This window comes from Pinus tabuliformis, chromosome 1_2 (assembly GCF_031772625.1).
Source record: "Pinus tabuliformis cultivar Carrire ecotype Pingquan chromosome 1_2, CPIR1, whole genome shotgun sequence".
Lineage (NCBI taxonomy): Eukaryota > Viridiplantae > Streptophyta > Pinopsida > Pinales > Pinaceae > Pinus > Pinus tabuliformis.
Window position 1 is genome coordinate 539,788,172 of NC_142298.1, and position 72,089 is coordinate 539,860,260.

The 72,089-nt window shown below is 39.4% G+C and overlaps 1 protein-coding gene across 2 annotated transcripts; it reads right to left on the reverse strand.

The window, feature by feature from the left end:
* Positions 1-39,665: 39,665 nt before the first annotated feature.
* Positions 39,666-42,021, reverse strand: LOC149206724 (TLC domain-containing protein At5g14285-like). 2 transcript variants are annotated; one of them, XM_089395539.1, is made up of 2 exons: positions 41,457-42,021; positions 39,666-41,351 (listed from the first exon to the last, which is right to left on the reverse strand). In XM_089395539.1, exon 2 carries the CDS (start codon positions 40,753-40,755, stop codon positions 39,997-39,999), a length of 759 nt encoding a protein of 252 aa, XP_089251665.1. In that variant the 5' UTR covers positions 40,756-41,351; positions 41,457-42,021; the 3' UTR covers positions 39,666-39,996. The 2 variants fall into 2 exon arrangements, with proteins under 2 accessions (XP_089251665.1, XP_089251664.1); XM_089395538.1 differs by having other exon boundaries at positions 39,666-41,372.
* Between the last annotated feature and the right edge of the window lie 30,068 nt (positions 42,022-72,089).

Consider the following 72,089-nt stretch of genomic DNA (forward strand, 5'->3'; position numbering starts at 1 on the left):
ATGACAAGTTGTACCTAAAGAATAGAGGTGAGTTACGGGCTTGTAATGTAAGACGGAAGTTGTTAATTATGACATATGGGAAGATGAACCTATGTTATCTCAATCAGGGCTTCCCAAGTAGTGCCTCTCCTATACCCCAAAGGACCTTAAGGGAGGTCCCATTGGACTAGGAACAAAGATTAACCCCGAAATAAGGTGAGAGAACAAGATCATGGTCAAAGTATGTCAATCTTCCAGGTCATCCTAAAATCCATATTAAATTCCCAAAAACAAACACGTATAAACACCCAATTGCAAAATTATCAAAGTACCTTTTGAGTAGCAACCCACCTTAATCCAAGTGCTAATGTTGGATGGTGAGAAGCAAGTGGTTGATACAAGTGGTAGAGATATACAACATATCATCAACTAATGGTGGTTGTCAGGGGTTGTTGGCTATCTAGTTATCAATGTAGCTGTCAAATGTAAGAGAAAAAAAAATAAAATCCTATGGGGTTACCCATTCTGGTGGGTAATGAGTTCCTTGGTGAAATCTCTTAACTAGGGGTTAATTAAGCTAATCCTAAAGAATGTGGCAATATATTCAATCTAGTTGGAGATCGATCACTTTTGTTGATCTTTCTTATAATAAAGGGAGTTACTCTACATATTTGCATAGTAGTTGTGAAATTGTCATATGGAAACATACAAAGTAGGTTTATCTTGGATACAATGTTTATGCACAAAAACCTATGGAACGGTCCAAGGAGATGAATTAATACTCCTCATTTTTCCAAAATTAACCTTGACAAAGCATATGACATAGTCAATTGGTCTTCTATCACACAGATGTGTCTCGACTTTGGGTCTAGATGTGTTACAATGGTGAACAATCTTTTCTGCAATCCCTTGTCTTTTGTTTTGATGAATAGTTCACTCACAACCTAAATCACTTCACCATTTGATTGATTAGAGTTTTCCCTTTGCTCCCTATCTTTATGTCTTAGTTGTTAATGATTTAAGCAACAATTTGTTAGATGCTACCAAGGTGCAAGGATGAATGGCATTTCTCTCCCCTAGAGACTAAGAGATGGTAAATGATCACTTTGTGTGTGACCCTCGTGTTAATACAAGTTGATCAAGAGTGGATAGAGTTCAAGGGATTGCCTTGAACTCTTTTATGCCACTTTAAGAACAATTTTCAATGAAAACTCACTAAATTTTGGCCAGTTGGCCTTGATAACCCTCCAAATTGGATTCCACGTATTTGTAACTACACCCACCGAGGTGTGATTGTGCACTAATTTGAGATCTCATATGAACAAGTCTCTCTCCCATTGATATGTGGGATGGGCAGCTCCAGAAGCTTAAAAAAAAGCTTCAGTTCTAACAATTCAAGGACTTCATCTTTGCAAGGAAGTTGATTCTTGTTTCAGAAATATACAGGTCTTGCACATAAATTACAAATCTTCTTGGCTCTACGACAAGAATCAATGCAGAAGGTTGGCACAAATTCTTAGGGAATTTTTGTGCTCCTAGTATGGTGAAGAGAGAGAAGTTACAATGGTTCTCTAGGAATGTTTGTATTATGCCAAAGGAGGATCACGGTTTGAACCTTATTGATGTTGCCTCACAAGGATACATTCCTGCGGCCAAGTTGGTGATGAAGTGTCTTGAGGGTTCATCTCTGCAGAAAATTCTATTACACCACAAGTTTAGTCCACTTGGCATATGCTTAAAGTGAAAGGTTCAGGTTAAGGTTCAAGCATGGGTCAATGTGCTTCAGTTTTCTTTTGCTTGTATCTCACAGGAAGAGGTATGTGTGACATGGGCTAACAGTTTTCTTCTGGTTAAAAATCCCAAAGATTGGATGCATCAACATAGTCTGAGTTTATTTCTGCTCCGGTAACGTTGACAAAGAGAATATGACTTGTCATTGTATATAGAATTTCACTCTTGTTTGCTCTTCTATAAATATATCTATGTTACTTTTAAGACTAAGGAAACAAGAAAAAGATGCTCAAAGGCTATTAAGCCAAGTCTGTAAAACCTCTCAAGTCAGACTTCAATCTCAAACAACGATAGATTTGCCAGGTTATGGCATAGATGTAGATTTTTCATATTTTAATACAGAAAAATTGATTCTTAATATCCACAAATTGTTGCAAAACTTACATGCTTAACTATCTTCACAATCAGAGCATGTAGATTTTCACAGTTAGTCATATTGCGATCAGAGATTTTTGGAAGTAAACTGTATTCTGGTTTTAAAACTATCTCTACAATCAGAGTAAGTAGATTTTCACAGTTAGTCATATTCCCATCAGAGATTTTTGGAAGTATCCTGTGTTTTGCTTTTGAAATGTTTCGAAACCAGAACACAGTTTACTTCCAAGAATCTCTGATGGGAATGCTCCACGATTCCAAACAAACTCAATTATAATTTGCCTTGTTGAGTAGGCTGCTCTTACCAATTTTATTCGACCCAATTGTTGTCCAACAGGACATCCACACTTGAGCCTCCATCCCTTAAATCTAGCAAGTGGAATGACCAAAAATTTTCACTGCCCCCTCTAGATTCACATCTCTCAATACCTGCAATTTTTTTTCTGTCATGACACAATTATTTGGGAAGCAACATCCCTTTGTGAGAGGATTGGGACTTCATAAGGGTGTTGGAAGCAACTTCCTCACACCACTGTAATATGGTACAGTCTCATTTATTCAACTCAAACTTTGCAGCAATGATGAATGGTAAATAACTCACCTTCTCTTGTTATCCTTTGATGTGCTTTAGTGGAAGCCAAGATAAAATTTCTTTTGTTTCAATCTATGCATCGGTTTAGGTTCAACATATAATTATGGGTATCATGGATATTGTCTTCACATATTCCACATTTGAGTTGCTGCAGCTACAAGACATTTGCATGCTTATTGCCAAGAACCTTGGCGGTCGTTAGCTTATTGCTTACAATTGCTCACTTATTTTCTAACCTAGTTTCATTGAGAAACTAAACTGATGTTTACTATATTGGTTTCATCATGACTTGTGAGTACAGGAATGAACAGTAAAGCAAGAAGCACAAACAGCAACATGGACTAAAACAATTTTGGATCAATTATCTTCTTTCATTACGTTTGAAGCTTACTTACCTTACATGATACTAAGCAATCACTTCATAATACTTGGCTCTCACACTTTTTCTACCACAGTTCCTATTTTGACACATCCATCATTCTACCATGTCATTTAACAACCAGTCCTAGCAATTAGCAGTTTGATTCTTCTTTACATAAAAGTACAACATTCTATTATAACTTCCATCAATAGTTACCACTGGTGAGAATTGCAACTTATGGAATAGCAGCTTCATTGTAGCCATTCTAGTAGTGTCACACTTAGTAGGCTCATCTCGGTGAAGTCACAATCTGTGGGCCCATCTGAACTCAATGGGCTTACTCCAGTGGAATCCCAACATGGGGGTGCTCATTCAAACTTACTGACATAAAAGGATTTAAAGACTTGTACATTTCCCATTCCAACAATATTTGTTCCATGTGCAGACACAGACGGCTGTATGCAGAGTCCAGACCACCTCAGCATCCCCTAGATGAGTGAACCAACTGTTGCAACCCAAGACTGAAGCATGCAGTGCCCATCACAGGGCCCAAAGGGCAGTGCCCCTGGTGGCCTCCCAAAACCTCTACAGAAGTTGGTGCCAACAACACATGCATGGATAGTTTACATTGCCTAGGCAGCAAGTTCCAGTCCAGCATGTGCATTCTTTGGCATTCTGTGCATACTCTACAACCAGGAATTAGCAAGGAATGTTGCTCAAATATGTATATCGATAAATATTCAGGGTGTACAACAGATAAACCACTAAAGATGTTAACTATGACAATAAATGCCGCAAAAATACAGAAATTTGCATTGCATGGCATGTTGCAAGAGGCACCTAAACTGCCTTGGGAACAGCCTGGTCCTTTATCTAGAAACCCTGTTTTAGATATGTAGACGATGCAAAGATGTCCCTGAGCAATGCAATATGTTCCAAGCTCCACTGAAGAAAACAAAAATCACCTTATCTAACATAATAGAGCACTTCCGATCAACCTAAAACACTGAAAACTTCCAAAATCACACATTAGATAACTTGCTTAGGAACACAAATATTATGGAAACCATGGAAGCTCTAAGGCGGCCCCCTTTTTAGTTACAAGTCTGTTTTCTTGTCAAGATGTCTAAATGTTGCAACCTGATTTGGCTACGAAATACTTGGATATAATCCCCATTTAGATACCGTATAGGTTTTTGAATAACATCTATTTTTAACAAGTTTAATGTAAACAAGGCTGATTAATATAGAGAAAAGTCCGTGATAAAGAAAAGGATGAAGCTAACTTTATCGCTAAAAGGATGAAGTTAACTATAATGCTTGTGCAAATGTCTCAGTGTGACGTTGAAAACTTACATTTCAACAAAAGAAGAAAGCACCTACTATCTACCTTTAAGTTCCTGAATAAAATTAGTTGTTCAGAAGCCTAATGAAAGCAGAGAAAGCAACAGACAAGAAGCCTAATGAAAGTAGAGGGAGCATCTCTCTCTCAAAATAAAACCAAGAATAGAGGAAAGAGAATTCCACATTCCATGCAGAAGAATCACACAACTTTAAGGTTTCACAAAAATTTCTTCATGCTTAAGATATGACAATATACAAAAGTATAACACCCCCTCCACAGCTTGGAAAATGAACAAGAATATGTTCCACCTTGTCTACAGAGTCCAAGATAGTAAATTAAATTGCTTTCTAACCAATGTTGCAAATATAGTTTTGAGAAATATAGCACCAAGTGTCTAGAAAGAGACTTATCGGAAATATTCAGGAAAATTGTTAAATTTCCATGAAACACTGCAAACACTTAGATGAATCAATGTGGAAAAAATCGAAGTCGGGATTAATTCGGCAAGGGTCCAAAAGTTGAAAAACTCGGCAAAGTCGGGAGTTTTTTGAAAGAGTCGGCAAAATTTAAAAGAAAAAAAAACACAAAATTATTCATTTTTTTAATTTTTTTTAACATCTAGAGTATCCACAACATCAAATAAATGCATTTCCACATAAACATGTAAAGAAAGCTAATATATAATATGTATATGAAGTCTAGTGCTACATCACATATCAAAATAGTGAATCAACTCCTGAATTTTGAGTCCTGTCTGAGTCTCAACTCTCAAGAGTCAAAATATCAACAAAAAATATAATAAATGTACATCATGAGTCATCTAAAAGTCATCAAGTAATCACTAATCAGTCACTGAGATCCTCTTCCCCTTTTACAGGAATAGGGAATGGCTTTGCCTTTTCCTCTAGAGGAAGAAGACCCTGCCCCTGGGGATACAAAATCAAATGGACTCAATCGTCCTCTAGAAGCCGATGGAAGAGGTGGCCTCTGTGCTATGCTGCTGCTGCTGCCCATCCTAGATGGTGTCACCTCCTCCTCAGCATCCTCATCCAGCTCTGCTACTGCCTCCTGACCCTGCTAATTGGTAGAGGTACGTTTACTGGCATGGGATGCAGATTGCTGTGGATAAGTTTGTGCAGAGTTGGATGCTGTAGCACTTTTAAAAGTGCAAATCAATAGTTGGGTTTCTAACTTTCTATACCTCTCTCTTGGTATCATCTAGGGCATGGGCATGTATTGTAATGGACTTGGTAATTTGGGAGTGTTTTAAGTTATTACTTTGCTCCTCCTTTGTTCTTTATGCTTAATATGTTGCCTCTTGTTACAGCTAAAATGTTTTTAACTGGCTTCTTTTTAAAACAGTATGGCAGGTGTTACTACCGGCAATGTTGAATACTTGGCAAATGCTATCAACGAGGTCACAAAGTCATCAGAAAAAGAGATGAAAGTTGGTGCAATTTAAATCTAATTTTTGGCAAACATCACAATTTTATTATTGCATCATCATATGAGAATTTTAGATCTTAGTTTGATTTTTGTGCTAGTGCACTACCATTGGAGACACCTTTGAATAAGTAGCCTATTGGTTAGGCATAGTCATTAGCAAACTTAGTTTTTGTACTCCGTTTTAGGGGTACAGTAGGTTTCTCATGATAGTGTAGGATAAACGTTTGCTAGTGCACTGCTATTGGAGATACCTTTGAATAAGTGGCCTATTGTTTAGGCATAGTCATTAACAAAAATAGTTTTGTACTCCATTTAAGGGGTGCAGTCGGTTTCTCATGAAAGTGTAGAATACAGATTTGAGGTTTTTTTATGGACGTTTCCTTTTATGGTTGTATTCTGTCAAGAGGACAATTCACATACCTGTGTACTTTCCTTTCTCAAAAAGTGGGATGTTATTAAAATTAAATATCTCAGGAAAACTACAGGAATATATGGTTACCTTCAGCAATAACAGATGCACTTAATCAGCTCCCAAATCTGACTTATATGGTTTGGAAATTTGTCTCTGTGCACAACCGTCCAACTCAGCCACAAGAAAGGGTTTAAAGTTTTGCTACACGGGTTTTTCTGTCAGCGAGTTAAGGGTTTGGTGTTAAGTTATAAACTCAGAACTGTTTAACTGTGACTGTTGAGTGTTGACAATGGACTGTGGACATACCTTGCCGGCTCCTCTCCACGCAATGGCAGTTGCAAACGGAAGTTGGATTTGCCAATTTGGAATGTAACCCTCGTTCTCTCGATTCTCCACAGCAGCCAAAACAGCGAACAATGAAAACGCACAGCAAAAACTAAACTGAAATCACCCTTTGCAGCTCTTTATCCACGAAAAAAAATTCATGCCGATTTTTTCCATCGACTCGCGATTAAATCGGGATTATTTCAATAAAATCGCGATTTTTTCATTTATGAAAAAATCGCCAAAAAGTCGCCCGATTTAATCCTTTTGCCCAAAAAATCGTAATTTTAGGAATAAATCCCGATTTTTTCGGGACTTTTTCCATAATTGAACTGAAACTTGTTAACTTTCACCAAGATACAAAGTTTCTTAACAATTCATATGCAACAGAATTAAAACACAGAGATAAAAACACATCACATAAATTGACACACTTTTCTCAGGAAACCTAACAGAGAAAACTTGCTTGCTTGATGTGGCTATTTTATTGATTGTATTGGAGAAACTGAATCTATTACAAAGCAATATGTCTCTCTTGAGAAAGCGTTCTGCTTCTCACACAAATCTCAGCAAATACAATTGATATTGGCCTGCCTTGATCACTACTTGATCTCGGTTCCTGCACACAATTGATCCTCCGCTGCCTCCTTGACTTGCTCTACAAACCCTGTTGTTGTGCTTCAATTTTGCTCCTCCTTCCTTGCGCACTTGGCCTCCTTATTCCGTGCATTAGTCTCCTATTTCCTAGCACACTTCAGGCCCTATTTCTTAGCGCACTTGAGCTCCTATTTTTTAAGACCCCAGCTCCACACAACCTGCGCACAACCAATTCTCCTAAATTCTAGCGCACTTGTGTCTCCTATTCCTTAGGATACAATTCCTACACTCCACAATCAAGACTCTTCTCACAAACTCGTGAGTTTGCTTTGTCTCACAACCTCGTGCACATAACAATAACAATTTACTTGTGTCTTCGTCCTTCTTTTATAGATTCGATCCATGCTAAATTGGGCCAATTCAAATTTAGAACTCAAGCTCTGATAACGAGCTAACTGAGAGTGCTACTCGCTCTCCTTCCAATCATCATTAGAGTTGTTAACTTGTGCTTTCTCCAATCAACATTGGAGATCTAACTTGCTCTTCCTCCAATCAAGACTAAAGACTAACTCGCTCTAACTGAACTGCTAACTGCCGCATCATTCTATAGTCAAACTGATGAAGACTTCTACTTAACTGAAGCTCCAACTCTACGCATGTTGACTTGATGATTATTCCAGTAAAGTAGAAATAACTCATTCTAACTTAAGTCTAACTCATCAACTTGCACTCATACTGGAAGAAGGACAATTCCAGGTCTTCACTGACTAAAGCATAAGCTAGAAGACTGTTACCCACCATATTGTGGGTGATATCCATAGGAGAAATTTTTTCTCCAAGATGGTCCTCAGCCGACAGCTAGCAACCCCTTGCAGCCACCAAATAGCTCGTCATGCCATTTCTCCGCCACCTGAGCCAGCCATGTGGTCCCTCAGCCATCTGCCATGATCGTATGTTTGAAGGTGGGCCTCCCGAACCTAAAGGTATGCCTTGTCATTTGGTAATTGAGGATTGTTGTTTGCTTAACATGGACACTTTTGAGCATGGATTAATGGGGGGATTTGGCAAAAAGAGTTGGCTAGATCTGTGCTCTTGTCCCCTAGGCCTCTTTCAAATGTTAGCCTTGGACCCTAACCACATGGGATATCCTTTACTGACTTTTGGGCTTTAGAAATGGTACTACCTGGGAAACCCCGATTTTGGTTGTGTGGTCCCGCTCCCTCATCCATATATATTACTCCCCTTCCACTCATTATAACCCCATTCATAATTTCTCCCCCTGGGTCCACATCTTTCCACTAAGTCCAGATAGGGTTAGCTTTCCCGTTCCCCTTGCCCACACCTTGGGTCGAGCATGGAATGATGTCCCAGAGGTTGATGCAGCTAAAAAGAAAATTAAAAGCATAATTGGCCACATTCAACAGGAAAATGTACCACAAAATGCAAAAGATGGTCGGGACAAGCACATTTAACACATGGGCAAAAGCCAATACATGAGCTCTACCCCATCATCATGGCCATCACCCTAGTTCCTACAGGCCCTAGATGAGCCTCCTTTACCATTTAGGAACCCATGATTGTCCCAACCCCTAGTGGGCAGTGAACCACCCTACCTTAAAGGAGGTATCCACTGCTATATCTCACATATCATGCTCTTACCCCTTGAGCCCTGAGCAATCAATTAAAGAAAAATCATAAAAGGCAAAAGGCATATAAAGAAGAGTGGAAAAATCAAGGTCGGGGCACCTCATTGATCCGAATTGGATCCATAGAAGACTGTCAAAGAACCATGACTGTATCAAGTTGGAACAAATCTCTAAAGAATCCAAAACAGCAATCAAAAACACCCTGAACCAGTGGCAATGGCAGCCAGCGTGGAACGACGAGGACCTCGGTCAAAGCGCGCTGACCGAGGCCCATGGAGACTGCACGGGAGGTCAAAGTAGCCCCTGGGAGCCTCGGATCGGGAAATGGAGGTGATTTTTGATGCGCGATTAGCGCCTAGCGCTAATCATCGCGCATCGCTAGGTGAACAGGGCCAAAATGGAGGAAGCCCGAGCACTCGGTCGCGTTGGGAGTCGGAGAACCACGGGCGGAAAAGGCAAAAGCGCTAAATGCACAACAGCGGGACCCGCACTCTAGAAACCGGCAGTTTTGATTGGGGTGCCCTTAAACGGTAAGAGGTTTTGGACGAGAGCGGAGCGATTCCATTCATCGATCAACACGTGGCAAGCAGAGGTGAGAGAAAACCGTCGTTGATCGCGCGCTATCGGTCGAGCAAGTCAACCGCGCAAAACGTGTGTATGGTGTCGGATCTGGAGGACCCAGATCGGACGGCTGAGATCGCGCCCGATGGAGGAAGCAGAACCGACGAAGGAATGAGCCGTGATTTGTAAGGATTTGGAATCCGTTTTGACCGCCACGGTGGAGGAAAGATTCATCCACGACGTAACTGAAGAAACAAACCGACGAAGCAGGCTGGCGCCGTTTAGAGGAGGACACATGGCCACCTCCCTGAGCGCTGATGATGACGCCGAACAGGGAACTCCAAGCACAGTTGCAGAAGGTGAATCGACAAAGGCGGAAGAGGAATCGAACAGGCATTGGAACGAATGGCTAAAAGCCATGAACAGAGACAGGATACACAGTTAATCAGTCATCAAGAGGGACAGAGAACCCCAGAGAGACAGAGAAAGAGACCAGAATCCCAAGAGGAGGACAGAACACAGAGAAAGAAGGCAGTAAAGCAAAGCAGAAGAGGACAGAGGGCTGAGCTGACCAAAGGCAGCATCGAGCACCAGAGGCTTGAGAGATCTGAGCCATCCCAGAGAGGATCTGTCCGGGCTGAGCACCACATTGGGCTCTCCCCTGTAGACCAGAAGGTCACAGAGCTGGTAGGAAGAAGAAGTCTGTGTACTCAAGTGGCTTGGGGAATCCAAGGACCACCCTGCCAAGCAAAACCTGCTTCAGGAGAACTCACATTGAGTCCCTGCATTGTAATTCTCTGCTTAAAGACACAATAAAACAAGGCCACCACTGAAAGCTGGACCAGAGATGTAGCCCTAGAGAATAAGGTGAACTCCTTATTAAATTTCTTGTGTCTTTGTGTTTTCTCACTGTATTTCTCTACTGTCTTTCCATTTAAATGTCTGTGTATTGGCAATCTGATCAATTCATTGCTTAAATAACACAGAACACACACCAGCACATGAATCTGTAATACCTTTGTTTAATAAATCTTAAACTGATGTCACTGATAGGGTGAATATCAGATCACTCATGTACAACGGTTGCTCCCTCCTATACATTATATACCCAAGTGTGGGCTTCCCTTTTATTAGCTACCCTTGTACCCTATTGAAAAGTGTAACTAACGTTCGGTCTTCATAATGACATGTAATTGTGATTTTTATGTAAATGATGTAAAGAAGAAAAATAAAATTATTATTGTAATGCTTGCCTCATGGGTTTCATGAGCAAGGAATTTTATTTTTAGATGGCTCCCATTGTGAGCCTTTAGGATTTATCATCTAATCATAAAATTCAAAGAGTCAATGTCATGTATGAAGAACCCTTCTTGGGCATGTTACAAATGTATATCAGTCAATAGGATTGTCAAGTAGCCCTCCAAGACAAGCACAAGTTATCCTTCTTCAAGTCGACTTCAAGATGAAATGTAGAACTCATGTTGGCTCACCTAAATTGGAGACACAACTCTTCATATGGTCATGTCAGCTAATATACATGGACAGACTACTATAAATAGGCAACTCGGCCTATTCCACAATCAAGCAGTTCAATCACCTCTGAAATTCAGATGACAATTGCAGAGACAAAATTCAGTGAAAGAGCTCGGATAAGGGTACAAAAACTCGGCCTTATTGCAAAAAGAATTTCACATAATTTTAGAGTGAAGTTCGATTAGATCACGAGGATATTCTCTGCATAATTTTCAGAGATAGAAAGCAGATTACAGTGCAGATCAAGAAGGCAAAACTTTGGTAATATATCACAATAAATGCTTCGATGCTATATCTCGATGCCTCCACAGCAAATAAGTTTGGCGCTATCACAGTGATAAGGGTTTAGAGCTACCACAGCAAGAGGATTTCGGTGCTACCACAGCAAGAGGATTTTGGTGCTACCACAGCGAAAGGATCTTTGTGCTACCACAGTGAATAAGATCTAAGCACTACCACAGTAAGAAAATCTTGGTGATGATAGTGTCTCAATGCTAAGAAGGTCGAAGTGGAAGAGGAATCGAGAAGAGGAAAGGGGAAAAAGGTTGATTGTTAAGAGAACTTGTGTCTTGGTCTTGGAGTGGCAAATAGGTCAAAGGTCGTGGTCTTGGTATTCGTCAATTGGAATCTCTATAAGAAGAATTTGTGTGGGTTTTCCTCTCAAAGAGTGAGAGGTTTTGGCCCTGGCTGATAGCCTACATTCCATGTCTCTTGTCTATTTATGTTCATGCATTGGTAGTTGTTTGATGAAGAAGAACACTAATAACTTAAGTAAAGGAAGATCTCAATCTAAAGAAGTAAAAAGCTCTCACAAGCAGTTACTAATTAAAGAGAAATCACTTAATATCTTTGCCCTAGATTTCTCAACATGGTATCAGAGCTAAGGTGACTAAGACAAGGAAGGGCATCTAATCAAGGGAGACTCAAGGATCAAATCTCAAGGAAGGCATCAAAGCAAAGATCATCTTGAAGTAAAAGGAAGCATCATAACCCTAGATCAAAGAAGTATTGGGACCATCATCAAGACAAAAAGAGTTCAAGAGATCTACGAATCAAGTTAAAAGACTATTCATCCAAAGGAAGCTAGATCAAAAGGCGGTGTCATCAAGACTCTCTCTCTCGTTAAAACAAGAAATCACCATTGATCTTCATCAACAAGACTTCACCATCAAAAAGGATCTCCCTCTTTGTGAGATTAAGGATCATTACTGAAGAAAACTATCTTCAACAAAGAGAAGTTTTCTATTCTCTATATCATCAACAACATCAAGGAGGAAGCAAGGAGAAAGGAGCATCCTATCAAGTATATGAGCTTATTTGAATCTGTCAAAAATGACTTTTTGCAAGGAGAGCAACAAATTGGTTGCGGCTTCAAACTATCTTGCATGGAAGAAAAGGACAGTTCTAAATCTCATTGAAAATGAGGTCATAGGTCATGTCAAATGATCTATCACCAAACCAAATGAAGAAGATGCTCAAGAACTTGCAAAGTATATGAAAGGGGAAGTTAGGGCTCAAAGGATTCTCATAGAATCTATCAAGGATCCCCTCATCCCATATGTATCTAAACTCAAAACTTCAAAAGAAATCTATGACAAACTGGTAGAGTTGTATTCCGTAAGCACTGTTGGAGAAGTCATCTCATTAAGACAAGAACTCTACAAGTTGAAGATGTCTAAGGAAGATAGAATAGCCTCATACTTTATGAGGATATCTTAGATCCTAGATCAACTACAAGAATTGGGAGAAGTCATGTTTGATAGTGAAATGACTATAGTGGTATTAAATGCATTGCCGGAGGAGTGGGGTAACTTTACTTCAAGCATTTATGGGAAGAAAGGAGTTACTCCATTCCAAGATCTATGGTCACTATGCAAGATTGAAGAATCTAGACTAAAGGCCAAATCTGATGTGGGAGCAGGGGAGCAAAATCAAGTTTATGCTGCAATGACAAGAAGAAAGGGACAATTTGGAAAGTTTGGTCCTCAAAAAAAAGAAAAAGAACATGGCTAAAATCCAAAGCTATGGGTGTTAAGAATATGGACACTACAAAAGAGGTTGTCCTAATATCAAGAAAGACAATAACAAAAGAAGAAGAGAAGAAGCTAATATCACCGAAGAAGTGGTGGAAGCTGAAAAGAAGAAGTCCAAGATAGAGGAAGTAAGAGATCTTTGCTATGACTGAGATATGGCTATCATGATTCACTAAATGGGATGCATTAAGGCATCATAGAAGCATTGGAAACAAGAGCTTGGAACATCATCATAGAAAAGCATGAAAGATGGTAAGAATCTATGGAAGTCAAGGATATAGCTCGTAGGAATCTCATTGGAAACATAAGTGGCAAGGTCATCTAATACAGGGTTCATCATACATCTGTCAAAGGAAACATTTGCTGATGGGGATACTTTAGATCCTCAAGATTCTCTAATGGAAAGCAAGTGTTTTCATGGGATGGTGGTGGGATGACATAAACGTGAAGAAGATCAAGGGATTGAAGCTCTTTCAGTCAAGGAAACTGTTGCAGGAAGCTTGGTTGACCCAAAGGAAAAATGAGGTATGTATGATGGAAGTCACATCATATGGTTACAAATATCATGAACCAATGCTCTATCTTAAGAACACGATCAAAAACGAAGGATCTCCTCCCTCGAAGGAATGGAGGAATGCATGGGTCACACATTCACTAGATGAACTCAACATAATATGTCTTCATATGAAGTATGAGGTGGTTGACTAAAATTGAGGAACTCTTAATGGAAGCTCTTGGGAATGAAATGTGTGACGAAAGGAAGGAAGAGATCGTGAAATATGCAACCATGGAAAAGGCAATCAACATCCGAAAGACCAAGAAAGATTTGACTAGATATCTCCATGAAAGATATAAAGACTCTGATGGAGTCTGAAAAAGAAAGAGACCCTTGACAATATATATCTTTGGGAGATATGTCGATATGTATGCAGGATGTTGATACAAACTAGAAGATGTCATGATGAAAGACCATCACAAAGGTAATTTTAATTTAAGTGTTCATTTCTTAATTTTGAACAAATATATGGATGGGTTTATGTAGGGCTACCAAGGGAAGAACTGTGGATGTCTTCCAAGGGGACCATGTAGCAGGATGAAAGATCCTTCCAGAAACATGGCATGAAAGAAGGCCAAATATGGACTGTTGGATCACTTTCTGATAAAAAGAATGATGGCATAACTGACTCATCGATGAAAGTGATGGATGGTCTGTGCCCTATGAAGAAAAAGATGAAGACTCCATGACGAAGAAGAAATTCATGACATCGAAGGAAGGAGTTCTTCAAGCAGTTGGTTGTCCCATCATCTCCACCTAAGGAGCTGCTGAAGGTCCCTAATTAAGAGGGAGCCTAGAAACAAGTTTCTTACTTTGTAGACACTTGGAAGCAAAATTCCTAAGCCAAGACGGAGCTTAGGTACATTCGTTTCGTAGGAATGAATACATTCCTTTAGTGGAATAGATATGTCCTCCCTATTTAAGAGGGAGAGATAGACACATCATTCTTGTCTTCACTTGGGAAGACAAAATGGAGGATTGGATAAACATCTGGCATCCGATGCTCATTGAGGATGAGTTAGGGCATCCAAGATAAGAGTAGTCGTAGAGGACCAATATTCTTTGAGGACTGAGAATCCAAGATAAGAACAGTCCTGGTGGAACACACGTTGAGAAACCGGGCGGCGTATGTTCCAGGAGATAAAATGATGAGGGTGTCCATAAATCATTGGTCTCGCCAACATTGTGCTCGGATCTCGTGGAGAGATAGAGTTGTTAGACAAGGCCTTGCTATGTGACAATGTTGGTTGATATGATGCTATACAGATGGGTTACCAATCCGATTCTTCTTATGAGACATTCTTCAGATTGAGAATGGCCAAGTACCATTATGAATACCTCTCTAGTTAAGAGGGAGTGTTGAAAAGTGTAACTAAGGTTCGGTCTTCATAATGACATGTAATTTTGATTTTAATGTAAATGATGTAAAGAAGAAAAACAAAATTATTATTGCAATGTTTGCCTCATGGGTTTCATGAGCAAGGAATTTTATTTTTAGATTGCTCCCATTGTGAACCTTTAGGATTTGTCACTAGTCATAAAATTAAAAGAGAGCCAACGTCATGTATGAAGAACCCTTCTTGAGCATGTTACAAATGTATATCAGCCAATAGGATTGTCAAGTATCCCTCCAAAAAAAGCACAAGTTATCCTTCTTCAAGTGGACTTCAAGATAATATGTAGAACTCATGTCGGCTCACCTAAATTGGAGACACAACTCTTCATATGGTCATGTTGGCTAATATACATGGACAAACTACTATAAATAGGCAGCTCAGCCTATTCCACAGTCAAGCAATTCGATCACCTCTGAAATTCGGATGACAATTGCAGAGACAAAATTCAGTGAAAGAGCTCGGATAAGGGTACAGAAACTCGGCCTTATTGCAGAAAGAATTTCGGATAATTTCAGAGTGAAGTTCGGATAGATCACAAGGATATTCTTTGCATAATTTTCTGAGATAGAAAGCGGATTACAGTGAAGATCAAGAAGGCAGAACTTCGGTGATATATCACAGTAAATGTTTCAGTGCTATATCTCGGTGCCTCCACAACAAATAAGTTTGGTGCTATCATAGTGATATGGGTTCAAAGCTACTGCAGTGAGACGATTTCAATGCTACCACAACAAGAGGATTTCGGTGCTACCACAACGAAAGGATCTTTGTGCTACCACAATGAATAAGATCTCAGTACTACCACAGTAAGAAGATATTGGTGATGATAGAGTCTTGGTGCTAAGAAGGTCAAAGTGGAAGAGGAAGCGAGAAGAGGAAAGTAGCAAAAGGTTGACTGTCAAGAGAACTTGTGTCTTGGTCTTGGAGTGGAAAATAGGTCAAGGGTTGTGGTCTTGGTATTTGTTAATTGGAATCTCTATAAGAAGAATTTGTGCAGGTTTTCCTCTCAAAGAGTAAGAGGTTTTGGCCCTGGCTAATAGCCTACATTCCGTGTCTCTTGTCTATTTATGTTCATGCATTGGTAGTTGTTTGATGAAAAAGAACACTAATAACCTAAGTAAAGGAAGATCCTAATCTAAAGAAGTAAAAAGCTCTCACAAGCAGTTACTAATTAAAGAGAAATCACTTAATATATTTGCCCTAGATTTCACAACATACCCCAGCATGTGGCTCGAGGCTACCCATTTCATTCCCTACTCCACTCATCTCTTTATCACATGCCACTGCCCTTTAAAGGATGTACCTTGGACATACTATCCCCTTTAGAAGTAGAAACCACCTAATAGGATACTTGGTTAACCCCATTTGGAGCTTGGAGACATTAGCACATGCCAAAGCCCACTATGGAAGGGCATGCCATTATGAAGTCCCCACTTGTTGTCCATGGTTTGTAAGCTCTTTTACTCGATTTCCTTGATGACTTGTTGTACTGGAAGGCTAGGGGATGCATTGGATCTTATGCAGGATTGCAGGTGGTCTCCATTTTGGGTTTGGTCTCCCTATACGGGGTCCTAACCCTCCAGAGGGCTACATTGGCACATGTAGGGTGTGTGTTGAGAGCCATGGGCCTCCACAATAGTAGACAATACTTCATGGATCCCCAAAGATGTTTAGAGATTGCTTGAGATTCACCTTTTGGACAAGGAAGATGCACCTGGTTCACCTTTGCCCAGCCAGCCCCACGGTTGTACCATGCAATTGGCAAATGACCCAGGACTTGTATGTTGATGTGGCATCACTTGCACCATCATCTAAGCCCTTACAGATGGTCTACGGCATCTTCGACTTACTTGGAGACCCATGAGGTCAGTTGTGTGCCCTCACACCCATTGGGAGCACCACAGGTTTATTAAGTGGAGAACAAGGAGCCAACCCCTTGTCCATTACTTTTGGAAGTCCTATTCATCATTATGGCACTTATGGACTTTATCAGGGTTCTTTGGTAGCCCAACTACATGTATTATTGACCATTCGACCTCTTGAGAGGCTTGTTATTTTGTTTATGAGCTAGTTTGGTGGACTTGTCTGTGATATTCCCACTTAGCATTTTGCTAAGTGAAATATCAATTTTGATCATTTTTGCTATATTGCACAGATGCACTTAGGAAATGTGGGTTTAGAGGTCCCCCACATGATTTTTGGTTTATAACACACCCAAACATTAGAACTGGAAGAAATATTATGACCTTAGTGGAGCGTGGGGGCCACCTTATGAGAATTTCGGCCCACATGGGGAGTATGCTCTCATTGGAGCGGATTTGGTGTGGGAAGTTCGAGTGGGGCCCACATGGGTATTTCGAAGGCACCTTCATAAAAGGAGGAAGAGACACTCAATTGCTCATTCATTCATCATTTGCAAAACTGTCTTTTGACAAGAGCACGTTTGAGCTGAAGCCAAGTCTACAAGTGTTGTTCAGCACACGAGTGTCTTTGAATGGAGATCTCAACCCTTGCTTCGGTGGTCTTCAAGTGCTAGCCCAAGGAGGGAGTTTTACCTTTGTCATTTCGTACCAGCAGTAGCAAGTCTGATTTCAGGGAGAGATGCAGCTACAACAACGTTGGGAGTGCGCAATTCATGGTGGAGGCACTCCGAGAGGTGGAGGAGTGAGGTGTGGTTGAGGTTGAAACTTGGGGAGGAGATCGGGGAAGTATTTTGGTGAGGATTGCAGCCATTTTGGAGGCCATTTGCAGCAGGATTTACAAGTGGGTCAAATCACCCGGCAATTGAGCCATTGAAAGGAAATAGGGCCGAATTTTAGAAGTCAACCACCGGCCAAATCCTTCCTGTGTTATTCTGGGTATTTGGTGGAGAGATCAGGATTAATTTCCCAAAATTTTCTGAGCACCGGAGAGGACCCTAGCAGCAATTCTATTCATCCAGCAGTGTATTTCTGGGCATCTTTAGCACAGAGATTGAGCAACACATCGACAGATCAAAGGAGGGTGACTTATTTATCATTTGGGGCTTTGCTAGCTTGCCTTGAACAAGCCCAGGTGCATTCCTTCCAACACCATATTGTACACCCTTTATTTATCAATAAAAGAGCTCAGTAGCGTAGTTTTTGGTGCAACTCGTGGTCTGATTGTGTGTTCATTGTTTTATGGTGTTTTTGTCTATGTTTTCTTTGTATATTTATTGTAAATTTTCCCTAGGAATATTAGGGTGGTATCAGAGCTCATAGACGTGGCACGGCCTGTGGGAGAAGCGCAATCTATGACACGGGAGGACAGGCAAAACATGACATGCCGAAGGCAAAGGTATAGAAGCAGAGAGAGGCAATTGCAGATTACCCCTAACCCTATGACAACCGAGCCTAAGGTTGTAGAAACAAACATGGGGGACAATGAGGGAGACAAAAGGAGCGAGGAAAAGGAGTTTGCCCATATTTTGTTGAAGGCAGTGCAAGACTTGTCCAAGAATATTGAAGGAATGGGCCAATGGAATGGCAATGGCAACAAGGGTAAGGGAGTCCAAGGGGATTTCCAATTTGGAGAAGGGTCTGGCACTTCGCAACACCACGCATCCCTTAATCCCAACATGCCACTTATTCCAAACACACCCCCTAGGTCTACCATTCCCACGTTCCTAACATCTGGAGCTAGTGGGACACCAAGGTAGGAAGATACGCCTTATGGGGACTATTTCTTGGAGTATCAGTCCTATAGACCTGATTTTGGGAGGGCCATTACTTTCAAGGATTTATGCCAGTGGAGGCGGCTACATGCAAGGGACAGCCTTGCATTGCACTATGGGAAGAGTGTTTCTCCCAACTTTCGATGGCTCTTCCAAGAGCTTGGCCAAGGCGTGGGTCAAAAAGCTGGATGTCTATTTCCAACTAAATCAGATGATTGAGGTAGAGGCAATCAAGATTGTCACACTGCATCTGTAGGGGGAAGCCCGTGACTGGTGGTTCCATGGGTTGACCATGTTGAGGCATGCAGGAGTGACCGCTTATGATGATTTCACCAGGAGGGTGTCGAAAAGGTTTGAGAGGAAAGATCCTAAGGAGTACTTTGGGGAGCTGACAAGGCTCAAGCAGATTGGAAGTGTTGAAGCATACATTTCAGAGTTTCTGAGGTTGTCTGTGATGGTGTCGGATTTAAGAGATTAGGAGGATCTACATGTTTGTGGAGGGACTAGCAGAGCCATTACGTGGGTTAGTGAGGTCCAATAGGCCCACTACATTATAGGACGTAGTAGGGAGAACCCGAGACTTACATGACACCCTACCTAGGGCACGAGCACCACTACCCCCCAGACAGGGTTTCCAGCAGAGGGGAAAAGACACCAAGGCTCCACCACCGAGGGCCAATCAGGAGAGTTGGCAGCTAGACGAGCAGATTCGGAGAGACTTCAGGAGGAGGAAATTGTGTTTCACCTATCAGGAGTTGTGGGCACCAGGCCACAAATGTGCAGCGGGCAAGGCCCATTATATCGAGGTCTTCTCTGACAACGATGCAGAGGATGAGACATATTTTGAGATGGGTGGAGATGATAGCGCAACACCTCAAGGGGGAGGGCCACCACCACCACCAGGGGGAGTTTCCTTTGCACCTTCCGGAGGGGTCCTTGCATCACTGCGTGGGGTACCCAAGTTTTTGACCCTGAGGATCAGAGGCACTGTTCAAGGGCAACGTGTATCAGTTCTGGTGGACAGTGGGGCTACCCAGAATTTCATTGATTCCTAGTTGGTTCAGAGGAGGGGCATCACAATTGAGGAGTTTGAGGGATTCTCGGTTCTTGTGCCTCGGGATAGGACCATGCAGTGCACACGCCATGTGCCAGCTTTGACAGTGACCATGGGGAAGTTGGGAACTACTCCATGATAGATCACTTCTTTGTAGTAGACGTACCAAACACCAACGTGGCGTTGGGAATCCAATGGCTCTATTCACTTGGCAGAGTCACGACCGATTGGAGGAAGTTGGAGATGGAGTTTGTAGGGCCGGATGGCAAGCCAGTGTTGCTACAGGGAATGCATTCCTACCCACCATAAAATGTTTCGGCCCACAGGATGGAAGCTGATTTGAGGCATGGGGACATTGAGTGAGTTGTGGACTTGAGGATCTCAGAGGTCGGGAGCAAGCCCTAGCCACCACATCCGGAGATATAGGCTATTTTAGACAGGTAATCAGTAGCGTTTGGAGACATACCACCGGGTCAACCTCCAAATCAGGGGTTTGAGCATACTATTGAGCAAGAGCCGAGAGTACAGGGCGTAATCACCACTCTTTACCGACATCCCAACGCATATCAGGATGAGATAGAGAGGGCTATCCACAAGTTGTTGGCACTTGGACACATCAAGCCCAGTAGCCCTTTTGCTTCATCGGTTGTATTGGTGAAGATGGATGGGTCCTTGTGCATATGCATAGATTATCGGGCCCTCAACAAAAATACACTGAAGAATCGCTACCCCATCCCACGTATAAATGAGTCGATGGATGAGTCGAGGGGGGCTAAGTTCTTTTCACAGATTGATTTGCGGTCAGGGTACCATCAAATTGTAAAAATTTCTGTTTTCCCACCCCGGTTTTCAGTTTCTCCTTATTTCTCCCATGTAGTTAAATGCCCATTCCCATAACCATACATTTAACAGACTGAAAAAAATAAATATTGCTGAAAACACAAATTCTGGAAATTTTTCAGAATGCTGGAAATTGCAGAATTAAAAATCAGCAATTAAAAACAGCCATTAAAACACATTAAAACACTGATATTTTTGGTCAACTTGACCCTGGAAAAACCCCCTACAACTCTTGGGGAAAACCAGTTTGAGAGCTCTTCTTTATTTCTGAAAATTGTCTTTTTACAGTGAGAATTATTCAGCAAAAAATCAGCAAGCAAATTTACAACTTATCTCCTTTCCCGTGCCTCACAGCAATCTGGAAATTACAGCAAACAGGACAGCAATAAATGCTGTACGACCTCCGTTTTGTGTGCAGAAAAATCAACAAACTGCTCCTCGATTTTTGTGCAAAAATCTGCCTTTCACTATGTGCTGAATCAGCTGTACAAATCTGCTCAACCGCTGCCTTGGAATGTGTGCCAAGCTGCTGTCTCCTTCTCCTTCCTGCTCAGAAATCTCTCTTGCTCTCTTGCTCTCCTTCTCCCAATCTGCGCATGAAAGAATGAATGACCTTTTCCTCCTTTTCCTCCTTTAATATAACTCCAAGTGACTTTTGGGTGATCCAAGTGACTTTTGGGTGATCTCTAAATCCAATGGCTGAAATAGATTTAGATCAATGGTTGAGATTAAATGCTCATTTAAATCTCACTTTCTATTTTTTAATTCACCCCACTTTAATAAAGACCCACTTAGTCATTTATTTCCAAAGTCACTTTTCCTTTCTAATTTTTCATTGACTTTATAAAAGTCACTTTAAAATTAGACTTAATAACTTTATCACTTAAAGTCACTTTTAAATTAGATTTAACTTTATAAAATTATAAAGTCACTTTAGGAGAAAAATTAAATTCTTTTGGACACTTTTCCCTAGGCCAAAGATCAAAGCCTAAGGGAACCACCTGTCCTCCGGTACCAAATTTCAACACTCCCTCTTACCAAGGAAGGTGTTCCTCACCACACCCATCTTGTCTCTGAAGTAGACATGCTTGCCCCGTGGTAAGGCTTTGGTAAGGATATCTGCAACCTGCTCATCAGTGGAAATATACTCAAGCTTCACAGCTCCCTTCTGAACATAGTCTCTGATGAAATGATATCTGATCCCGATATGCTTTGACCTGTCATGAAATACTGGATTCTCCGTGAGTTTAATGCAACTTTGATTATCACAGTAAATCACTGAAGGTCTCAACGGCTGACCAAATAAGCCAAACAACATCTTGCGAAGCCAGATGGCCTCACAACTAGCTAGACTGGCTGCCATATACTCTGCTTCCACTGAACTCAGTGCTACTGACTGCTGCTTCCGGCTGAACCATGACACTACTGTTGAACCCAACCCAAAACAACACCCTGAAGTGCTCTTCCTATCAGAAGCACAACCTGCCCAATCAGAATCAGTGTATCCTGCCAATCTCACTCCATCTCCCTGCCTGTAGTCCAGACCATAATCCACTGTCCCCTGCAAGTACCGCAAAATGTGTTTTGCAGCCACCCAGTGAACCTTCCTAGGCTCACACATAAACTGACTCATCGTGTTGACTGCAAAACAGATATCTGGTCTAGTGTTGACCAAATACATCAAGGAACCAATCAGCTGCCTGTACAATGTGGGATCCACCAACTCGGAATCCGAAGCATGAAGCTTCTTCCAGTTGGTGATCATCGGTGTTGACATGGGTCTACAATCCTCCATGTGGAATCTGCTAAGGATGTCCACAATATACTTCCCCTGCCCCAGGAAGAAATGCCCCTCCTCCTGCCACACCTCCAAACCCAAAAAGTAATGCATCAAGCCGATGTCCTTCATCTCAAACTCCGCCGCAAGATCTCTCTTGCAGTGCTCTATGAGTCTCTCTGCACCTGTAATGATCAAGTCATCCACATACAGCACCAGAATGAGAGGCTCCTCACCAATCACAATAAAGTAAAGGTTCGGATCTGCCTCACTCTTTGTGAAACCCATCCCCTGCAAGTATGCATCTATCCTGGAGTACCAAGCTCTGGGAGCTTGCTTCAGGCCATAAAGGGCCTTCTTCAATCTGCACACATGGGACTCCTTCCCATGCACCTCAAAGCCCTGTGGCTGCTCAATGTACACCTCCTCCTGTATGAAGCCATTGAGAAATGCGGTCTTCACATCCATCTGGTGGATCTTCCAACCCATCTCTGCTGCTATCGATATAATGGAGCGGATCGAAGTATATCGAGCCACGGGAGCGAAGGTCTCCTCATAATCAACTCCCTCTACCTGGGAGAACCCTCTAGCCACAAACCTCGCTTTGAATTTCTCAATGCTGCCATCTGCAGCATGCTTTACCTTGTAAAGCCATCTGGAAGTAACCACGGATTTGCCCTCAGGCCTCGGCACCACCTCCCAAACATCATTCTTCATGATAGAAGAATACTCCTCCTGCATGGCCTCTCTCCAGACCTGCTGGCTAGCTGCCTCCTCATAGCTAGAAGGCTCAGAGTCAAGGATGCTGGTAACCATCGCCATATAACTACAAAACCTCTCAGGTGGTCTACTCTCTCTGACCGGCCTCTTCGGCTCAGCAACAGATGTGGCATCTCTCAAGGTGTCCTGAAGCCACTTGGGCTTCCTCTTCCCTGAGCGCACTTCTTCCACCGGAGAATGAAACTCCTCCTCCTCATCATCATCAGTAGCCTGAACTCCTGACTGTCTGTCTGCTGTCCTCCTGCCTGCACCTGAACCTGTAGAAGCTGAGGTACCGTGTGAACTCTCCATCAGTGGACTCCCTAGTGAACTGCTCTGTGAACTGCTCTGCATGCTGCCCGGAGCACCACCCCTCTGGCTCGATGAGCCACTGCTCACTGACGGACCTGACATCCTCATAGATGTACCTCCGGATCCTCCTGATCCCTGTGACTGACTCAACTGCTACTGAGGGTCTGGCTGATCCAGATACTCTAACTCCCGTGACCTCCTAAAGGCCCTGTCCTCCTCGAACTTCACATCCCGTCTGACAACAACTCTCCTCTGTGCAGGAATGTAAATCCGAAAGGCCTTTGAGGTCTCACTGTAGCCCACAAAGATACCCTTCTCTGCGGTGGGCTCTAGTTTGGTCCTCTTCTCCTTGGGTATATAGGAGTATGTAATGCATCCAAAGATATGAAGATGACCAAGATCAGGCTTCTTCCCAGAGAAAGCCTCCTCCGGAGTCATGTGCCCCAAGGCACGATGCGGACTCCTGTTCTGCAAGTAAACAGCTGTGTTGCAGGCCTCTGCCCACAAGAACAATGGCAACCCCTGATCATGTAACATAGCTTTGGCAGCCTCTATGATGGATCTGTTCTTCCTCTCCGCAACCCCGTTCTGCTGGGGGTTGTAAGGAACAGTGAACTCCCTCCTAATGCCTGCCTCCGCACAATAGTCAACAAACTCTCCAAGGGTGTACTCTCCTCCATTGTCTGACCTCAAGGACTTGATCTTTCGGCCTGTCTGTGTCTCCACAAGAGCTCTGAACTCCTGAAACCGCTTGAAGACCTCACTCTTGGTCTTCAAGAAATAAATCCAGGTCCTCCTGGAGTGATCATCAATGAATAAAACATAGTACTCATACCCACTCAAGGAAACATGAGACATCCGACCGCTCACATCGGAATGAATCAAATCAAGTATCCCCGTCGCTCTGCTGTCACTACTGGGAAAAGGGGATTTGGCAAATTTGCCCATCGCACAACCTCTGCAAGTATCAAAGTGATCAGTACTGAAATCTGGCACACCTGTAGTGATCTCCCGCAATGTCCTCAAGGCTCCATGATACATATGTCCCATCCTGCGGTGCCAAATCTCACACAGCTCAGAACTGCTAGCTCTGCTGTCGGTACTACTGCTCAATGCCAAAAGGGGCTGAAATGCAAACTTGTACACCTTTGCATGGCGTACACCTATCACTCTAGCTGAATCAGCTGGAGTGTCCCTGGGATACATCAACACCTGTCCTCCCCTGAACAGTACGTCATATCCTCTGTCCTCCAAAGCTGAGACGGATATGAGGTTCTTCCTCATCCCTGGCACATAAAGAACCTCTGACACCTTCAAGGGAGGTTTGGACTCCCTCTGAAATGTCACTGTCCCCACCCCGACTGCTCTAACAACTCTGTCATCACCGAGTACTACCTCAATATCAGTGCCACTCTCTGAAAGCTCTGAGAAGTACTCACGGACTCCTGTCATGTGACGTGAAGCCCCACTGTCCACATACCAAATACCTGTAGATGCTCCGCTAATCGAGGGAAAAGCATGCTCCCTCTGAACCTGTGTGGCAGGTGATCCTGCACTAGAGGACTCACATGTAGTGAACGCAAACTCCCGGTCAAAACGACCTGCAAAGTCCTTAATCTCAGCTGAAGCTGCCACGTCCTGGTTCTTTCCCTTCTTCTTCTTCTTCTTCGGACACACAACTGCATAGTGTCCCATCTTTTGACAATTCCAACACTTCACCTTGGAATAGTCCTTCTATGTGTTCCCCGGTTTACCTTTACCTTTGCCTTTGCCCCCACCACTGCTTGTGGAAGCCTGCTTCTTCCCTTTGCCTTTCTTGCCTCCTGCCACCAGTGCTACATCCTCATCCTGCTCAACTGGCTTGGCTGCCCCAAGCTGTCCTTTCCTGATCTCTGTCTGAATGCAATCATCCCAAAACCTCTCCCATGTGGGAAGGGTCTCACGTGCACAAACCCCATCAGCAAAGTTCAACCATGAACGGGGGAGGCCATTCACTGCAATACGCACCAACTCAGTGGATGGAATGGCCTCTCCAATCGCTGCCAACTCATCTCTCACATCGGTAATCTTTGTGAGATATCCAGCTGCACTATCATTACCCATCTTAATGTTCTTCAGCTTCTCCTTCAGGACCATCTTTCGGTTCTCATTGGTACTCTGGTAGAGATTGGACAATGCTGTCCACATCTCATGGGCATTGCTCTTTCCTCTCACATGAGGAATGCAATGGTCTTTGATTCCGTCTAAAATTAGTCTCTTACCCTTATTGTTCTTCTTTTTATACTCAGCCAACTGAGTAACATCAGTGGGCACAACAACAGGGTTCTGTGCGGTATGCACCATGATATCCGAGACTTCTGCCTCCTCAAAGATACTCTGCATTCTCTCCTTCCAAACGCTGTAATTTATATGCCCATCCAGCCTATCCTCCACCCTCAATCCCAATGACATCCTGCTGTCCTAAAACTGAAAAATAGCACTGCTGTAGTAAAGATAAAACTGCTGTTTATGAAAAAATCAGCTTGCTGGAATTTTCTGAGTGAAAAATCAGCAACTGTAATTTTTCCTTTTGCTGTCCCAAACTGCCCTTCAGCACTCAAGCTCTGATACCATGTAAAAATTTCTGTTTTCCCACCCCGGTTTTCAGTTTCTCCTTATTTCTCCCATGTAGTTAAATGCCCATTCCCATAACCATACATTTAACAGACTGAAAAAAATAAATATTGCTGAAAACACAAATTCTGGAAATTTTTCAGAATGCTGGAAATTGCAGAATTCAAAATCAGCAATTAAAAACAGCCATTAAAACACATTAAAACACTGATATTTTTGGTCAACTTGACCCTGGAAAAACCCCCTACAACTCTTGGGGAAAACCAGTTTGAGAGCTCTTCTTTATTTCTGAAAATTGTCTTTTTACAGTGAGAATTATTCAGCAAAAAATCAGCAAGCAAATTTACAATTTATCTCTTTTCCCGTGCCTCACAGCAATCTGGAAATTACAGCAAACAGGACAGCAATAAATGCTGTATGACCTCCGTTTTGTGTGCAGAAAAATCAGCAAACTGCTCCTCGATTTTTGTGCAAAAATCTGCCTTTCACTATGTGCTGAATCAGCTGTATAAATCTGCTCAACTGCTGCCTTGGAATGTGTGCCAAGCTGCTGTCTCCTTCTCCTTCCTGCTCAGAAATCTCTCTTGCTCTCTTGCTCTCCTTCTCCCAATCTGCTCATGAAAGAATGAATGACCTTTTCCTCCTTTAATATAACTCCAAGTGACTTTTGGGTGATCCAAGTGACTTTTGGGTGATCTCTAAATCCAATGGCTGAAATAGATTTAGATCAATGGTTGAGATTAAATGCTCATTTAAATCTCACTTTCTATTTTTTAATTCACCCCACTTTAATAAAGACCCACTTAGTCATTTATTTCCAAAGTCACTTTTCCTTTCTAATTTTTCATTGACTTTATAAAAGTCACTTTAAAATTAGACTTAATAACTTTATCACTTAAAGTCACTTTTAAATTAGATTTAACTTTATAAAATTATAAAGTCACTTTAGGAGAAAAATTAAATTCTTTTGGACACTTTTCCCTAGGCCAAAGATCAAAGCCTAAGGGAACCACCTGTCCTCCGGTACCAAATTTCAACACAAATCCGGGTGAGGGACCAAGATTTCCCAAAGACAACATTTTGGTGCCATTATGGGCACACTTTGAGTTCTTGGTTATGTCCTTCGGACTGACCAATGCACCACATTGAGACAGTGTTGCGTATTCTGAAGGAACAACAGTTTTATGCTAAACTATCCAAGTGCAAGTTTGGTCTGACTGAGATGCTTTATCTAGGGCATATCATTGGGGTGGATGGTTTGAGAGTACATGAGGAGAAGATACGAGCCATCCGGGATTGGCCAAAGCCCTGGAATGTGACAGAGCTGAGGGGATTCATGGGCATCTGCACTTATTAAAGGAAGTTCATGAAGGGCTTATCCCAGCTAGTAGCCCCCCTCATTGACTTGACGAAGAAAGGGGCATTTGAGTGGACCATTTGAGCGCCTCAAACACGTCATGAGTAGTTGTCTAGTATTAGCGCTTCCCGACTTCACCCAGCCCTTTGTGCTGGAGTGCGATGCTTCAGGATTGGGTGTGGAGGTCGTGTTTATGCAACGAGGGCACCCCATAGCTTTTGAGAGTCGGAAGCTACAACCCCATGAGCTACTATACTCCATATATGATAAGGAGATGTTGGCCATCATGCATGCACTGGCTAAGTTCAAACAGTATTTGGTGGGGAACAGGTTTAAATTCAAGACAGACCATAATAGCCTCAAGTTCTTCTTGGAGCAAAAATAGTTGCAGGAGAGGCAGAAAAAGTGGGTGAGCAAGCTCCAAAAATATGACTTTGACATTGAGTATGTCAAGGGAAAACACAACGTAGCCGTTGATGCATTGTCCAGGAGGCCAGCGGCTTTCTCTTTTATGAGAATTGCCCTGGTTTAGAGGGCACAGCTACTAGTGGAGTACTCCAAGGATCAGTTCGCGTGTGAGGTCCTTGATGGGATGGTGGCAAATGACCGGTACAGGGTGATGAACAAGGTGATCTACTTCTGAGACTGGATTTATTTGGTACCCATGACTCACCACTAGCAAGGCACCAGGGGTTCACGAAGACATACAGGGCCATTAGAGAGCGTTTTGCATGGAGGGGCCTCAAGGATGATGTTCTGAGGCATATCAGGGAGTGTGACACATGCCAGCAGAACAAGGGTGAGCAGTCACACCCTGCAGGCCTATTGTAGCCGCTTCCCATTCCTAAGGGGAAATGGGAGAGCATATCGATGGACTTCTGTTAAAATTGGCAACTAGGGCCAAACTCTACATGGGTCATCTTATTTATGACAGCTGATATTTTTCTTGGATTCCTCTCTCCAAGAGGTGTAGGATTGATCTAAAGATCATCCGATTCTGACATGTACAAATGAAGTTATGAATTTATTTTGATTATGGTCAAATTGTCAAGGTCGGTCAGCAAACTTATGTAGGCTCAAAAGCCCAATAGTCACGTCTATTCATCCTCAACGTTGCATATAAATAGAAGGTGACTTAGCCTCATTTGAACGCACTCATCTTCACACTTCTCTCTCTCTCCTTGTTGATTGGGTATGGATTTCTAGGCCTCTCTCTCTCTCCACACATCTGAAATTTCAGGGGAGCGAAATTTCAGAAGGCCAAAATTTCAGGAGAGCAATCTCTGTTTGGGCAGGCCGCATTTCTGGGCACAGAAATCAAGGCTAAAAGTTGATTGTTGTCCAACGTTGACTACAGCTAGGGCTGAGCGCAGGTGGGCTATTTGACCAAACTTTGACTGGGTTGAATTTCACTGTTTTGAGGGCTATTTTATCTCGTTGTTTGGAGGCTAAAGTTGACTGAAGTTGACCGATTTGCTCAAGGTCAAATCTGCCCTGTTGACTAGCGTTGACTTTTCTGGTTAGGGCTCTGTTGTCGCTGTTATAAATTATCAGATTTCTAAATTGTACTATCTCTCTCTACTGAACTATTGAAGACTAAAAGAAGATTTGATCAAGGGTTTCCCCACATTGGGGTTTGTCCTTGGCTGGTGCCACATCTTGTGTCCTCTTGTCTTGGCTTGTCTTCTACTGTTTATGTTTATGTTCTATCTGCATTTTACTATCATGTTGATGTGATTGCTAATCTGAATACTGATACTGGGCTAATAAAGAAATTGAAGTTAAATTACTCTAAAGCATAGAACATACCATTGTTGCCTAAAATTAACATGGAATCGGAGCTAAGGTGAAGACAAAGCCCAAGCAAGAGTGAAAGAGCAATCACCAAAGACAGTTGGACAAGGACAAAGGGTTCAAAGGGTTCCTCATCCTACTTCCCAGCTGAAGACAAGCTCCATGATAAATATGATTATCATGGATGGAAAATGTCTCTTGATTTGATCTTGGAAGAAAAAGAAGTGATGGACTATGTGCAGGGTAAAATCCCTGAACCTCCTTCAAATGCACCAGTTGCTTCGAAGACCAAGTACAATAGGGCTGAAAAGTCAAAGCAAAGAGGATCATCAGGGATTCCATTAACAAGCATCTGGTGGCCTAGATCTCTGAATTGAAGACCTCCAAGTAGATCTACGACAGGTTGGTTGGCATGTTCAAGGTTAGTAATGCTAATCAAATTCTATTTATCAAGAATAAATTGGAAGATATTGAGAAGGGCAAGGACGAGGACATTCAATCCTATTTCTTGAGGATTACTGAGATCAAGAATGATCTACTCTTGATTGGAGAAGTCATTCCTGATAAGGAACTTACTCTCACCACCCTTGAAGGACTTCCACCTGAGTGGTAATGTTTTAAAAACCGGAACTGGTGACCGGACCGGTCCACCTAATGAACTGGGTTTCGAACCAGGACTAGTCAGTTCTAAACGAACCAGTTTAAAAAAAAATACATTAAATAGTTAATTTTTAATGAAATAAACTATTTTTAAGATTTAAAACCATGATTCCAAGCCAATAGAAACAAAATATGCAAGGTTTGCTCATCTATATACCATGTAAAGGTGAATATATCAAAATGGCATCGAGTGCAATACATATCCGCAACAAAATACATAATCAATGAGGCTCTAAATGGCCTCTAGAGTTCGAAAACAATGCTCTAAGCTATGGGGTCACTGAACTACTACAAGTCTACATATCAGTGATCAACAACATGATCACTCCTCATCATGATCAAACTCATCACCACTACTAGACAAGAGATCATCAACATGAGCTACATAAATAATATGCCTCCGAGTTTGAGGACTCCTAAAACTCCTCTACAACTTTAGTAGTAGTAGCAAAAATAGACATCAAAACTACAAATCACTGATCAACATGGTCACTCATGAAACTCATCATTGATTCAACACTACTAGAAATACATAAACATCATCAACAAGAGATACATGAACATCATCTAGCTCAAAGTCTTCAGACTTGGATTGCTCAACCTTATAACATGATAGAAATTGAAAAGGTTTAACATGCCTAACCAATGATTTTGGTTTGAGTGAAGGGTTCATCTCCTCAACCTTATAATGTTGTAGAAAAAGGTTAGCATGCCTAACCAGTTGTTTTCCTTTGAGCGAAGGGTGCATTCTTGTTAAGGCCATGGTAGAGGAGTTCAACAATCAGTACCACCAACATCAACAAAGTTCAACAATCAATGCCACCATGATCAAGGTTCTTAAAGGGCTTCATGCTCTTGATCAAATGCCAATCTCATACCCTCACGCATGATAGAATCAAATGGAAACATTGCAAACCCCCAAACCATGAAATCCTGAAAACCATTAAGTCTATTGAATTTTGAGTGAAATCTAAAATTCTAGTTTCTCCATATGAAATCCAATGAGGTCGAAACCACTCTCAAACATCCTGAGTCATTTCATGGTAATGTTAAAAATTTAAGTAAAAGGATGAAAATGAAAATTAAAGGAAATGTCACTTTTACTTTAAGAATTTAACATTACCATTAATTGCCAACATTGTTAGGGTTGAGATGTGTCAGGAAAATGAGAGGGTAGGCATGTTTTTCTCGGAGGGACTATTTTTGGAGGAAAACAACCCCAAATTTCCCTCAAAACAGTTTCAAAACTCATAAAAATGCATTTTTTGGGGTCTATAGTTGCTCTGGCAATAAACCAGCCGGTTTAGGACAAATCCGGCCGATTCCGTCCTAAATCGGTCGGTTAGGACCGCTTTGTCCACTTTTTTGGCGAAATGGAGGGTCAAACCAGGTTTTTCTGTCAGTTTGACTCGGTAGGCTAGCTAACCGATTGGTTTGACCAGTTACCGGTTCAGTCCAGCCAGTTTTTAAAACATTGAGTGGTATGTATTTAGAACCACTATAATCAACAATGGTCGAATTCCAAGGTTTGAAGAATTAATGTCGAGATGCATTCAAGAAAAAACTAGAATGGTGGAACAAGAAATTCCTTCTAATAGAAGCAACCCCACTGCATTCTCCACTCATGCCAAGAAGAAGAACAATGCAGGTTCAAAGAAGCAAAGTCAAGGAAGACCGAGATTCAAAAATGGAAGGAAGGGAAGATGCTTTGTTTGCAATAAGTTTGGCCACTATGCAAGGGAGTGTCCAAATAGAAGGGACACATTGCATGATGATGATCACAATCATTCCAAGGGCAACTTCAACAACAACAATCAAAGGAATGGCAGGTCCAATGGCAAAGGAAAAAGGAATGCGAGACATCAAGGAAATGGTCAAGCCTCCAAGAAATCCAGGAACTCCAGGTATGAAGAATCAAATATTGTTAACAATAAGCAAAAAGAGTACTATCTTATATTGGCCCCTCCACTGCCTCTTCTCCGGACACTTTGGGAAATTGACTGATTGATAGTGGTGCCTCAAGGCACTTCACCGGATACAAGGAAGCCCTCTCTAATCTGATAGAAAAGGAGACAAACTTGGAGATCATCCTTGGAGACGATGCCACCTATCCCGTGAAGGGAGTAGGGAATGTTATCCTTCAATTGAATCAAGGTAACACTATTTATTTGCAAGAAGTACTATATGTACCTGATCTCAAGAAGAACATGGTGTCCATTTCAACCATGAAGGACAAAGGATTCAAGGCGGCATTCATCGATGGAAAGGTACGTGTTTGGAAAAGAAAATTAAAGATGCTTTTACTCTTCGGTTCAGGGTTGACACTTTGTATCAAGTTGGAGGAAGTCCATTGGGAGCCATGTCTTGCGACACATCTCTACAATCTGAACTATGGCACCGGAGACAGGTATGCCCGAGTTCAAAGTAGAGCATGAATGTGTATGTCCGGGATGTGCCGAAGGAACTTACAAGGGGACCATTCCCCTCAAGTAATAGCAAGACCACAAATATATTGCAATTGATCCACTCCAACATATCTGGTATGATGCCCATAAACTCTTTGGGAGGACACTTATATTGTGTCACCTTTACGGATGATTATTCTCGCAAGACCTGGATCTACTTCTTGAAAAAGAAGGATGAAGTGTTCACCTGGTTCCAACACTTCAAAGCCTTGATCGAAAACCAATCCGAGAATAAAATCAAGATATTGAGGACTGATAATGGAACCGAGTACGAATCTAATGAATTCCAAGATTATCGCATAGAAGCTGAAAGGAAGAATCGCTTTATTGTAGAAGTTGTTTGTGCCATGCTTCATGATCAAGACCTTCCAAAGTTCCTATGGGTTGAAGTTGCAAATACCGCCGTGTATGTTCAATACCGATTCCCTCATCAAGCACTGGACTCCAAGACTCCCAAAGAAATGTTCATTGGTAAGAAACTCGATGTCTCTCATTTTAGAATTTTTTGAAGTCCCATATATTTTCATGTGTTGAAAGAGAAAAGAAGCAAATTAAGTGCATCTGGGAAGAAAGGAATCTTTGTGGGCTATAGTGAAAATTCTAAGGGATATAAAATTTATGTGGCTTGTCAAAAGGAAGTTGAGATAAGTCATGATGTAACCTTCGACGAAGATATGGCCCTCAGGAAGATCAACAATCTTCCTATCCTAAGGAAGGACAAAGAAGCTGACACCGGAAATCAGGGTGCAAAAGAAGATGAAACGATGCCTGATGTTGATAAACCTATGGATCCTATTAATCCTCCTCCCCATGAGCCCTCCTCCTCCAAAAGGAGACCCTCATGGCTTAGGGAGACTCTAGAAGATGCCGAGAGACACATTGCACCAAAGGGGACTTTCGGTGAAAGCAAGAAGCTGAACAGGTATCAAGTATATTTGACTGCCATGAGCACTATCATTCAAAGAAGTCATTAAGCATCAAGTATGGAAGGATGCTATGAATGAAGAATACGAGTCAATTATGAAGAATGATGTATGGGATGTGGTCCCTAGACCCCAAGACAAATCGGTTGTCACCTCTAAGTGGCTCTACAAAATCAAGCATGGAGTTGGCCTTCCGAGAACGACTTGGAGTCGTGGAGAGACCCTCTTATGAGGGTCCTGTATGAGATGGACATTAAGCTCCTGTATGAGATGGGCATTAAGCTCTAAGAGCTCCGGGTGGCTTGGGGTACTTCTTGGAGAGATGAGCAACCATAGGGTGAGTGGTTCAGCGTTCACCTAGTGGTTCGCTGTGTACAGGGTGACTGGTTCAGCCTTCCCCTACGATACCCCTTGGCGACATGTAGGCAGGATGAGTGGTTCATCCTTCTCCTGCTAAGACATCCTACCCATGCACTCTGGGACTCATGGAAAGTACCTCTCATCTGGCCAAAGAGTAGGGAAATGAGGATAGGGACCATAGTACTACTGATGGCATCGTGTACTACCATACTCCCTATGTTAGGATGACCGATATTGATCTGGGATCAATTGGAACTGACTTCGGGTCAGTAAGAGTGGTATGACACTCTCTTTTGATTGGCACTGACTTCGGGTCAGAAGAGAATGATTTGATACATTCTCGATCATTTCTTCTTCTTCATAGTTCAGCAGAGAAGTGCAAAGCAGTGCATTGATGGAAAAGATAGTACAGATTGGCAGATGGATTAGCAGATGGAGTTCTCCCTAGTTGAGAGGGAGTGTTAAAATTGGCAACTAGGGCCAAACTCAACATGGGTCATCTTATTTATGACAGTTGATATTTTTCTTGGATTCCTCTCTCCGAGAGGTGTAGGATTGATCTAAATATCATCTGATTCTGACATGTAAGGAAGACCGAGATTGAAAAATGGAAGGAAGGGAAGATGTTTTGTTTGCAATAAGTTTGGCCACTATGCAAGGGAGTGTCCAAATAGAAGGGACACATCGCATGATGATGATCACAATCATTCCAGGGGCAACTTCAACACAACAATCAAAGGAATGGCAGATCCAATGGCAAAGGAAAAAGGAATGCGAGACATCAAGAAAATGGTCAAGCCTCCAAGAAATCTAGAAACTCCAGGTATGAAGAATCAAATGTTGTTAACAATAAGCAAAAAGAGTACTATCTTATATCGGCCCTCTCCACTGCCTCTCCTCCGAACACTGGGAAATTGGCTAACTGATAGTGGTGCCTCAAGGCACTTCACCAAATACAAGGAAGCCCTCTCTAATCTGATAGAAAAGGAGACAAATTTGGAGATCATCCTTGGACCATCCCCCTCAAGTAATAGCAAGACCACAAATATATTGCAATTGATCCACTCCGACATATCTGGTATGATGCCCGTAAACTCTTTGGGAGGATACTTATATTATGTCACCTTTACGGATCATTATTCTCGCAAGACCTAGATCTACTTCTTGAAGAAGAAGGATGAAGTGTTCCCCTGGTTCCGACACTTCAAAGCCTTGATCGAAAACCAATCCGAGAAGAAAATCAAGATATTGAGGACTGATAATGGAACAAGTACGAATCTAATGAATTCCAAGAATATTGCATAGACACTGAAAGGAAGAATCGCTTTATTGGAGAAGCAGTTTGTGTCATGCTTCATGATCAAGGCCTTCCGAAGTTCCTATGGGATGAAGCTGCAAATACCGCCGTGTATGTTCAATACCGATGCCCTCATCGAGCATTGGACTCCAAGACTCCCGAAGAAATGTTCAGTGGTAAAAAACCTGCTGTCTCTCATTTTAGAATTTTTGGAAGTCCCATATATTTTCATGTGTTGAAAGAGAAAAGAAGCAAATTGAGTGCATCTGGGAAGAAAGGAATCTTTGTGGGTGTTGGGCGCGGGATCCCCCAAGGGAAGTTTTGGGGCTTAAAACCCAGATTTTGGTCACAAATTGTAACTTCGATGTAAAGAATCTGCATTTTGTGGGCGCGGAGTGCATAGCTTGTAAATGAGTCATAGGGTTGTCCACCCTTAATTTTGTAATGTAATGTTGGCTGTAGAGATCTACCCATGGTCCGCGGACCATGGGATTGTATAAATAGAGCGAGGCTCTAAGTTGTAAAGAAATGAATATAATGATCATGGAATAGAAGCATAGCGAAGTATCTGAAGTGTAAGGTCAAGTTTTGGGTCGTAGAATAGGAAAAGGCTCTGCAGCTGAGTGCACAGAGGCCTAGTAGTCTGCAGCTGAGTGCGCGGACCCCTGCAGCTGAGTGCACAGGGCGAGTCGAGTCTGTAATAGTTGGAAGCATTAATAAAGAGAAGTTTTATATCATTCATGTGTATTTATTTCCTGTTTTCTGCATTGAATGTATCGGGTATGAATTGCATTTCTACTGTTTATATGATGCGCGAACATATATGATTGTGTTAATTAAGTGAATGCGAGATAAAGTATCTGTTTACGCGAAGTTAACTAACATCTTTAAGAAGATAAGTAAGAGACACAGTATAATTTGGGGAAATAGCATAGATCACTGCCATACTAGCGCGAAAGCACCTCGCCCCTGGTTAGGGCTGCGCAAAGGTGATTATAACAGATTGCGAAGCTCTTGCAGGTCAGCACAGTACACGAAGTGACCTGCACGAAGGTAGGCACAGTTAGACTAAATCGACACCTCAGACATCTCAAGGGTGTGGAAACTTGGTTCCAGCATCCCCCCATACTGCTTCGGGTGAGACTTCAAGCCGCACTCCGCGAGCTGATGCCGAATGGGCCAGTAGTGTAGGAATTTGTTTGGCTAATTAACTCCGAACCTGGGTCAAGCCCCATCAAGCCAACAAATGGTTCCATTGTCGAGACCAGAATTCTGATGCTAATTGCGCTGGCAATGTGGTGGATCGCAAGAGCACTTCTGGATGTTGCTTTTCTTTGGGTTCTACTTCAATATCCTGGATGAGCGGGAAGCAAAAATCAGTTGCCTTGAGCACCACCGAGGCCATATACATAGCTGCTAGTATGGCCTCCTGTGAAGTTGTCTGGTTGAGGAAGCTCTTCAGTGCGCTGTTTGGACATGAGCTGGATACCACCATGGTCCTCTGCGACAACCAAAGTGGGATCCGAGCATATAAATATCAGGTACCACTTTATCCGGGATATGGTACAATGAGGAGCAATAAGGATCCATCACATTGGGACTGATGAGAAGGTCATCGATATTTTGACACCTAGGGAAGGTCAAGTTCTTGGCCTTCCGAGAATGACTTGGGTCGTGGAGAGACCCTCTTATGAGGGTCTTGTATGAGATGGACATTAAGCTCTGGGAACTCGGGGTGCTTGAGGTACTCCTTGGAGTGATGAGCAACCATAGGGTGAGTGGTTCAGCCTTCACCTAGTAGTTTGTTGTGTACAGGGTGAGTGGTTCAGCCTTCCCCTACAATACCCCTTGGCGACATGTAGGAAGGATGAGTGGTTCATCCTTCTCCTGCTAAGACATCCTACCCATGCAGTTTGGGACTCATGGAAAGTACCTCTCATCTGGCCAATGAGTAGGGAAATTAGGATAGGGACCATAGTACTACCGATGAACGCATCGTGTACTACCATACTCCTTATGCTATGATGACTGATATTGATTTGGGATCAATTGGAACTAACTTCGGGTCAGTAAGAGTGGTATGACACTCTTTTGATTGGGACTGACTTCGGGTCAGAAGAGAATGATATGAGAAATTCTCAATCACTTCTTCTTCTTCATACTTCAGCATGAGCAGAGCAGTGCAAAGTAGATGGAGTTCTCCCAAGTTGAGAGGGAGTGTTAAAATTGGTAACTAGGCCAAACTCGACATGGGTCATCTTATTATGACAGCTGATATTTTTCTTGGATTCCTCTCTCCGAGAGGTGTATGCTTTATCTAAAGACCATCTGATTCTGACATGTACAAATGAAGTTATGAATTTATTTTGATTATGGTCAAATTGTCAAGGTCGGCCAACAAACTTATGTAGGCTTAGAAGCTCAACAGTCACGTCTATTCATCCTCAACGATGCATATAAATAGAAGGTGACTTAGCCTCATTTGAACACACTCATCTTCACACTTCTCTCTCTCTCCTCATTGATTGGGTACAAATTTCTGGGCCTCTCTCTCTCCACGCGTCTGAAATTTTAGGAGAGCAAAATTTCAGGTGGCCGAAATTTCAGGAGAGCGAAATTTCAAGAGGCCGAAATTTCTGGAGAGCAAAATTTCTGGACAATTTGACCAAGCGTTGACCAGCATGCGTTGACCTCCTTTGACTTCGTTTTTGTGAGGGCAATCTCTGTTCAGGCAGGCCACATTTCTAGGCACAAAATCGAGGCTAAACATTGACTAATGACTAGCGTTGACTGCAACTAGGGCTGACCACAGATGGGTTGTTTCAACAAACTTTGACTCGGGCTAAATTTGAGGGTTGTTTTATCTTGCTATTTAGAGGCCGAATTTGACTGAAATTGACCGGTTTGTTGAGGGTCAAATCTGTACTGTTGACCAACATTGACTTTTCCAGTTAGGGCTCTTTTGTTGCTATTATAAATTATTAGATTTGTAAATTGTACTATCTCTCTCTGTTGAACTATTGAAGACTAAAAGAAGATTTGATCAAGGGTTCCCCCACATTGGGGTTTGTCCCTGGCTGGTGCCACATCTTGTGTCCTCTTGTCTTGGCTTGTCTTCTATTGTCTATGTTTATGTTTGATTTGCATTTTACTATCATGTTGATGTGATTGCCAATCTGAATATTGATATTGGGCTAATAAAGATATTGAAGTAAAATTACTCTAAAGCATAGAACATACCATTGTTGCCTAAAATTAACAACTTAATTACCGAGTTGCCCACAATATAGGGCAAGGACTGCATTTACATGGCCGTGGATCACCTGACGAAGCTTGCTCATTTCTTCGCCATCTCAGCCCCATACTCAACCTCACCGGTGACCAAATTGTTCTTCAAGGAGGAGTTTTGGCTACATGATCTCCCAAAGACCGTGTCAGTGACCGGGACAGTCGGTTCATGGGTGGATTCTGGCAAGAGCTATTTCAATTGGTGGGCAGTGAGCTCACTCTGAGTATTAGCTATCACCCTCAGATGGACAGGAAGACAAAGATAGTTAACAAGTGGCTGGAGCTCTACTTGCATAACTATGTGACAGGTGAACAACAAGCATGGATACGGTCACTGCACTTGAGTGAATACTACTACAACACTACATACCACATGTCCATAGGTATGTCTCCATTCCGAGCTTTGTATGGTTACGATGCATTATCTTTTGCTAACGCTATGTTTGGAGACAGCAGGGCCCCAAGGGAAAAGGATTGGATATAAGATAGCCAAGACATTTTGAGGGCTCTTAAAGACAACATGCAGATGACGCAAAACCAACAGAAGCTTTATGTAGACAAGGGCAATGTTGAGAGGGAGTTAGAAGTAGGGGACTTGGTCTTCTTGAGGCTTCAACCTTATTAGCAGTCTTCACTCAAACAGAAAGGGGATAAATTGGGCTAGTTCAAATTTAGAACTCAAGCTCTGATAGCGAGTTAACTGAGAATGTTATTCACTCTCCTTCCAATCAGGACTGGAGTTGTTAACTCACATTTTCTCAAATTAACACCAGGATCTAACTCGCTCTTCCTCCAACGAAGACTGAAGACTAGCTCACTCTAACTGAACTGCTAACTGCTACCTCATTTTGTAGTCAAACTAATGAAGACTTCCACTTCACTGAAGCTCCAACTCTATGCATCTTGACTTGATGATTATTCCGGTAAACTGGAAATAACTCATCCTAACTAAAGTTTAACTCATGAGCTCACACTCATACTTAGAGAAGGACAATTCGAGGTTTTCACTAGCTAAGGCACAAGCTAGAAGACCTTGCTCGCTACATTTTCAACAAAAATATTGGAAATAATGGAAAATATTGCCAAGAACAAACTTGGACCTGAAGAATTATGAAAATATCGAACAAATTGACAACCTGAAAAACTCACAAGAAATCAGAGATATTAGCAACACAAATTCTAGGAATTGTCTGAAATTTAAGAAACGAATTGTATCCTCAAACAATCATATAAAGTCAATGAATGTTTTGGTTCCTCCATTGGATTCGATTAGAAATGATGCCGTAAGTTCCAAAATAGAGCCTATTCATTTTATACAGGTAATTTGAGTAACCACCAACACTTAGGTGTTCCAAATCTACATAATCTGGGTTTGTAAATACAAGAATGTGAAGCCCAGAACATTTCCTAGAATGAAACCTCCAGTTCAAAAAAGAGGCACTGAGATGCACTAGAATAAGAAATTGCCAGCAGAGTTCTCTATCACAATAAATGAAATAACGATGACTGGAATAACACTTGATGGAAAACCTGAATAAAAAAAGAATACGCCATATAAAGAGACAGCCATTACTTACAATTTCATATCATCAATTTGCACAGTTCAAAGCTTTTCCAGTATTCACAGATCTCGCGGATCATTTCACAGACCTCCTAGACAATTTTTTATCTTAGTGGAGGTAAGAATTATTACATTACAATAAAGTACTTATGTAAAAATAATAGAGATCCTCAATGAGGAGAAACCACATGTGCCCAAAAAATTCAAATAAGGCAGATGCCACTCAATGTAAACATCCTCATAGGTGGGAAGATGAAGTGCCACAATGGGGGACTGTCTACCCTGATGTCACTTTCACATTGTCTTGATACACTTATATGAATATGTTCGAGCATTGTATCTGAATAACTCAATCCACAGATTAAGAATCCATGCCATACTTCCAAATATTGCCATAACCACTATGGCGATCCAACAATATGCCAACCACCTTGGAATGACATCATCGGCTTTTCCTTGTATGTAGAACTGAGCTAGGTAATAGATAAGAATGGGAGCAACAAATCCCCGCACAACAGTGTAGAATGAATAAAACAAGGGGGATAAAATTTTGTAAATTAGCTCAATCCGTGAGGATTCTAGCCTGGCAATGCTAGCAAGAGTCCAGGCATTTTGACAGCCACTGGTAATTTCCGCCAAAAAGAGGAGGGACATGACAGTTAAACCACCGTATCCGACATAGTAGCGGCAGGATGCCATAACACAGAAGGTGGCCAGATGATGTGCTATGAAGACAAAATCATCAGGAAAGAAGACCAAGTAATGCATCGTGTCGACTAAGAAATAAGCAATGCTGAATTCCATAACTGCATTCTCTAAAGGGGTGTTTTGCCTAGCAGGTTCCAGAGGAGATTTTAGCATGCAGTAAGCTGCTAAAAATGCAGCAGGTGTGCCATGAGCCAACGAAGTACAGCAGCTGGAAGCTCCTGCACGGTCATTAGGCTTCCAGTGTCGGAAGAGTTTGAGATATCCAAGTGCATAAACAATCAAGAACATACCAAATGCTGCGAACAGCACAGGGGAATGAAACCACAGTGTTTCTACCTGCATCATTCCTTGATAATGGTGATGAATAAAGAATACTTGAATTCAAGCTCGTACAGTAGAGAATACTAAACTCCAAACCTGGCAAGACTTCACCAATTACTTCTCCATGCTGCAGGCTTACATCTTTTGTGTGGCTTTCAACTGATAGAGATCGTCAGTCTCCCATTTCGTACCGTTTTCTGACTATCTCTGTCAGAACCAGATTTTGCTCAAATTTTCTTTCTTAGTGGAAACTTCACCGGTTTTGCCCAAATTTTCTTTCTGCGTGCAAATTTCACCAATTTTTCTTCAATTGCACTCACATATTCTTCCCTTTGAGTGTTCTAGAGACGCATTTACCATAGGCAGGTCTCTTTTCAACTTGAATAAATGAAATTGCTAACGTCTCCCCAATCTTTAATCGTCTGTAATCCTGACGCTTTCAAAGTATGAAGTTTGCCCTAATTTTCTCCGCGTTCACTTATTTCACCGCATATTCACAATACTTTCCTGGCTTTTTCGAACTCCTGTTGGTTATTTCAATATAAGTGACGAGACTTGCACATATTTCGCTATCCTCTGTTCGTTCCTCCTTCATGCAGCTGCAACTTTACCTTGGCTTCCTGTTATGTTGAAGAACATAACTGCCAGTTCCACAATCAGAATTTCACAATGCAGCTCTGAGTTATTTAAAGAAAAATCGCAATTTTTTTAAAATGTCTACTCACCGCATACTTATTTCCTTCGTTAATGCAATTATTCTAAACCTATCAATTTTCTTTGAAAGCCGAAATTTGCAGCAACAAAGCAAATTTTACATTCCTTGCTCGGTTTTCACCCGCAAATTCCCCGTTTCCGTTTGACCCAACTGCTGCGAACTCTGGCTCCTTCACATCGATGCATCTTTCTGGTTCATATAATTGGCCCCATATGGCGAAAAGATAATGCTGGCTGATTCAACCTTGTAAAATGGCTCAAAATATTAGTACAAGCGTCCTTCTTCAATCATCAACAATATTATTCGGCTTTTGGGACACTGACTCAATAACAGCAGTTAGGGTTAGACTAGGGATGCGAGCGCGCGGTGTCTCGAACTCTTGACCAAGCGACTGCAAGGGGGTCTGATTTTGGTATGCATTTAAGGCATCATGTAAGAAAATGACGCGTAACGCCCCGGAAATATGATTAATGCTTGAAGTCTTCCGCTCCCTGTGATCCATACTTTGGGGTTCCTAATGCTTGCGAGTTTTGTCCAGGAAAGTTGCACGGCTCTTTTCTGTCAGCATCGTCTATGTGAAAACAAAAACATTAACAACTAGAAAAATAATGCAGGTTAATGATTATATATAATAATAATGTTTTTTTTCTAATTTTTTAATTAATATATTGAGATTGCAGGTTAATGATTATATATAATAATAATGTTTTTTTCTAATTTTTTAATTAATATATTGAGATTGCGTAAGGTCGGCTCTTTTCTGTCAGCATCGTCGGTGTAAAAACAAAAACATTAATAACTGGAAAAATAATGATGGTTAATGGTTATATATAATAATATTGTTTTTTTCTAATTTTTTTAATTAATATATTGTGATTGTGAAAGGTTGTGGTTGACATAGGTGAATATTACTTTTTTTGATTAGGTATGGAATGTTTTTATTAATTTAAATTTATTTTTATTTTGGATTTATTAAGTGTCTAGTGAATTAAATTTTTTGAAATGTAAATATTTTTTTGAGTAGAAAAAGATTTGATTTTTTCTTGCACTTGATAGATCTAAGATTAAGATGAATCTAAGCTAGTATAATATATATGTAATTGGTATTAAAATATTTTATTTATAATTCAAGTTTTCCACATTAAAATGTTAAAATATGTCTTTCATATTTATGGTAAAATATGTCTTTATATTGTTTTTCCTTATATCTATATATATTTATTATTACTATTTTCTAAAATATTACATCTCAAATCCATATTAAACATTGAAAAAATTACAAATATCTATCATGCATTAAATTAGAAAGCACTTATTAATGGAATAAGAATTCTCTCCATCTTTCTCTCTCTATATATTTCATGTTAAAATATTTTACTCAACCTACCTCTTGAAATATTTTCTTTATAATTTATATCAACTACATATTAGAAACAAAATAAATTACACATGTAAAGATGAAAAAAAAAAAAAAAAATCAGTTTAAATTACTTTACTTTTTCTCAATCTCTTATTTAATATGGACATTGAAATATTTTACTATAATTGGCAATAAAATATTTTTTGTTATTAATATATTTTTGTTTTAAATATCACATGTGAATTGAATTTAGAATGAATTACACATCATATAAGTAGTGAAGAAATTACATTTCTTTTTTGTAGTAAAAAGTAAATTATTTTTTTAACTCATTTCCATATTCATCTCTATATTAAATAGACAAGAAATTATATTTCTTCCTCAAACTAAAAAGGTAAATTATTTTTTAAAAATTTTATATAAAATTAAAGTGCAAATTAAAATATTGTAATTATGATTAGCATTAATTTCTTTTGTTATTACTAAATTTTTATTTGCTAATTTAAATTGTTGATGATGATGGTTAACGTCAACTAAGACCAAACTTTGGTCTATCGGACCTAAAGAAACAAATTATTTAGTTTGATTTAAGATTTTATTCCTATGCTCAAAAAGCTTGGAGAGAAGCTTCCCAAGCTCATTATAATTTTGACATCATAAAAGGCTAGGGAGGTCAGTATTGCGACAAAGATTATGAAACTGAGATCTAATGTGGTTGTACGCGGGGCACTCTAAGAGGAAGTGGTTTTCATCCTCGATGTTCCTATTCTCACAGAGATGGCAGATCCTTTCCATCCATGGTGTTTTAGGAACTGCCCAACGCCCTGTTTCACTATGGAGCTCATGAGAGTTCGTTCTAATCTTTGTTATATTAATTTTCTTCTTTGAGCTAGTTAAAACAGAGAGATACTTTTGATATTCTAGGGTGGGGTTGATGACCTTCTTATAATAACTTAATTTTCTTTTCGCTGCTAAATCTTTCTCACACCACATTTTTTCTTTGAACTTAGAAGTAACAATATTTTTAATGTTATTAATGTTTTGCAATGCATCATTCTCGTTGATCTCCCAATGTTTTAACCAGGCCCTCGTGTCTTTATACCACCCCCATTTCAGCCTTAGGTGGTTTTGGCTAGAATTTAAAGCTAGCTTAGGAAGTATGTGATCTCCTATGTTATTGAGCTTGTACTTGTACAACAGAAGCCTAGTCATAGCTAGGCTCTCGATAGGGGAAAGACCTACTTCTATAAGGAAAATAGGATAGGGTGTATTTCTTTTAATTTTCAAGTTATACGTTATAAAGCGCTTCTGGATTTGCTTAATCTTTCTCCAAGATTCTCTAGAGATGCTGCAACCCCAAACCTCACATCCATATAAGTTAACAGGAGTGACTAAAGTTTCAAAGAGGAACTTCTTTTTATCCCACATTATGAGGTTTGTCGTTTTACAGTTATTTTCAAGACCAAAGTAAGCTTTCCACCCCCCATTAATTCGTTTCTCAATGCTATAGTTCCAATTGAGCTTGTGATGAATATCAATTCCTAGGTACTTGTAAGAATACACTTCCTCCAAGTTATTATTGTCATACATAAAATTAGCATAGGTGTCCTTCTTGGATTTGATAATCATAACTTTTGTTTTGTCAATGTTAACTGTCATACCCATGGTAGAGCAGAAATCCTTAAGAAGCCTAAGTTATTTATAAAGATTAGTTGGACACCTTGCGAGGAGAACAATATCGTCAGCATAGAGAAGAAGGATGACGACTACCCAACTAAGACCATGCCAACACATCTTGCTTCCTCTAAATAACCTTCGAGCTTGTCAATGTAAATGCCAAATAGGGTAGGGGAGAAGGGGCAACCTTGTTTAACTCCGATATTACACTTAATATCTTTTAACCACCCGTGATTGCTCTTTAACTTGGCAATTACATTCTCGTATAACCTTATAGCGGCAGCTCTCAACTCGAAAGGGACCTTTAGCTCTTCTAATCTTTTCCAAATGTTGTTTCTAGGAACCGTATCGAAAGCCTTTCTAAAGTCCACAAAACAACAAAAGAGATTGGATTTATCATTACGACATTCCTCCACAATGATCCTAAGCGTAACGAGGTGGTCTGTTGTTGAGTGATGCCTTCTAAAACCCGCTTGGCCTTTAGCCCGCTTACCTTCACTTTCAAGACATATGCTCAATTTCTTTTCCAAAATACTACTATATAACATGGCTAAGAGAGGGCTGATCATAATTGTCCGATAATTAGAGGGGTTATTTGCATCCCCACTTTTAAAAATAGAGATAATGAGACTCTCAGTCCATGGCTTAGGAATTATTTTACCTTTTTAAATATTTATGAGACAATATCTTTTTTATAATAAAATATCTCTATCTCAGTCCTTCACATTCGCTTAAAGCCTCGGTGGGTCTTGGGATGGGCACAAATAACTTTGCTGAACTTTCAGCTTTAAAACTTCTCCTTTGCTGGCTCATTCACAGACAGGTCCTCACAGTTCAGATTTTTGGAGATTCCTCCAATGTTGTCAACTGGGTCAATGGAAAATTTAGATGTCGGAATTACATGCTGATGCCTCTGCTAGAAGAAATTCAAAATCTAAAAGCTTCTTTCACTGTTTTCTCTCTTGAACATATCTACAGGGACAAAAATGATGAAGCAGACCGGTATTCTAAAGCAGGTCTTCAACAGGCTGTGGGTGCGTGGAGGATAAAAGAGCAGCTTCAGGACCAGATCCGTGAGACGGATATGGCCCCTTACACATAGTGGTTTTGTTTTCTTGCTGAATATGCTCCAGGATTAAAGCTTTTTTGTTTTTGCTGGTGGCATATGTTTCTGTGATCGATTATCACACGCTTAGTTCCTTTTTCATTGACTTGGGAAAGTTCATAAAAACTCTGTTTTATATTTTGTCAAAAATGCGGGTTGTTTTCCTGTAAATGGAGACCCGGGTTTTTCCTAAACAGTCGTTGTATCTTGTTATGGCTGTGACAGGCCGAGTTCAGCTGAACTTGGTGGTTTTGTCTTTCTGCTAAAGACATGCTCGATGACTTCACGGAGAAGGATGGTTTTTACCTCTCTGTCTCAGGCAGTTTCTCTGCTGAATGTTTAATCATCTGCTTTGTAGCTTTTTCATATTAATAGAAAAGCTCGGTTTTTTTCCTCGGAAAAAAAAAAAAAAGTATTTCTAAACATAATTATTAATTTTTGTTTGGAGATTTTTAAATTTAAATCAATTTTGATTTAATTGTAAATAGTTATAAAATATCAGATTTAAATATATTACCGATCTAATTATATTATTAGCCAGAGCATTCAATTATATATAAATAATATTCCTTTTTAATAAAAATTAATAATATGAAAATTTACCAAATAAAATATTTTTTAATATTATATTAAAAATAATAAAATAAATATCATGTATATTTTTAATTTAAAAGTATCATACAAAAGTTTAGTAAATAAAATAAAAAATTATTGGAGTATGAATATTCACCTAAACAAAATATTTTTTAATATTATATTAAAAATAATTAAATAAATATCATGTATATTTTTAATTTAGAAGTATCATAAAAAAAATTTAGTAAATAAAATAAAAATTTATTGGAACGAAAATATGATGATGAGCATTTTCAAAAGGTAATGGGGATAGGTGAGGAGAGGATGACAAATCCATGATTTTGAAATAATTTTTTAATTTTTGACAATTTTATCTAGGGTTAAAGTTTGTAAAAGAATATTTTTTTAATATTTTATTAGAGTTTTTAATTGTTTTATCAATATTTAGTTTAAATTTTGGATTTTTAACCAATTATAGAATTATATTTTATCATATTTCTTTATGTTATAATTTTATGTCAGATTCTATGATATTTTATGTATAACAATTTATTTTTTATGATAGACCAATATTTTTATATATTGTTTGTTTCCATTTTCTACCATCACCTTTGTGTCCTTATGACTTCTACTTTTCCTCTCTCTGCATTCACATGTCATTTCTACTTAGAATTTCTGAATCTGGTTTACTTTTGCAATTCTCCCACCCATATCATTCTTATTTCCATGGTATTGGAACATTGCAGATATCATTGTTGTGCGTTAATTAAAGAAGTTCTTTTTGATGTAATAGAGATTTACAAGATAAATATAGTGACTTTAAAGACATATATGTCCAATCTATGAATAAAAGATTTAATTAGGAACTTAATTATACAAAATGAAAGAAAATCATGAAAGATGAAAGCATGAGCAAGATTCAATGCTATAAATTATAAAAACAAAAACAAAAAACAAAAAAAACAAAAACCTCTACCATTCAAAGTATAAAGATAGATTCAACCCTTCAAAAATTAATTTCAATCATATTCAACCTAATCACTTATATAATAAATCATATAGATTTCTAATTTAAAAAAGTTTTACTTAATTCTCCCTATACAAAAATGCAACATCAGTTTTTGCAACATCAAGGAATGAAAAAACAAGACATAAGATTGATTTTGAAGTTTACTATTATTATTATTATGCATTTGGTAGTTTATTATAAAATATACTTGTTACCTATAAAATATCTATTAGGTATAAAACATCTATCACCTATAAAAACAAAGAACGTTTTCAATTTCATTTGAATGCTTTATAAAACAAAATCTTTTCTTTATAAAACATAAATTATTTATTTCTCCAATTCTTTATACACATTAATCAAATGGAGTTGTCTATAATGCGACTTTTTGGAGATTCCGATGACGGAATCTGGCGGAAGAAATTGAGGTTAAATCTTGATTTGTTGCAGTTAAAATGGTTTTTTAACAGCATATTTGGATTCAGCACCCTCGAAAACCCCTGGGACACTTTCATTGTGCAGAAACTAGCTATCAAACTTGCGATTCCAATAAATTCCTGCCGGATTTCGACCGAAAAAACCTGCCGGAAAGACTTTCAAAAAGTCGCGTTATAGACAACTGCTAATCAAATTACATTACAATGAATATTGAAAATATAAATAATTTATTATGAAAAGGAGGATAAATTTTAATTATTAAATTAATTAATTTAAAATATATTTAATATATATAAATAAAGTATAATCATAATTTGTGTAATTTTTGTTCATTATTTATCATTTCTATTAATAAAAGGATTTTATTGTATAATCACATGAAATTTGAATTTTGGTATTTGATGGCGATTATTAAACTAGATTTTATTGCATAATCACACGAAATCTGAATTTTGGTATTTGATGGTGATTATTAATGTAGTTTAAGTATTACTTTTCCTTAGGATATCAATTTTGTCTAAAACCCAAGGGGATTTATTGGAATGTTAAGTTTAAGCTCTATAATCTATGTGAATTTTGGTGTTTGATGGTGATCATTAATGTAGTCTAGGTATTACTTTTTCTTAGCATATAAATTTTGTCCAAAATTTAATGGGGATTTACTCGAATGGTAAGTTTAAGCTCTATAATACCTGGATGCGGGTGATATAAATGGGATTTAATGATTATAGGACAAGCGGACGAGCATGGCACTGCCAGATGCAGACCAGCACGACATTCCAGAAATCCGTTTGGTTTATGAGCGTGACGATCCAGAGGTACATTTGGTTCTTGATGGATACTCTGCAGAGCAAAAGATTTGGCATGCTCTATGCATTTACTGCTCGCCTCGTCCAAGGTAAAGTGCTGGCTATTATAACCATGGCGTGTCGGGCAATTCTCTCCACTGCAAGCGTTCCGCCTTCTTGTCTATGGCCGAAGCTGGATGCGGGTCTGTGGGGCAGGCTGGTCTCTGAAAACAAAGGTAAATTCTCTGTGTGCATTCCGTTCTCTGTTTATCTCAGGCTTGGGATAGTTGTGTGTTTCGATAGCAGATTTGTCTCTGAAATCCTTGGTCAGCTCTCATACGCCCCTGCCATTTACCTTGCGCCGCTCTCCCCGCACTCTCTAGCCTGTTGTCTTTGTCCAAAGTCGTTTCCTGTGCTGTATCACTACTCTCTTGATTTTGCCTCCGATTTCCTGTGCGGTATAATTACTCGCTGGTATCTGCCTCTCCTTAATCCCCTCACCATGGTACGCCACAGTTCGAGAAGCCGTTTCGGGGGGAGTCGTGGAGGGCGTGGCAGACCACAGGCAGCCCGCTCTGTGCATCTTGCTCGCAGACCCTCTCTGTTTCATGGGTTTCAGACCAATCATTTTACTTTTCAAAGCAATCTTAATAGGCCTGTAATCACTGCCAATATCACTATTCTCTTCTCTGAAGAAGAATCTCCGCCTCCAATTAGGGTACGTATGATGTCTGAACCTCCTCAGGGGGCTTTCAGAGAGGCCGGCAGTCAGAGCAACTTGCAGGTAATGGCTGGGGAAGGCCTGGAGAAAGGCAAAGGGAAGAGGCTTGAAAGGAGCGACTCTCCCAGCGCCTCTCTGCCTCCAGATGCCGCTGATCAGAGAAGGGTGGAAGATAGTGATAGTGACTCGCGTCCCCTGTTGAGGCACCCAGGTGGCGAAAATGTTGGATATAATGATGAATGGGAGGATACTGCCTGCCCGGTGGTGGAGGAGCCTCGGAATGAGGAAGCAGCAACCTGAGGCCATCTGGGCCCACTCCATTTCGGTTTTGCGAATGACTAATATGAACAAGTTCAGGAGGTTATGGATGCAGTTTTGGTTCGGCCTCTTCAGACAGGCGGTCTTACTCCTCTCCATGATTTGCAGCAATGTCAAGATCTTCTGGAATTTTGTGCAATGTCTTGGTCCAGCTCTCTGGTCATGCGCTCTAGACAGGCGGTTATATCATCTCTTCTTCATGTTATCTTGGTTAAATCCTGATGTCTATATCTGCACTCATGCTTATGTAACTGGTTCTCCTTCACACAGGACAATTTTTGATGTTCTGAGTGCTCTCAGATGATGATTCCCGAGGCCTCGATCCCTTGTATTTTTACTTTATTTTACAGTTAATAGAATTAGCATTTACTGAGAAAAAAAAAAAGTTTAAGCTCTATAATATGTTGAGTGTAATAAGGGTTTTTTAGGGCATTAAATCTATCTAGGGTTTCAAAAACTCATTTGAAATAATGAAAATTCGCACTCTCACCAAAAAAAAAAATCAATATATTCAACTTAAAAAAAAAAAACCATCAAGGGCCTAGGTCAAAAAATGAACAACCAAGCATAATATTATGGCTTTACTTGGACTGAAGTTGGCCAAAGATAGAGGTATATCTTCCATAGTCCTTCTAGGGGATTCAACATCTTCATTTGGGCTCTCTTCCAAAGAACAATATTCTTTCCTCCCTCCTTCGAAGAATTAATTTCACTTTGGAGACAATCTTGTCCAAGGTCTATTTTCACATCCTTCGATGTCAAAACAAAGAAGCTAACACACAAGCCAACCTTGCATGTCGATGGGAATAAGGGCAATGAAATATAAATGGTTATTTAAACAAAATAGTGATCCCATGAATTTTATAAAAAGGATTCCTAGTCTCATCTCTTCCATTATCTCTTCCATTAGAATTGAAGGTTTAGAACTAAACAAACATTAGGAGAATAATATTGGGCTCCTTTATAAGCCTTCTCCCTTGGAGAATCGCCCTACAAACAATAGGTGGCATCACTTACAGGTCTTTTCAATTAAAGTGGTAGCCCGAGTGTATGAAATCAATGGGATCATTTATTCTTGGCATGTGAATATGCTCAAGTCTAGACTTTTGTATTCCTTTTCACAGGTCTTAATACTTAGTCTTATGGTGATTCAAGGGAAGGAATTTATGAAACATGGAACGACGACATTTCCTTGAAGCATGGGATATCATTACAATGAAGATTGCATTTATGGAAGATGAGATCATACTTATGTCGGAAGAATTGGTTCGATGGTATACATATTGGAGTCCTTGTGGCATAATTTTCATCTAGATCGTTCCCCGATCCTTCATCCCCTATGCAGAGTCTCTCCTACTGGAGTCTCATAATTACACCCGACCCTCTCTTCATCATAGGAAAGGGTCGTCTGCCTACTAGTATTGGTAGTAGAAGCATGATTAACCATAATGATGAGCCTTTCAACAACCCTAACCCATGCGACCATTGTCTTCACCCTCATGTTGACATCTATGAAGAGATTTGTGCCCTGCGCCAACAAATTCACCAAAAGTCAGACAACATACTCTTCTTGACTAAGGAATTCCATCAAAATTAATATAGAATTGCATAGTTGGAAGATGAATTGAACTGGATGTGTTACCATATTGTTGACCTACAGTTTCAAAGGGCTCCAGATGAAAATAGTAGCACAGTTAGCAATGCCCTAGGTGGTCCCTCAAAAAAAATTTCCATCGATCCTCCTCCATAAGTTGTGCCTACTCAGTATAAGTGCATTTTGTTATGTGGGCAAATATGTTGTGCATATAGTAGTAGCAGTTTTTGTATTTGGTATGATTACAGAGCACGCTTTATGTAGATTTTGTATTTCCTCTTCCACCCTTGTTGGGAAATTTTGTCTACTGCAACAAAATGGGAACTTTACCATTTATTTTGCGGCAAATAGGCGTCAAGTTAATAGAACCTCTTCTCATCTTTGTCACACAAAAAAAAAAAACAAATCAATTTAATATTAGATAATAATTTGAAAACCATACACATTATTATTAGGTCATTTCTTTCCCTTTTAATTTTCAATTCATTTAATACATTCATAGAAACTTTTACAATATTCATTATTTTGATTATCAAGTAAATATGAAAGAAATGGATTCTTAGTTTAAAGTGATATCAGACCAAACTTGAGGAAAAGGAGGTAAATAATGCATCAAAGTTGTTTTGGAAAGATAACATTGGATCAGCTCAAGATTCATGAGGAGCTTCAAGAGGATTAAGGATGTTTTGGTCCAATCTACAGTTTCAATTAATTGATAGTATGAATTCACAATTCTGGATTGCGGCCCTATTGGAAAGAAAATATACGAAGGAATGAATCCTTGCAGTCAATATCTATGCCCCTGTGTAGTATGGAAAAAAGTTAGAGTTTTGGGACTCCCTGAATCATATCAACGAGAAAGACTAGCACACTAATTGTATAGTGGGGGAAGCTTTCAATACAACTTTGAGATCTATAGAGAAGTGTGGAGGATGCCCTGTCCAAGACCCTTGTTGCAACAAAATATAAGATATAATAAGTGATTGGGATCTGGTGGATATCCCCCCTAAAGTTGGAAAATATACTTGTATGGATCGTTGAAATGGAGAAAATTATATCGCAACTTGTTTGGACAGTTCCTTATTCGCAACAGTTGGATTCACAAAGGTCTAGATTGCATCTCTTTAATTAAGGCTCAAGGAGAATCAGACCATTATCTTGTTTCCCTGTCCTTGGATGATTTGGAGAATTTAGGACCAATTTTGTTCAGGTATAATCATGACCTTCCTAAAGGAGGAAGGTTAGGAAGATGTCACAGTTGATTAGGCAAGTGTGTAGCACCCCTGTTACAAGATCAACAACATTTGTTTGGGAGTCTAAAATGAAGCTTGTAAAGAGAGCATTGAGGCAGTGGCTCAAAGAATGTTACTAACCTCGAGGGAAGAAGCGTAAGGGACTGGTCAAAAAATTAGAGCAACACCTAAGCCTGCTTGAGGAAGATAATATTGAAACCTGTCATTTTGAAAAAGAAAGAGAATGAACAAAGGAAATTTTTGTAGTAAGTAAGTAAGAGGAAGAAATTTGGATATTAAAATCACAAAGTCCGTGGCTTAAAACAAGAAATAAAAACACCTCCTTTTTCCATAAGCAGGCAAAAGCTCATGAAGTAAGGAACATAGTCACAGAGATAACACTTAAAGGAAGACCAGAGGTGACTTCCTTTGAATATTAACCAAGAAGCCTTTCGGCATTTTCAATCCCTCTATCGTGAGGATAGGGAGGTTGACATGTCCCAAGCTCAATAATTTATTAATTGTGTTCCCTCTATTGTATCTGATTCTGCTACTTGTCTCTTATCAAAGAAATATATGAAGCTGAATTCCTATATGCAATCTAGGAATTGGATCTCGATAAATCCCCTACTCCATATGTTTTTTTTATAAGTTTATTTAGGGATTTCTGGATCACGATTAAAAGGGACTTGTTCTGGATGTTGAACGGTATGAGGAAAAAAGAGAGGATAGGTGGCGTGACTAATTCCTTCTTCCTTTCCCTTATCCCTAAATATTCGAATCTGCTAAACTTCACCAGATTCCACCCCATATCTTTATGTAACTTAGTTTATAAAATTCTTACAAAGCTTATAGCATCAAGGCTAAAGAAGTTGTTTCCAAGAATCATTTCAGAGAATCAAGGGGGATTTATGTAGGAGAAACAAATCATGGACAATAGCATTCTCATACAAGAGGCGATTCATTCTAGAAAGGAAGCTGGTGAGTCTAGAATGATGATCAAGTTGAATATGGTCAATGCTTTTGATCATGTGAGACATTCCTTTATGTTTCTTATGCTTGAAAAATTAGGCTTTAGTGAAGAATTAATTTGACGGATAAAGGCATGCATTAGTTCTCCATGGATTGCACCAATGGTCAATGCCCATCCCACTCCTTTTTGTGTAGCATCCAAAGGTTTAAGATAGGGATGTCTTTTATCTCCCCTTCTCTACATCATCATGGTAGAACTTCTTAGTCGAAATATGGAGAAAGCAAGGCAAGAAGGAAATCTCATGGGACTGAGTGTAACAAGGAATATTAAAGGAGTGAATCACTCCTTATTTGCAGATGATACTCTCTTGCTGAGGGGTGCTTCGAAATCCACTTCAAGAAGATTCTAAATCCATATCTTGAACTTTCTAGAGGGATGGTCAATAATAGGAAGTGTCAAGTATATGAATGTAACTGTCTTGAATAAACACTACATGATATCGCACAGGTTCTAGCATTCCTAGTTGTATCAAACTTGAGATCCTTCAAATACTTGGGAATTCCAATTTATCTAGGTTCATCCAATGCATATAACTAGGAGGGTGTTGTACAGAAGATGAGGAAAATAATTCAATATTGGGGTGCTCAGTGGCTAAATATGGCAGGAAAGGGAGTCTTAATCGAATCATTTATGTCCTCTCTTCTAGTATATACGGGCTTAGGACTGCTGGAACCAAAGGGGATAATCCACCAAATAAGAGGACTATTACGAAATTTTCTCTGGCAAGGTGGGAAGAATAACAATAAATGTTTTCATCTAGTGAATTAGAGCACAATTTTCCTTCCCAACTCATTTGGAGGTCTCGCAATTAAGGATATGGAACTAATGAACCTTGCATTGGGTGCTAATATTGCTTGGCTTCTTCTATCAGACTCCAAGAAATGGTGGAAGATAGCCTTTATTCGTAAACATTTTCATAAGTCAAGGCTCCTTAGAATTGAGATTGAATCATGGCGAGATAAGGGCTCAAAAATATGGAAATTATGTAAAACAATCACCCCTATCATCGCTGATAAATTGGGATGGAAAACTAAGAATGGTGTGCATATCCATTTATGGAAGGATTGAATTCCCATGGTAGATCTAGTAATTGAAAATGTTGGAATGAAGGATATGGAAAATTGGATGGAGGAAAAAGGATATAACAGGATTGCAGATATTTCTCAATGGAATAATAAAGGTTAGTGGACAGGCTGGTCTTGCCATAATGTTCACTCAGACTTGAATGAACATTGGATCACTTTTATCAACACTTTAAAAGGATACGCTCCAATTTTCCTCTCGGTTGGATCAACGGTTATGGACGAGTAGTAAACACAACAACTACTCAGTGAAAGTGGGGTATGGAATGTTGATCTAAAAGTTCCCATACCCTCCTTCATATTGAATATGGGGCAAATTTTGTAATTCAGATGGGATGCTAAAGATTAATCTTTTTTGTTGGGAGTTGGTCCATGAGAAAAAATTGACTGCAGAAAATCTCAAAAAAATAAATATATGGGGACCCTCTCACTATGTCTTGTGTGAAAATGCGGAAAAGGAAATTCATTAAAGGAAATTTCAATCTAAAAGTGGCCTCCTAAGGAAAAATAATAAAATAATAGGTGAAATAATAAAATAAGAGTTATGAATTTTGGAGGGAAAAGAAAAAAACGATTTTTTTAGTTATATTTTTGGCTTATCTCCTTATTGGTTTATTCAAATTTCAAGTGTAGACACTCGTTGGATACATAATTAAATTCCACATCCAATGAGTACTCATTATGAATACTTTTGAGAAGACTCGCATTGATAAAAATTTAAGATACATTCAAAAAAACATGTTCAACACGCTTTTTTAATGTATCTTCATTTTTATCAATACGAGTCTTTTCAAAAGTATGCATAATGGGTACTCATTGGATGTGGAATTTAACTCCCCATCCAACGAGTGTCTACATTTGAAATTTGAGTAAACTTATAAGGAGATAAGCCAAAAATACAATTAAAAAAGTAGTTTTTCTTATTTCCCCTCCAAAGTATTTACATGTGCCTCTTTTTAAATTTGAAGGATTTTGATTGGTTTACATATTATGACATGGAAATTACATGAAATTTTCATGGGCACTTTTAAGCTGAAATTTCCTCTAATGCCTCATCTCTTCGAGTAGTGTCCCTCTGCATTGGACATCTGGAAGTTGGCCCTAGCTTAGGTTATGGACCTTCCAAATATTCTAGGGAGTTGGAAAGAAATGTTCATAGAATGGAAGCAGAAAATTCCTTAGCAGCAAAAGTCTAACTTAGTGGTGGTGAGGAGATGGATGGATCTCTCGAAGTATTTATGTTGGACAATTTGGATCACTCATAATCAGGCCATTTTTAGGCCTACAGCCCTGATCCTGTTCACTTGGCCTCTAAATCCTTGCAAATGTTTTTTGAGATAATCGCAATGCATGGAGTTGATTAAGTGGATTTTAATGCCTTATCAACAAGTGAGAAAGACTGGCTTAAACATGATTAAGCTTCAAATCAGGCTAGTAGCTTCAATCTCAAAATTCTTGGTAGCAAAAAATTTCTAATAAGAATGGAATGAGATGAATTTCTAAAATTGAGAAGAAATAAGGAGAAATATTCACTCTTTTTTTTTATGGAGCTTCAAAAGGTAACCGTAGGGTGGCAAGAGCAGGAGGGGTTATCTTTCATCTCGACAAAGCAAGGGAGGTCTTGTTCACTTAGGGATTATGAGCTTCAACTAATAACCAAGTTGAATACTTGGCTCTGTGGCAAGGATTAGATTCGACATGGTTTAGGCGCATACGTCATCTAATGGCCTTTGGAGATTCAATTATTGTAATCTGGCAGGTGAATAAAATCAAAGGGAATTTTGAATATTCCCAAGCTTCCATCCTGCATAAAATAAACCTTCAACTTACAAGGTTTGAAAATATTGAATTTTTTCATGTTAAACAACACCTTAATTTTTAGGCAAGTTCTTTGGCCAACAAAGGTGTTGCATTAGATCAAGGAGTAATGGTCTTGGGTGATAAGGACTTTAGAGTAAAACATTTGCCATGAAAATTAAGTGTATAACTCATTTGATGGTGATATTTATAGGATTAATTGTTTGAATTAATAGATGGGATGCATGCGGTACCATTTTTAGATCTCAATATGGGTATTTTTTAAATGTGCCTACCATTCCCTTGGGTAGGTGCCAATTTTCTATTGTTGAAAGATGGGATCAGACCTCCACTTGGATCTCTCACATAATGCATCGAACGTCAGAGGATAGATGGAGGATGTTTTACACCATTATTAAATCTGCTTAGATGCGCAAAAAGCTTCCCACCTTAATCGAATTGCATTTTGCATGGTTACGATCTCTTATTACATTGGAGGTTGTTTCTAAATACATAATGTGTAGATTAGAAAAGGATCTATCTATACGACCATCGAATGTGATTCTAATTAGCATTAAGGCATGGAAGGAAATGATGAGTTAAGGATTGCAACTCAAAATTCCTATAAGAAGCGGTGATGCAGTCTCATCAATACCAAACTGACAGTAAAATTCTTAGATAGCCAAGGAAAAGAGAAGGTTTGGAATACAATTTTTTAAAGGATATACAATCCAGTGTCGCTACGAAGGAAAATAACCTTCATATGGTGCAAATGGTAGTGTCTTTAGAACTTCTCATTTCCATAACCTACAGGCACAAGGAAATGCAGTTGACAAAGTATGTTGCCCAATTTGAGCTCCTGCCTTAGAAACTCAACCTGTTGGAAACAAAAATGGAGTGGTCGCAATTAGCGGTTGAAATGTTGAGATTTAGAATGGAAAATTCAATCCCTGTGGCGACAAAAAGGGGAATAGTGGCTAATAGTGGCAAATCTGAAGAATCTGAGGATCACCAGGATGCGACACCAATCTCACATGAAACAATTGCAAATGTGGCAAGGTAGGCTCGGATGCATCCTCTTACTAGAAGGATCCTAAATATTCTGGAGTTGACATAACGAATGTTGTTGGGGAGAACACCAAAGGCTAGTTTAACATATTTTAGTTTTCATGTTTTGCAAATATATAGCTATATTAGGAGTTTTTTGGAAGTTGTATAAGGATGGTCTATTTAGAATTGTTGAATATGGACAAGGTGTAACTCGAATCAACCCTTTGTGGATCTTTTCGAATGTTGTAGCAAAAGTTATGGATAATGATGTAAAAGGTTCTAACCTTCAAACCATAAATCCATAGTTATATATATATATATATATATATATATATATATATATATATATATATATATATATATATATATATATATAGATATATATATATAATTCTTAAGTTAAATTGGAAAAAATATATTGCATAAAAGTTGAGATTTAAAAAGAAAAAAAGAAAAAATTGTGGCATTTGCAATATTGTAATATTATATACTTTATTTTTGTTGTTTTAAAAAAAATACAAATTAATATAAAGGTTAGTTACAAGGAATCTAATTCTTGGATAATGATTATATTAAATGATATTGTAATAGTGTCAAAATTAAGATTTTTTTTAGCAAAATCATAATTTTAAAAAAATTAAACTTTTTAAAAATCTTTAAGATTTTATTGAAAAAAAATTATAGTACTTTTCTCTTATAAATTTAGATAAGGTAAGATATATAAACAATAGTTGGATTAAATAGTCAAAACATTATAAGATGGTCTTTCATTCCACAAATATTTAACTATGAGTCTCTAAACAATCGCGAAGTCCAAGGTCACATTCTTATGAGTTGTCATCCTGATCTACCTATAAGGTGTTATTATTCATTAATGAGTTGTAGGTAAGATCTAGATCTAGAAGAGTTGTAGGTGAGATCTAAATCTAGAAGTTGTTAAACCAATGTATTATAAATTAATGACATGAGATGAATGCATATGTTGACAATGACTTAAAAGTATTTTTGCTCAATTTTAAATTAATCATTGATTTGTTAGATATTCTAAATTTAAAAAAAAATACAAATAATTTTTAAATTTACAATAAATTGCAAATCCCAATAGATTCCAAAAATATAAAACTAAAATTGCCTATTTAATCGATTTTAAATATTAAAACAAATACCTTCTTGAAGTTCCTTTCTTGTAGCTTGACTAGTTTCTCCAACTTGGCACTGTTCACTCTGCTACAAATTCAGTGTGTAAGGGTTAAAATCAGGTTGGAAAATGATGGTTTTGGTGGTTAAAGAGCTCATGGCAGATTCATTTTACCCTTCCCCTTTTCATTTTTCCCACTTAATCCCTTCACAACCCCGTGTACCCCTTTTCCCTTTAGTCCCCGGGCATTTTTATGTTTAACGTTAAAAACCCCGATAGCCCTTTATAAATCATATTAACCTATGTTTTTTGTTATAACACCGCACATATAATATAATTCGTAACCCTTAGTTTTAATACAGCCCAGGCCCGCCCCGTACCTGTCACATCATCCGAAATGTATCCATTAACCTTTTACCTTTTATTTCTCGTCTGATCATCTGTCGCCATAATTCAACGCTGTTCGCAAGCCTTCACTCAGTTAATTGTGCGTCCGTTAGGCAGCGGGAAAGGTGGTTTCCCGCCGGACCTGTCTGCCACGCAGCGTAATATTATTGCATCGCTTGCCCATGTACGTAAACAGCCCTCTCCGAAAAGCGGTGCAGGGAAACCGTTTACCGCCCTTCTGGTAAGGTTCCCTGCGCATTAACTGTCGCCCTCCTTTGCCGCCCGTCGACCGTGCGATCATCAAACTTGCGATCGGACGGCCCTTGTCCCTCCATTCCTGTTTTCCCTCGATGGCTTCCATATGCCGATCTCCGCTGTCCGATTCGTTGCATCCATGGCTAATATTTAATCGCGCCCCTATTTGCTCCCAATGCTGCTCGCCAAGTGATCCAGGCCGTTCATCTCAATCATCCAACGACCATCATTTATTCCCAGGTTATCGTCCATTTTCGGGCATTTTTCATGATTTGAGCCTGTTTTACGTGCGCGAAGAAGGAAGAAATCGATCTAGTAGCCTGCGTATTCAAACCTTCAGCTACCTGCATTCAAGAATAGTATGGTCAAGGACGAGAAAGTACTGCTTCGAGCAGTAGAATTCATACAGCACCATGCAAAAATATGTAGATCCCGGTAGCCCTATTGTTAAAACTCATATTAATGGGGTTGAAATCCCAAATACCTTGATTGACTTAGGAGCCGCTATCAACATTATGAGTAGACAGACCATGGATCAGTTAAAACTTCCTAACCTTCTATTCTACACCTACTTGTCTACCATTTTCCTCAGTTTTTCCTTATCTTTCCTTCACTTTTGCCTCATTTTCACCATAAAACCACCCAGATCATTACATTAGGTGTCATTAAGCATGATCAAGCAAGTTTTGCTAATGAATGACTATTTGTTTAGATTTTGACTTACTTGCAGGAATCCCGCAGCTATCTGACGATCCTGCAGCTATCTGAAGATCCTGCAGCCTTTTTGTTAAACGCAATGTTCCACGTGTCGGTTTGCTAGATGAGCCACATGGGCACTTAGGTATCAACGTGCTCGAGGTTCCTGTCCCATTTTTCCAGCCATCCACGTCATCTTTACCCATGGTCAAAGCTGGTCAAGTTACGGTCAACTCAAGGCTGTTTAACGGTGATTGTGAGCTGCTTGGTCACGTCATCTTAAACGATGACTTGTCCACGTTCTACAGGTGGCAGGGGACATGATCCAACATGGGATTCATTACCCATGACGACAGAAGCATTAAACTCATCCACGCAGCCGTATGATGTGTCAAGGGACCATAAATATGCATGACTGTTTGTTGTTTTTCAGTTAATTAGCTGTACGAGTAGGCTATCTTAGAAACCTCTATAAATAGCTGCGTCTGCGTACGCTCATCAGACTTTTATTAGTTGTAATTTCTGAACTTGTGTTAAATTTAAGAGCGTTGTGAACTCTGTTTTTTTAGTGCTATCCTAGCACTCTGTTTTGTACACTTTTTGCAAATGGAGGAATAGACATAGCACTGTTTTGAAGTTTCCAGATCTTTGAGTTTTCTTGTGGCTGAATGAATAGAGGGCCCCTGCTCATCTCAGCCTCTGTAAAGTATTTTATGTGCAGTATTTCTTTATTTTCTTATTCATTTCCTTAAGCATGTATAGTTTCATTTACTTGTTTTCCTTTCTTTCAAGCTGATCAGTGTTATTTCTTTGCAGGTTTCTTTTAGCCCGGGATTTATTTTTATGTGTGTGTGTTTGCTTTACAAACTAATGGTATTTGAAGTTGACAAATTCAAGTGCTGCTTTTGTTTTTATAGCTGATTTTTAATCTTATTTCTCAAAGAGCTGCTAACACATGAATGATCTTCATCATAAACTGTTATCTTTTAAGATCAGAATATCACTAACCTGCAGTCAGTTTTGAGTGCTTTTTGGACTATTCTTTCACTACTTTCTAACCATACTTTGCATAGTACATATGGCTGAAGTAGAGAGTTAGAAAGAGCAAAATATTACTACTAGTCTTTAAAGTAGAGTTTTGATTTTAAGTGCTTCTTAGACTATTCTTTCACTACTTTCTAATCATACTTTGCATAGTACATATGGCTGAAGTAGAGAATTAGAAAGAGCAAACCATCATCATTAGTCTTTCAAGCAGATTTTTCTCACTTTTCTAATTCAACTTAAGCTACTTTCTATCCGTGCTTTACACAGTACATGTGCTTTGAAGCATCGAGTTAGAGAGAGATGATCTTTATTTTTGGGTTTTAAAAGTGACTTTCTTTTCTTTTATTAGCAGCAGCTTGAACGGTGTCTAGTGCCATTGGAAGTGGTCATTTGCTTTCAATTTTATTTCAAGTCATTTCAGTTCACTTATTCCTTTCAAGCATTTCCTTTCAAGCAAGTAGTTAGAGATCACTAAACACACACTTTCACTCATTTAGGATTCACTCTACACACACACCATCACTCACTTGTTTATAAATTATCACTTCATCTTAGGAACATAATTAACCACAACAACACCCCCAACGATAAGAAAAACTCTAAGAGGTTAATTAAGTACATATAGTACACCTTCGCTTCATCAGCTTACGAGCCCCGGGTTGACAATAAATACTAGCAATTTAGATAACACTAAATTGACTAAACATTTTGGCGCCGTTGCCGGGGAAGTGAAATTAAGTAGCCATATTCTTAGAAGAAAAAAAATATAAAGTTTCAAGGAAAGAAGTTAATAGCCTATCTAAGTATGCTCTCCTCTTGCACTTTGAAGTGATCTGGAGGATCAGAAAGGAGAAAGTTATTGATTTAATAGCTTCTTGAGTATGCTCTCTTCTTGCACCTAGAGTGAACTGGAAGATCAGAAAAATAACTATTTAACTTGACTTGAAGATAAAATAAAAAAAAATGACATGCATAGAGCTAGAGATTCTAGGGGAAGGTTTTTAGCTAGAGCTCGAAGTTCAATTTTTACAAGTCCATCTGCTTCAAGAGATAGACAAGAGACACCTCCCTTATCTCCAACCGAAACTCCTAGTCCTGAAATTCAAGAGCCAAGAATTGACTCTCCTATACCTTCTATTGAGTTTGAACTAGGAAGAGACTCTTCTCTTTCTCCTACAAGAAAACCAATTGTAATTGAGGAAATAGACTCACCTGAGGAGGAAGGAGAAATCTCTTCTCATTCATCCTTTGTAGAAGAACCAGAAGATTTTGAAATCCCTAGGAGAATCATCATGGCAGAGGAAGAAGGAGGTGGTAGAGGTAGAGGTAGAGGAGGAGGAGGAAATAACAATAACAATGGAGGAGGTAGAGGTCCCATTGGAGGAAATAGAGACGGGGATAATTCATTTGGGTTTCCCATTATTGATGAGGACTCCCGAGCCACCATGAAAAACATATCACCATCCGTCCTCCCAAATTTTCATGGATTAAGAACTGAGGACCCTGAAACATTCTTGTTTGAATTTGAAGTTGTGTGTCGAACCTATGACTATCTGGATGATACTCAGAAACTCAAACTGTTCCCATCAACATTAAAAGATCAAGCTTTGAAATGGTTCATGGGGTTACTTACTCAATCCATTAGGACCTGGGATGAAATGAAACAAACCTTTTTGGATAGGTATTTGGACTATTGTATGCCTACTAATCATAAGGATGAGGTTTTTAAAATGGTGCAAAAAGAAGATGAGAGCTTAGAAGATTTACTTGAGAGATTTCAATATAATTTAAAAAGAGCAAAAATGAGTACCTTGGATGAAGAGACCTTAAAAGCCCTCTTATTAAAAGCCATTAGGGATGAATGGATAGATATCTTAAACATGATGGGAAAGGGGGATATTTCTCAACTTTCTCTCAATGATATAGCAGAACTTTGTATCCATCTCTCAAGGGGCAAATCAAAAACTCAAAAAGGGCCTAGAGATCCTTCTCTCCTTAGGGCAAATAAATCTGCAACAGGATCAGTGAGTAGGGCTGAAATCGGTAATATGCTAGATGAATTTAAAACTGACATCTTAGGGAGTCTTAGTGAACAAATTGATACCCTTAAGATTCAAAATAAACAAAAAGCAGAAGCCGAGGCTATGACTATCTTTTGCCCGAAGTGTAGAAGGAAGCATGCTTTAAGGGAATGTCCCTTGGAAGCACAAGTTGTGGAAACCTGTGTAATTTGCTCAGAAACCCATGAGACCAAGGAATGTCCTTCAATCCCTGGCCTCAAAGCAGTCTTTCAAGAAGATCCAAGTATGCTTGAATCCCTTTGTTTTGTTGCAAGAAGACCTTGGCAGGGGCAGCAAAATCAAGGGTTTAATAACTCTATGAATTTCCAACCCCCACCAAATTGGAATCCTTGGCAACAACCTTGGTCACAACCACAAAATCCTTTCCAAGCATGGTTGCAAAGCATGCAAATGCAAAATCCTTATGGGAGATTTGCCCAATTATATCAATATCCTCAATCCTTTCAAAATCAGCAAGCTCCCCAACTTCCAAATCAAGGTCAACAATTGTCATTACCATTCCCTCAACAACAACAACCTCCTCCACAAAATCAAAATTCTCAACTCTTGTTACAATCTCAACAGAGGCCAAATCAACTTCCCTCTCAACCTCAACCAAACCCCAATAATAGGAATCCTCAAAGTGCTTATGTGATGGAAGGTCAACCACTCATGGAAGGTCAACCATTCCCTACCTATATGGTTGTTCCTCTCAATGAGGTCCAACTCAGATCAGGTAGAATCCTAGACCAACCTTCTACAAGTGCTCAACAACCAAGCATTTCTGAGGAAGAATCTCTCAAAGCCAATAAGGGTTCTGAAGTATCCCTTCAAAACCCAAGCATTAAAGAAAAAGAAAAAGAATCAACTCCCTTAGTAGAGCAACCCACATCTTCAGCTATTCCTCCTTTTCCTGAAAGATTGCAAATTGATAAAGGAGTGGAGAAGCAGATTTGGTTGCCTGACTATAGCTTTCTAGATGAATTGAAAAATGTCTGTATCAAGATTCCCTTGTTAACAGCCATTAAGGAGATTCCCATTCTAGCAAAGACAATAAAGGAGATGAGTTTGAAAAAAACAATAAAAAGAACCAGAGATACCAAAAGGATACATCTAGTTGGAAAAATTGCAGACATTATGATGGGTAAAATTACCATGCAAAAATATGTAGATCCCGGTAGCCCTATTGTTAAAACTCATATTAATGGGGTTGAAATCCCAAATACCTTGATTGACTTAGGAGCCGCTATCAACATTATGAGTAGACAAACCATGGATCAGTTAAAACTTCCTAACCTTCTCTTTACACCTACTTTGTTGCAACTTGCAGATAGATCAATCATTAAACCTGATGGTGTATTGGAAGACATTCCAGTCTCAATAGACTCTTGGGAATATCCAGTTGATTTTATGATTTTAACTCCCAAGAACAATCTAGGAGGACATCCTCTTATTCTAGGAAGACCTTGGCTGGCCACAGCTGATGCTTTCATAAGTTGTAGGTCGGGAGACATGTATATATCAGATGGTAATTCTACCAAGAAATTCAACTTGTATCCTCCCGCGAAGGCAATAACAGAAATAGGAGAAGATGAGTGGATTGATGATGAGGATACTCTTCAACCTGTTCTAACCATCTCTGAGATCAGTGAGGACAGTCAAATTCTAAATACATTAGAAAATTTTGAGGTACCTTTAGAATATGACTCTTCACAGTTTCAGTTAGATGCAGATATTGAATATCTCTCCTCTAGACAGATGTCTCTCTTCTCAATGGAAGAGTTTGGTAGTTCTACAGTTGAAATCTTTCCAGGAAAAACATTAAACATTAACAAGAACTTGGAAAGATTACAACAAGAAGAATTAACTAAACTGTTGCAAAAACATTCCACTGCCTTTGCATGGGAATATACTGACATGAAAGGAATCGACCCTAAGACTTGTATTCATCACATTTATATTGAAGAAAACAGCAGACCCATTAGGCAGCCACAAAGACGGATGAATCCAAATCTTAGGGAAATTGTGAAAGAAGAACTTCAGAAATTGCTCAAGGTAAACTTCATTTACCCCATTTCAGATAGCCAATGGGTTTCTCCCTTGGTTATAGTGCCCAAAAAGAATGGTAAATGGAGAGTTTGCATTGACTATCGAGAATTGAACAAGGCAACCTTAAAGGATCATTTTCCTCTACCTTTTATTGATCAGGTATTAGACACTTTAGAAGGTAAAAAGTATTTCTCATTCTTGGATGGTTTTAGTGGTTACAATCAGATTCAGGTAGCACCTGAAGATCAAGACAAAACCACCTTTACTTGTCCTTGGGGAACTTTTGCCTATCGAGTACTCCCTTTTGGATTGTGCAATGCACCCGCTACATTTCAAAGGGCTGTACTAGGAATCTTCTCAGATCTGATTCATGATTGTGTAGAGGTATACATGGACGATTTCACAGTCTATGGTAATACATTTGAAGAAGCTTTGGCAAATTTGGAAAAAGTACTGGTAAGATGTAAGGAAACAAATCTTTCTTTAAGTCATGAAAAGTGTTTTATGATGTTTACTGAAGGGATTGTTTTAGGACATCATATCTCAGGAGATGGAATCAAAGTTGATAGATCTAAAGTAGAAGTCATCTCTAAGTTACCTGTTCCAAATTGCCAAAGAGATGTTAGAAGTTTTCTTGGGTTTACTGGTTATTACAGAAGATTTATTGAAAACTTCACTAAGATAGCATCCCCTCTTTTCAAACTACTTACTAAAGATTGTGAATTTAAGTGGGATCCTGAATGTCAATTTGCCTTTGAAGCTTTAAAGACTAGAATATCTGAAGCACCCATTTTAAGGGGTCCAAATTGGAAACTCCCTTTCCACATTTCTACTGATGCTTCAGATACAGCTTTAGGAGCTGTTTTGGGACAAAAGGATTTGATCCCTTATGCCATTTATTACACAAGTAAGAATTTGACTCCTACTGAGTTAAATTATACTGTTACTGAAAAGGAATTTCTAGCCGTTGTTCATGCTATAAACAAGTTTAGACACTATATAACCGGCTATGAAACCTTTGTCCACACTGATCACTTTGCCATTAGATACCTCATGAACAAACCAGTCACTAATGGTAGAGTTACAAGATGGCTTTTGCTTTTACAAGAATTCAACATAACTGTGTTAGATCGACCAGGTAAACAGAACACAGTAGCTGACTTCTTGTCTAGAATCCAAAACACTAATGAGGACTCTCCTGTAGAGGATAAATTTCCAGATGAGTATTTGTTTGCAGTAACTACCAAAACCCCTTGGTATGTTGATATTGCTAATTATTTAGTTACTGGAAAGTTACCTTTACATTTATTTCCTAATGAGAAAAGGAAAATCATTCAGGATAGTTCACATTATTCTTGGATTTCTAATGAATTGTTCAGAACAGGGCCAGATTTGATGATCATAAGATGTGTACGGGAGGATGAGATGCCTGACATCCTTAAGGCATGTCATGACGAACCTTGTGGCGGACATTTTTCTGATAAGAGGACTGCCTATAAAATCCTTTCATCAGGATATTATTGGCCTTCTATCTTTAAGGATGCAAAGCAATATGTTAAAAGGTGTGACAGTTGTCAAAGAATTGGGAGACCAACTCTTTCAAATGAAATGCCACTACAGCCACAGGTATGCATCGAACCTTTCGAGAAATGGGCTCTAGATTTTGTTGGACCAATTAATCCGCCATCCAAGCAAAATAGATATATACTGGTTTGTACTGATTATGTTACCAAGTGGGTAGAAGCTATAGCATTAACTTCTGCTACTGAAAATTCAGTTGTTCAATTTCTTTTCAAGGATATTTTCACTCGTTTTGGTGTCCCAAGAGAAATTGTAACAGATCAGGGAAGCCAATTTACATCAAGGATGATAGAGAAGCTGATGGAGGAATATAAGATCAAGCATAGAACGTCTACTCCATACCATCCGCAAGCGAATGGTCAAGTAGAATCTACAAATAAAGTTCTTGAAAGCATCATCACAAAGACTGTTTATCTTCATAGAAGAGATTGGGCAGAAAGGCTTCCTGAAGCCTTATGGGCCTATAGAACTACATGGAGGAACACCACAGGACATTCTCCCTATGAACTTGTTTATGGGAAGGAAGTCCTGTTCCCCATTGAGTTCCAAATCAAGACCTTCAAGACAGCAGTTTAATTGGGGATGAGCTTATCAGAAGCCCAGAAGCACAGAATGGACCAGTTAAACGAACTAGATGAAATGAGACAAGATGCAATTCTAAGAACCGATCTAGTTCAGCACCAAAGAAGCAAATGGCATGATCGACATATCAAAGAAAAGAAGTTTCAAAAGGGTGATTGGGCACTCTTGTTTGATTCAAAATTTAAGGACTTCAAAGGAAAATTTCAAACTCATTGGCTTGGGCCATATGAGATTGATGAAGTCTTTAATAATGGAGCAGTTAGAGTGAAGACTATTGATGAACTTCAAACTCCCTTTATTGTGAATGGCCACCGGTTGAAAGTCTACCACAAGCCACTCTCAAAAGAGGAGTTTGTTAAGTTATTCCAAGGCGATTCTGAAATGAGGCTGGTTGAGAAGAATTCTTCTCCTCCATTAGCCTAATCTCTGTTTCTTTCAATTTCAATAAAAAAAAAAAAAAAAAAAAAGAGAAAAAAAAAAAAAAAAAAAGAAGAAAAAAAAAAGAGAGGAAAAATAAATAAATGTATGAGCCTGAAAACCAATCTTTGATTGGCAGTCTCATGCAGAAAACATGAGGTGAAAATCAGGGTCACCTGACACCTCATGTTTTCCAAAAAAAATCTCTCTCTCTCTTTCATCTCATTTCATTTATTCTATCTCACCATTTCCTTCCATCTCGCCATCCTCACTTCACCTCACTGCTTTCCACTCATTCATTCATTCCGTTTCATTTCATTAATAAAGTTTTTTTAGGCAACTAAAGTATTTTATGCAGCTGGAAGACTTCATTACAGTTCCTGCAGCTATTTGACAATTCTGCAGCCGTTTAGCCTTTCTGCAGCCTTCTGCACCTGCACAAGAAACACAGTCTGTCTGAAGAAAATATGTACAGTTCAAAATCATCAAAGACAAGGAGGAAAGAATCATGTGCTAGCAATAAAGTTAACAAAAGGTTAGTATCAAATTATCAGAAGCCAAATCAAATGCGGATCTGAGGTATGTTTAAAATTTTAAACCTATAGTTATTTCATTACGCGGAATTTTCTGGGTTATGTCTTGTTGGCCACTAATCGTAATGATTACCCATTTTCTTTTCCCATGCGACCACAAATCCACGAATCCTCCACGTCTACCAGCTCATAATACCCATGATTTTTGAAATCACATATGGCTGTTTCTGTCATTAAGGTCTCGTACCCTAATGACGTAACCTACCGTATTACGTCTCTCAGTTCTCATCCCGCAGCCATGTGTCAATCCACAGCCGAAATCGGAGAATATAGCCGTTCCATTCATCAGTTCGAAACCCTCTGCGCTCATAACACTCCATTCCTCGCTATCATCTCCCTTATTCCGTTTCACTCACTACGATTACCTCCATAAACCATACTCTGTTTTTCCCTCTGCTGTATAGCCAGTAAACGTGTGATACAGTTGTATTACGACTGCTAGTCACCATTTCACTGTGTTCACGCTGTTATCCACCACTTAACTCTGATTCAAGCCGTGAATTCTCGGTGTCTGAGGCTATTGATGCACCCATATATCCTCTGTTCCACAAAGTCTGAACAGGAACCGAGGAATTACTGTGTAAAGTCACCATCAAAGTCGTGTTTTAAACAGAGCTGAGGAGTCGATGGGAAAACTTTTAAGGGCTGAACCAGAAGGTTCAAAATTCTTGGAGGCATACCCTCAGGTTGAGGAGGCATTGCAAAAAGCCAATTGGCTACAGTGCATCAAGAAGTTTAAGGGCTACCACAAAGAAGTAACAAAAGCCTTTGTAAGGTCATTCAAGGATAAAGACAGTCAAGTAGAGGTGGGTGATTTAACATTTGCAGTCAGTGAAGGAAGCATAGCAAAGGCTACATCTCTTCCACAAACCGGTGAACGTTGGTTCAAAAACCGGGCAGTCCAGGATCAACAATGGAAGCGGATTTTTAAAAACCCAGGTATGAATACAAGTGTTTTCACCAAAGGAATTCCTATCTCTCATGTTAAAGAAGAATGGAAAGTTCTACTGTTGTTAGTGCAAAAATTTTTCACGTGTGAAGGGAGATTTGGAGTATTGTACGTTTATCATGGTAAAATTATGCTGCAATTTCAAGGAGAACATGATATAAATCTTCCCTACTTTCTATTCCAAAGCCTTAGGAAAATGTGTTCCATGGCTCAACGGAATCCACGAAACATAGAAGCTTACCTCTGTCACCATAGTCTTGTTAAGTTATTGATAGAAGAACAATTAAAAGAAAAACAAGACACATGGGAGAAATTCCTTGTAAGGAATCATTTTGAAGAACCTGGAGAATCTTCTATACCTAGGAAAAGCAGAAGGAAGAGAAAAGAAAGTATCTCTGAGACTGTTCAAGGACAAACTGTAGAGGAAATAGAAGTACATCATCCTGAACCTGAGATTGAACCCACTGAAGACAGTGCTCAAGAGATTATCTCAGAAACCCTCGCTGAACTTGCCAAAGAAGCTGCCAAAAAGAGAAGAGAAGATAAAAAGAAACAAAAACAAGACAAAGGAAAATCCGTAATTCAAGAAACTGATCAGACTCCAGAGCATTCTAATGATGAAGAAAGAGATAGCCAGCCCTTAGCACAAAGGTTAGCTAAACTCCATGAGAAAATTGCCCTCTCCAAGAAAGTAAAAGTACAAAAACCAAGGAAAAAGGCACAAAAAGAAACACAGAGTGCTGCCACTGTAAGAAGGAGTAGTAGATTGCAGAATAAAGGGAAAGCCACAAGGACACTCTTCGTTGATCTAAGCACACCTGAGAAGGGTGCTATAAAAACAGACCTTGAGGATAGTCCACAACGTGAGGCAGCTACTCCTCCAAGGGAGGACAGTCCGTTTCAGCCGGAGTTTGAAACTGAAACTGAGCATGAATATAGTCCAAGGAAGTCACCAATTGTTGACCCAATTCAACAAGAGGTGTACAACTATTTTGAAACATTGGAGCAGAACACTGCTGGCCCAAGTAATGTCATACCTCCTGAGCAACAAATAAACTTACTCAAACAAGAGATCTATGAACTTGAGGTGCTAAACCGTCACATAAATAGAGAAATGAAGAAATGAAGCAGCAAGCTGATATTGCCAAAGCAATCCAAGATAACACCTTTCTTCACATGAGCATGTGGCAGAAGAAACACAGCAGACTCAAAGAAGAGATGTAGAAGGCTGAACAGAGCCTTAATCAATTTGAAATTCAGATGCATGTTCAAGAGACCAAAGGTTAATGTTTCCACACAAAGGAAGAGGAGGAGATTGGATGTCTTAGCTGAGGCATCCCAGCAGGTGGATTGAATTGTGTTTTCATTGCATGAGGACATGCAATACCCTCGGAGTGGGGGTATGTAGAGCCTCTATTCTACACCTACTTGTCTACCATTTTCCTCAGTTTTTCCTTATCTTTCCTTCACTTTTGCCTCATTTTCACCATAAAACCACCCAGATCATTACATTAGGTGTCATTAAGCATGATCAAGCAAGTTTTGCTAATGAATGACTATTTGTTTAGATTTTGACTTACTTGCAGGAATCCCGCAGCTATCTGACGATCCTGCAACTATCTGAAGATCCTGCAGCCTTTTTGTTAAACGCAATGTTCCACGTGTTGGTTTGCTAGATGAGCCACATGGGCACTTAGGTATCAACGTGCTCGAGGTTCCTGTCCCATTTTTCCAGCCATCCACGTCATCTTTACCCATGGTCAAAGCTGGTCAAGTTACGGTCAACTCAAGGCTGTTTAACGGTGATTGTGAGCTGCTTGGTCACGTCATCTTAAACGATGACTTGTCCACGTTCTACAGGTGGCAGGGGACATGATCCAACATGGGATTCATTACCCATGACGACAGAAGCATTAAACTCATCCACGCAGCCGTATGATGTGTCAAGGGACCATAAATACGCATGACTGTTTGTTGTTTTTCAGTTAATTAGCTGTACGAGTAGGCTATCTTAGAAACCTCTATAAATAGCTGCGTCTGCGTACGCTCATCAGACTTTTATTAGTTGTAATTTCTGAACTTGTGTTAAATTTAAGAGCGTTGTGAACTCTGTTTTTTTAGTGCTATCCTAGCACTCTGTTTTGTACACTTTTTGCAAATGGAGGAATAGACATAGCACTATTTTGAAGTTTCCAGATCTTTGAGTTTTCTTGTGGTTGAATGAATAGAGGGCCCCTGCTCATCTCAGCCTCTGTAAAGTATTTTATGTGCAGTATTTCTTTATTTTCTTATTCATTTCCTTAAGCATGTATAGTTTCATTTACTTGTTTTCCTTTCTTTCAAGCTGATCAGTGTTATTTCTTTGCAGGTTTCTTTTAGCCCGGGATTTATTTTTATGTGTGTGTGTTTGCTTTACAAACTAATGGTATTTGAAGTTGACAAATTCAAGCGCTGCTTTTGTTTTTATAGCTGATTTTTAATCTTATTTCTCAAAGAGCTGCTAACACATGAATGATCTTCATCATAAACTGTTATCTTTTAAGATCAGAATATCACTAACCTGCAATCAGTTTTGAGTGCTTTTTGGACTATTCTTTCACTACTTTCTAACCATACTTTGCATAGTACATATGGCTGAAGTAGAGAGTTAGAAAGAGCAAAATATTACTACTAGTCTTTAAAGTAGAGTTTTGATTTTAAGTGCTTCTTAGACTATTCTTTCACTACTTTCTAATCATACTTTGCGTAGTACATATGGCTGAAGTAGAGAATTAGAAAGAGCAAACCATCATCATTAGTCTTTCAAGCAGATTTTTCTCACTTTTCTAATTCAACTTAAGCTACTTTCTATCCGTGCTTTACACAGTACATGTGCTTTGAAGCATCGAGTTAGAGAGAGATGATCTTTATTTTTGGGTTTTAAAAGTGACTTTCTTTTCTTTTATTAGCAGCAGCTTGAACGGTGTCTAGTGCCATTGGAAGTGGTCATTTGCTTTCAATTTTATTTCAAGTCATTTCAGTTCACTTATTCCTTTCAAGCATTTCCTTTCAAGCAAGTAGTTAGAGATCACTAAACACACACTTTCACTCATTTAGGATTCACTCTACA

Coding starts and splice junctions, on each gene's coding strand:
- LOC149206724 (XM_089395539.1), bottom strand. CDS start 40,755: ATGATGCAGGTAGAAACACTGTGGTTTCATTCCCCTGTGCTGTTCGCA.